Consider the following 72,089-nt stretch of genomic DNA (forward strand, 5'->3'; position numbering starts at 1 on the left):
TGGTGGCAAGCTGTTGCAAACGATCCCCTGAAAGGTTTTTCGGTGGAAACAGATGGGTTTTTATCATCGAAAACAGAATCAGCCCTCGACGTCTGAAAAACTTTTTTTGAAAAAATCCCTAAGCCGCGCGGTCACAATTTCAGCAAAAATCTGACGTTCTGCAATTCACTCAAAAATGGTGCCAAGCTGTTGCAAACGATCCCCTGAAAGGCTTCTCGGTGGAAACAGATGGGTTTTTATCATCGAAAACAGAATTAGCCCTCGACGTCTGAACAACTTTTTTTGAAAAAATCCCTAAGCCGCGGGGTCACAATTTCAGCAAAAATCTGACGTTCTGCAATTCACTCAAAAATGATGCCAAGCTGTTGCAAACGATCCCCTGAAAGGTTTTTCAGTGGAAACAGATGGGTTTTTATCATCGGAAACAGAATTAGCCCTCGAGGTCTGAACAACTTTCTTTGAAAAAATCCCTAAGCCGCGCGGTCACAATTTCAGCAAAAATCTGACGTTCTGCAATTCACTCAAAAATGGTGCCAAGCTGTTGCAAACGATCCCCTGAAAGGCTTCTCGGTGGAAACAGATGGGTTTTTATCATCGAAAACAGAATTAGCCCTCGACGTCTGAACAAATTTTTTAAAAAATCCCTAAGGCGCGCGGTCACAATTTCAGCAAAAATCTGACGTTCTGCAATTCACTCAAAAATGGTGCCAAGCTGTTGCAAACGATCCCCTGAAAGGTTTTTCGGTGGAAAAAGATGGGTTCTTATCATCGGAAACAGAAATAGCCCTCGACGTCTGAACAACTTTTTTTGAAAAAATCCCTAAGGCGCGCGGTCACAATTTCAGTAAAAATCTGACGTTCTGCAATTCACTCAAAAATGGTGCCAAGCTGTTGCAAGCGATCCCCTGAAAGGTTTTTCAGTGGAAACAGATGGGTTTTTATCATCGGAAACAGAATTACCCATCGACGTTTGATAAACTTTTTTTGAAAAAATCCCTAAGCCGCGCGGTCACAATTTCAGCAAAAATCTGAAGTTCTGCAATTCACTCAAAAATTGTGCCAAGCTGTTGCAAAGGATCCCCTGAAAGGTTTTTCGGTGGAAAAAGATGGGTTCTTATCATCGGAAACAGAAATAGCCCTCGACGTCTGAACAACTTTTTTTGAAAAAATCCCTAAGCCGCGCGGTCACAATTTCAGCAAAAATCTGACGTTCTGCAATTCACTCAAAAATTATGCCAAGCTGTTGCAAACGATCCCCTGAAAGGTTTTTCAGTGGAAACAGATGGGTTTTTATCATCGGAAACAGACTTAGCCCTCAACGTCTGAACAACTTTTTTTGAAAAAATCCCTAAGCCGCGCGGTCACAATTTCAGCAAAAATCTGACGTTCTGCCATTCACTCAAAAATGGTGGCAAGCTGTTGCAAACGATCCCCTGAAAGGTTTTTCGGTGGAAACAGATGGGTTTTTATCATCGGAAACAGAAATAGCCCTCGACGTCTGAACAACTTTTTTTGAAAAAATCCCTAAGCCGCGCGGTCACAATTTCAGCAAAAATCTGACGTTCTGCAATTCACTCAAAAATGGTGCCAAGCTGTTGCAAACGATCCCCTGAAAGGTTTTTCGGTGGAAACAGATGGGTTTTTATCATCGAAAACAGAATCAGCCCTCGACATCTGAACAACTTTTTTTGAAAAAATCCCTAAGCCGCGCGGTCACAATTTCAGCAAAAATCTGACGTTCTGCAATTCACTCAAAAATGGTGCCAAGCTGTTGCAAACGATCCCCTGAAAGGTTTTTCAGTGGAAACAGATGGATTTTATAATCGGAAACAGACTTAGACCTCTACGTATGAACAACTTTTTTTGAAAAAATCCCTAAGGCGCGCGGTCACAATTTCAGTAAAAATCTGACGTTCTGCAATTCACTCAAAAATGGTGCCAAGCTGTTGCAAGCGATCCCCTGAAAGGTTTTTCAGTGGAAACAGATGGGTTTTTATCATCGGAAACAGAATTACCCATCGACGTTTGATAAACTTTTTTTGAAAAAATCCCTAAGCCGCGCGGTCACAATTTCAGCAAAAATCTGACGTTCTGCAATTCACTCAAAAATGGTGCCAAGCTGTTGCAAACGATCCCCTGAAAGGCTTCTCGGTGGAAACAGATGGGTTTTTATCATCGAAAACAGAATTAGCCCTCGACGTCTGAACAAATTTTTTAAAAAATCCCTAAGCCGCGCGGTCACAATTTCAGCAAAAATCTGAAGTTCTGCAATTCATTCAAAAATGGTGCCAAGCTGTTGCAAACGATCCCCTGAAAGGTTTTTCGGTGGAAACAGATGGGTTTTTATCATCGAAAACAGAATTAGCCCTCGACGTCTGAACAACTTTCTTTGAAAAAATCCCTAAGCCGCGCGGTCACAATTTCAGCAAAAATCTGACGTTCTGCAATTCACTCAAAAATGGTGCCAAGCTGTTGCAAACGATCCCCTGAAAGGTTTTTCAGTGGAAACAGATGGATTTTATCATCGGAAACAGACTTAGCCCTCTACGTATGAACAACTTTTTTTGAAAAAATCCCTAAGGCGCGCGGTCACAATTTCAGCAAAAATCTGACGTTCTGCAATTCACTCAAAAATGGTGCCAAGCTGTTGCAAGCGATCCCCTGAAAGGTTTTTCAGTGGAAACAGATGGGTTTTTATCATCGGAAACAGAATTAGCCATCGACGTTTGATAAACTTTTTTTGAAAAAATCCCTAAGCCGCGCGGTCACAATTTCAGCAAAAATCTGTCGTTCTGCAATTCACTCAAAAATGGTGCCAAGCTGTTGCAAACGATCCCCTGAAAGGCTTCTCGGTGGAAACAGATGGGTTTTTATCATCGAAAACAGAATTAGCCCTCGACGTCTGAACAAATTTTTTAAAAAATCCCTAAGCCGCGCGGTCACAATTTCAGCAAAAATCTGAAGTTCTGCAATTCATTCAAAAATGGTGCCAAGCTGTTGCAAACGATCCCCTGAAAGGTTTTTCGGTGGAAACAGATGGGTTTTTATCATCGAAAACAGAATCAGCCCTCGACGTCTGAAAAACTTTTTTTGAAAAAATCCCTAAGCCGCGCGGTCACAATTTCAGCAAAAATCTGACGTTCTGCAATTCACTCAAAAATGATGCCAAGCTGTTGTAAACGATCCCCTGAAAGGTTTTTCAGTGGAAACAGATGGGTTTTTATCATCGAAAACAGAATCAGCCCTCGACGTCTGAAAAACTTTTTGTGAAAAAATCCCTAAGCCGCGCGGTCACAATTTCAGCAAAAATCTGACGTTCTGCAATTCACTCAAAAATGATGCCAAGCTGTTGTAAACGATCCCCTGAAAGGTTTTTCAGTGGAAACAGATGGGTTTTTATAATCGGAAACAGAATCAGCCCTCGACGTCTGAACAAATTTTTTAAAAAATCCCTAAGCCGCGCGGTCACAATTTCAGCAAAAATCTGACGTTCTGCAATTCACTCAAAAATGGTGGCAAGCTGTTGCAAACGATACCCTGAAAGGTTTTTCGGTGGAAACAGATGGGTTTTTATCATCGAAAACAGAATCAGCCCTCGACGTCTGAACAACTTTTTTTGAAAAAATCCCTAAGCCGCGCGGTCACAATTTCAGCAAAAATCTGACGTTCTGCAATTCACTCAAAAATGGTGCCAAGCTGTTGCAAACGATCCCCTGAAAGGTTTTTCAGTGGAAACAGATGGATTTTATAATCGGAAACAGACTTAGACCTCTACGTATGAACAACTTTTTTTGAAAAAATCCCTAAGGCGCGCGGTCACAATTTCAGCAAAAATCTGACGTTCTGCAATTCACTCAAAAATGGTGCCAAGCTGTTGCAAGCGATCCCCTGAAAGGTTTTTCAGTGGAAACAGATGGGTTTTTATCATCGGAAACAGAATTAGCCCTCGACGTCTGAACAACTTTCTTTGAAAAAATCCCTAAGCCGCGCGGTCACAATTTCAGCAAAAATCTGACGTTCTGCAATTCACTCAAAAATTATGCCAAGCTGTTGCAAACGATCCCCTGAAAGGTTTTTCAGTGGAAACAGATGGGTTTTTATCATCGGAAACAGACTTAGCCCTCTACGTATGAACAACTTTTTTTGAAAAAATCCCTAAGGCGCGCGGTCACAATTTCAGCAAAAATCTGACGTTCTGCAATTCACTCAAAAATGGTGCCAAGCTGTTGCAAGCGATCCCCTGAAAGGTTTTTCGGTGGAAACAGATGGGTTTTTATCATCGGAAACAGAATTAGCCATCGACGTTTGATAAACTTTTTTTGAAAAAATCCCTAAGCCGCGCGGTCACAATTTCAGCAAAAATCTGACGTTCTGCAATTCACTCAAAAATGGTGCCAAGCTGTTGCAAACGATCCCCTGAAAGGCTTCTCGGTGGAAACAGATGGGTTTTAATCATCGAAAACAGAATTAGCCCTCGACGTCTGAACAATTTTTTTAAAAAATCCCTAAGCCGCGCGGTCACAATTTCAGCAAAAATCTGAAGTTCTGCAATTCATTCAAAAATGGTGCCAAGCTGTTGCAAACGATCCCCTGAAAGGTTTTTCGGTGGAAACAGATGGGTTTTTATAATCGAAAACAGAATCAGCCCTCGACGTCTGAAAAACTTTTTTTGAAAAAATCCCTAAGCCGCGCGGTCACAATTTCAGCAGAAATCTGACGTTCTGCCATTCACTCAAAAATGGTGGCAAGCTGTTGCAAACGATCCCCTGAAAGGTTTTTCGGTGGAAACAGATGGGTTTTTATCATCGAAAACAGAATCAGCCCTCGACGTCTGAAAAACTTTTTTTGAAAAAATCCCTAAGCCGCGCGGTCACAATTTCAGCAAAAATCTAACGTTCTGCAATTCACTCAAAAATGATGCCAAGCTGTTGCACACGATCCCATGAAAGGTTTTTCAGTGGAAACAGATGGGTTTTTATCATCGGAAACAGAATTAGCCCTCAACGTTTGAACAACTTTTTTAGAAAAAATCCCTAAGCCGCGCGGTCACAATTTCAGCAAAAATCTGACGTTCTGCAATTCACTCAAAAATGGTGCCAAGCTGTTGCAAACGATCCCCTGAAGGTTTTTTCAGTTTAAACAGATGGGTTTTTATAATCGGAAACAGACTTAGCCCTCTACGTATGAACAACTTTTTTTGAAAAAATCCCTAAGCCGCGCGGTCACAATTTCAGCAAAAATCTGACGTTCTGCAATTCACTCAAAAATGGTGCCAAGCTGTTGCAAAAGATCCCCTGAAAGGTTTTTCGGTGGAAAAAGATGGGTTCTTATCATCGGAAACAGAATTAGCCCTCGACGTCTGAACAACTTTTTTTGAAAAAAACCCTAAGCCGCGCGGTCACAATTTCAGCAAAAATCTGACGTTCTGCAATTCACTCAAAAATGGTGCCAAGCTGTTGCAAACGATCCCCTGAAAGGTTTTTCAGTGGAAACAGATGGATTTTATAATCGGAAACAGACTTAGCCCTCTACGTCTGAACAACTTTTTTTGAAAAAATCCCTAAGCAGCGGGGTCACAATTTCAGCAAAAATCTGACGTTCTGCAATTCACTCAAAAATGGTGCCAAGCTGTTGCAAAAGATCCCCTGAAAGGTTTTTCGGTGGAAAAAGATGGGTTCTTATCTTCGGAAACAGAATTAGCACTCGACGTCTGAACAACTTTTTTTGAAAAAATCCCTAAGCCGCGGGGTCACAATTTCAGCAAAAATCTGACGTTCTGCAATTCACTCAAAAATGATGCCAAGCTGTTGCAAACGATCCCCTGAAAGGTTTTTCAGTGGAAACAGATGGGTTTTTATCATCGGAAACAGAATTAGCCCACGACGTTTGATAAACTTTTTTTGAAAAAATCCCTAAGCCGCGCGGTCACAATTTCAGCAAAAATCTGACGTTCTGCAATTCACTCAAAAATGGTGCCAAGCTGTTGCAAACGATCCCCTGAAAGGCTTCTCGGTGGAAACAGATGGGTTTTTATCATCGAAAACAGAATCAGCCCTCGACGTCTGAACAACTTTTTTTGAAAAAATCCCTAAGCCGCGCGGTCACAATTTCAGCAAAAATCTGACGTTCTGCAATTCACTCAAAAATGGTGCCAAGCTGTTGCAAACGATCCCCTGAAAGGTTTTTCAGTGGAAACAGATGGATTTTATCATCGGAAACAGACTTAGCCCTCTACGTATGAACAACTTTTTTTGAAAAAATCCCTAAGGCGCGCGGTCACAATTTCAGCAAAAATCTGACGTTCTGCAATTCACTCAAAAATGGTGCCAAGCTGTTGCAAACGATCCCCTGAAAGGTTTCTCGGTGGAAACAGATGGGTTTTTATCATCGAAAACAGAATCAGCCCTCGACGTCTGAAAAACTTTTTTTGAAAAAATCCCTAAGCCGCGCGGTCACAATTTCAGCAAAAATCTGACGTTCTGCAATTCACTCAAAAATGATGCCAAGCTGTTGTAAACGATCCCCTGAAAGGTTTTTCAGTGGAAACAGATGGGTTTTTATCATCGGAAACAGACTTAGCCCTCGACGTCTGAACAAATTTTTTAAAAAATCCCTAAGCCGCGCGGTCACAATTTCAGCAAAAATCTGACATTCTGCAATTCACTCAAAAATGGTGCCAAGCTGTTGCAAAGGATCCCCTGAAAGGTTTTTCGGTGGGAAAAGATGGGTTCTTATCATCGGAAACAGAAATAGCCCTCGACGTCTGAAAACTTTTTTTGAAAAAATCCCTAAGCCGCGCGGTCACAATTTCAGCAAAAATCTGACGTTCTGCCATTCACTCAAAAATGGTGGCAAGCTGTTGCAAACGATCCCCTGAAAGGCTTCTCGGTGGAAACAGATGGGTTTTTATCATCGAAAACAGAATCAGCCCTCGACGTCTGAAAAACTTTTTTTGAAAAAATCCCTAAGCCGCGCGGTCACAATTTCAGCAAAAATCTAACGTTCTGCAATTCACTCAAAAATGATGCCAAGCTGTTGCACACGATCCCATGAAAGGTTTTTCAGTGGAAACAGATGGGTTTTTATCATCGGAAACAGAATTAGCCCTCAACGTTTGAACAACTTTTTTAGAAAAAATCCCTAAGCCGCGCGGTCACAATTTCAGCAAAAATCTGACGTTCTGCAATTCACTCAAAAATGGTGCCAAGCTGTTGCAAACGATCCCCTGAAGGTTTTTTCAGTTTAAACAGATGGGTTTTTATAATCGGAAACAGACTTAGCCCTCTACGTATGAACAACTTTTTTTGAAAAAATCCCTAAGCCGCGCGGTCACAATTTCAGCAAAAATCTGACGTTCTGCAATTCACTCAAAAATGGTGCCAAGCTGTTGCAAAAGATCCCCTGAAAGGTTTTTCGGTGGAAAAAGATGGGTTCTTATCATCGGAAACAGAATTAGCCCTCGACGTCTGAACAACTTTTTTTGAAAAAAACCCTAAGCCGCGCGGTCACAATTTCAGCAAAAATCTGACGTTCTGCAATTCACTCAAAAATGGTGCCAAGCTGTTGCAAACGATCCCCTGAAAGGTTTTTCAGTGGAAACAGATGGATTTTATAATCGGAAACAGACTTAGCCCTCTACGTCTGAACAACTTTTTTTGAAAAAATCCCTAAGCCGCGGGGTCACAATTTCAGCAAAAATCTGACGTTCTGCAATTCACTCAAAAATGGTGCCAAGCTGTTGCAAAAGATCCCCTGAAAGGTTTTTCGGTGGAAACAGATGGGTTCTTATCATCGGAAACAGAATTAGCCCTCGACGTCTGAACAACTTTCTTTGAAAAAATCCCTAAGCCGCGGGGTCACAATTTCAGCAAAAATCTGACGTTCTGCAATTCACTCAAAAATGATGCCAAGCTGTTGCAAACGATCCCCTGAAAGGTTTTTCAGTGGAAACAGATGGGTTTTTATCATCGGAAACAGAATTAGCCCACGACGTTTGATAAACTTTTTTTGAAAAAATCCCTAAGCCGCGCGGTCACAATTTCAGCAAAAATCTGACGTTCTGCAATTCACTCAAAAATGGTGCCAAGCTGTTGCAAACGATCCCCTGAAAGGCTTCTCGGTGGAAACAGATGGGTTTTTATCATCGAAAACAGAATTAGCCCTCGACGTCTGAACAAATTTTTTAAAAAATCCCTAAGCCGCGCGGTCACAATTTCAGCAAAAATCTGAAGTTCTGCAATTCATTCAAAAATGGTGCCAAGCTGTTGCAAACGATCCCCTGAAAGGTTTTTCGGTGGAAACAGATGGGTTTTTATCATCGGAAACAGAATTAGCCCACGACGTTTGATAAACTTTTTTTGAAAAAATCCCTAAGCCGCGCGGTCACAATTTCAGCAAAAATCTGACGTTCTGCAATTCACTCAAAAATGGTGCCAAGCTGTTGCAAACGATCCCCTGAAAGGCTTCTCGGTGGAAACAGATGGGTTTTTATCATCGAAAACAGAATTAGCCCTCGACGTCTGAACAAATTTTTTAAAAAATCCCTAAGCCGCGCGGTCACAATTTCAGCAAAAATCTGAAGTTCTGCAATTCATTCAAAAATGGTGCCAAGCTGTTGCAAACGATCCCCTGAAAGGTTTTTCGGTGGAAACAGATGGGTTTTTATCATCGAAAACAGAATCAGCCATCGACGTCTGAAAAACTTTTTTTGAAAAAATCCCTAAGCCGCGCGGTCACAATTTCAGCAAAAATCTGACGTTCTGCAATTCACTCAAAAATGATGCCAAGCTGTTGTAAACGATCCCCTGAAAGGTTTTTCAGTGGAAACAGATGGGTTTTTATCATCGGAAACAGACTTAGCCCTCGACGTCTGAACAACTTTTTTTGAAAAAATCCCTAAGCCGCGCGGTCACAATTTTAGCAAAAATCTGACGTTCTGCAATTCACTCAAAAATGGTGCCAAGCTGTTGCAAACGATCCCCTGAAAGGTTTTTCAGTGGAAACAGATGGGTTCTTATCATCGGAAACAGAAATAGCCCTCGACGTCTGAACAACTTTTTTTGAAAAAATCCCTAAGCCGCACGGTCACAATTTCAGCAAAAATCTGACGTTCTGCCATTCACTCAAAAATGGTGGCAAGCTGTTGCAAACGATCCCCTGAAAGGTTTTTCGGTGGAAACAGATGGGTTTTTATCATCGAAAACAGAATCAGCCCTCGACGTCTGAAAACCTTTTTTTGAAAAAATCCCTAAGCCGCGCGGTCACAATTTCAGCAAAAATCTAACGTTCTGCAATTCACTCAAAAATGATGCCAAGCTGTTGCACACGATCCCATGAAAGGTTTTTCAGTGGAAACAGATGGGTTTTTATCATCGGAAACAGAATTAGCCCTCAACGTTTGAACAACTTTTTTAGAAAAAAACCCTAAGCCGCGGGGTCACAATTTCAGCAAAAATCTGACGTTCTGCAATTCACTCAAAAATGGTGCCAAGCTGTTGCAAAAGATCCCCTGAAAGGTTTTTCGGTGGAAAAAGATGGGTTCTTATCATCGGAAACAGAATTAGCCCTCGACGTCTGAACAACTTTTTTTGAAAAAAACCCTAAGCCGCGCGGTCACAATTTCAGCAAAAATCTGACGTTCTGCAATTCACTCAAAAATGGTGCCAAGCTGTTGCAAAAGATCCCCTGAAAGGTTTTTCGGTGGAAAAAGATGGGTTCTTATCATCGGAAACAGAATTAGCCCTCGACGTCTGAACAACTTTTTTTGAAAAAAACCCTAAGCCGCGCGGTCACAATTTCAGCAAAAATCTGACGTTCTGCAATTCACTCAAAAATGGTGCCAAGCTGTTGCAAACGATCCCCTGAAAGGTTTTTCAGTGGAAACAGATGGATTTTATAATCGGAAACAGACTTAGCCCTCTACGTCTGAACAACTTTTTTTGAAAAAATCCCTAAGCCGCGGGGTCACAATTTCAGCAAAAATCTGACGTTCTGCAATTCACTCAAAAATGGTGCCAAGCTGTTGCAAAAGATCCCCTGAAAGGTTTTTCGGTGGAAAAAGATGGGTTCTTATCATCGGAAACAGAATTAGCCCTCGACGTCTGAACAACTTTTTTTGAAAAAATCCCTAAGCCGCGGGGTCACAATTTCAGCAAAAATCTGACGTTCTGCAATTCACTCAAAAATGATGCCAAGCTGTTGCAAACGATCCCCTGAAAGGTTTTTCAGTGGAAACAGATGGGTTTTTATCATCGGAAACAGAATTAGCCCTCGACGTCTGAACAAATTTTTTAAAAAATCCCTAAGGCGCGCGGTCACAATTTCAGCAAAAATCTGACGTTCTGCAATTCACTCAAAAATGGTGCCAAGCTGTTGAAAACGATCCCCTGAAAGGTTTTTCGGTGGAAAAAGATGGGTTCTTATCATCGGAAACAGAAATAGCCCTCGACGTCTGAACAACTTTTTTTGAAAAAATCCCTAAGCCGCGCGGTCACAATTTCAGCAAAAATCTGACGTTCTGCCATTCACTCAAAAATGGTGGCACGCTGTTGCAAACGATCCCCTGAAAGGTTTTTCGGTGGAAACAGATGGGTTTTTATCATCGAAAACAGAATCAGCCCTCGACGTCTGAACAACTTTTTTTGAAAAAATCCCTAAGCCGCGCGGTCACAATTTCAGCAAAAATCTGACGTTCTGCAATTCACTCAAAAATGGTGCCAAGCTGTTGCAAACGATCCCCTGAAAGGTTTTTCAGTGGAAACAGATGGATTTTATAATCGGAAACAGACTTAGACCTCTACGTATGAACAACTTTTTTTGAAAAAATCCCTAAGGCGCGCGGTCACAATTTCAGCAAAAATCTGACGTTCTGCAATTCACTCAAAAATGGTGCCAAGCTGTTGCAAGCGATCCCCTGAAAGGTTTTTCAGTGGAAACACATGGGTTTTTATCATCGAAAACAGAATTAGCCCTCGACGTCTGAACAACTTTCTTTGAAAAAATCCCTAAGCCGCGCGGTCACAATTTCAGCAAAAATCTGACGTTCTGCAATTCACTCAAAAATGATGCCAAGCTGTTGCAAACGATCCCTTGAAAGGTTTTTCAGTGGAAACAGATGGGTTTTTATCATCGGAAACAGACTTAGCCCTCGACGTCTGAACAACTTTTTTTGAAAAAATCCCTAAGCCGCGCGGTCACAATTTCAGCAAAAATCTGACGTTCTGCCATTCACTCAAAAATGGTGCCAAGCTGTTGCAAATGATCCCCTGAAAGGTTTTTCAATGGAAACAGATGGGTTCTTATCATCGGAAACAGAAATAGCCCTCGACGTCTGAAAAACTTTTTTTGAAAAAATCCCTAAGCCGCGCGGTCACAATTTCAGCAAAAATCTGACGTTCTGCCATTCACTCAAAAATGGTGGCAAGCTGTTGCAAACGATCCCCTGAAAGGTTTTTCGGTGGAAACAGATGGGTTTTTATCATCGAAAACAGAATCAGCCCTCGACGTCTGAAAACCTTTTTTTGAAAAAATCCCTAAGCCGCGCGGTCACAATTTCAGCAAAAATCTGACGTTCTGCAAGTCACTCAAAAATGATGCCAAGCTGTTGCACACGATCCCATGAAAGGTTCTTCAGTGGAAACAGATGGGTTTTTATCATCGGAAACAGAATTAGCCCTCAACGTTTGAACAACTTTTTTAGAAAAAATCCCTATGCCGCGCGGTCACAATTTCAGCAAAATTCTGACGTTCTGCAATTCACTCAAAAATGGTGCCAAGCTGTTGCAAACGATCCCCTGAAGGTTTTTTCAGTTTAAACAGATGGGTTTTTATAATCGGAAACAGACTTAGCCCTCTACGTATGAACAACTTTTTTTGAAAAATCCCTAAGTCGCGCGGTCACAATTTCAGCAAAAATCTGACGTTCTGCAATTCACTCAAAAATGGTGCCAAGCTGTTGCAAAGGATCCCCTGAAAGGTTTTTCAGTGGAAACAGATGGATTTTATAATCGGAAACAGACTTAGCCCTCTACGTCTGAACAACTTTTTTTGAAAAAATCCCTAAGGCGCGCGGTCACAATTTCAGCAAAAATCTGACGTTCTGCAATTCACTCAAAAATGGTGCCAAGCTGTTGCAAGCGATCCCCTGAAAGGTTTTTCGGGGGAAACAGATGCTCTTTACAATTGGAAACAGAATTAGCCCTCGACGTCTGAACAACTTTTTTTGAAAAAATCCCTAAGCCGCGGGGTCACAATTTCAGCAAAAATCTGACGTTGTGCAATTCACTCAAAAATGGTGCCAAGCTGTTGCAAACGATCCCCTGAAAGGCTTCTCGATGGAAACAGATGGGTTTTTATCATCGAAAACAGAATTAGCCCTCGACGTCTGAACAAATTTTTTAAAAAATCCCTAAGGCGCGCGGTCACAATTTCAGCAAAAATCTGACGTTCTGCAATTCACTCAAAAATGGTGCCAAGCTGTTGCAAACGATCCCCTGAAAGGTTTTTCGGTGGAAACAGATGGGTTTTTATCATTGAAAACAGAATTAGCCCTCGACGTCTGAACAACTTTCTTTGAAAAAATCCCTAAGCCGCGCGGTCACAATTTCAGCAAAAATCTGACGTTCTGCAATTCACTCAGAAATGATGCCAAGCTGTTGCAAACGATCCCCTGAAAGGTTTTTCAGTGGAAACAGATGGGTTTTTATCATCGGAAACAGACTTAGCCCTCGACGTCTGAACAACTTTTTTTGAAAAAATCCCTAAGGCGCGCGGTCACAATTTCAGCAAAAATCTGACGTTCTGCAATTCACTCAAAAATGGTGCCACGCTGTTGCAAACGATCCCCTGAAAGGTTTTTCAGTGGAAACAGATGGATTTTATAATCGGAAACAGACTTAGACCTCTACGTATGAACAACTTTTTTTGAAAAAATCCCTAAGGCGCGCGGTCACAATTTCAGCAAAAATCTGACGTTCTGCAATTCACTCAGAAATGGTGCCAAGCTGTTGCAAACGATCCCCTGAAAGGTTTTTCAGTGGAAACAGATGGGTTTTTATCATCGGAAACAGAATTAGCCCACGACGTTTGATAAACTTTTTTTGAAAAAATCCCTAAGCCGCGCGGTCACAATTTCAGCAAAAATCTGACGTTCTGCAATTCACTCAAAAATGGTGCCAAGCTGTTGCAAACGATCCCCTGAAAGGCTTCTCGGTGGAAACAGATGGGTTTTTATCATCGAAAGCAGAATTAGCCCTCGACGTCTAAACAAATTTTTTAAAAAATCCCTAAGGCGCGCGGTCACAATTTCAGCAAAAATCTGACGTTCTGCAATTCACTCAAAAATGGTGCCAAGCTGTTGCAAACGATCCCCTGAAAGGTTTTTCGGTGGAAACAGATGGGTTTTTATCATTGAAAACAGAATTAGCCCTCGACGTCTGAATAACTTTCTTTGAAAAAATCCCTAAGCCGCGCGGTCACAATTTCAGCAAAAATCTGACGTTCTGCAATTCTCTCAAAAATGATGCCAAGCTGTTGCAAACGATCCCCTGAAAAGTTTTTCAGTGGAAACAGATGGGTTTTTATCATCGGAAACAGACTTAGCCCTCGACGTCTGAACAACTTTTTTTGAAAAAATCCCTAAGCCGCGCGGTCACAATTTCAGCAAAAATCTGACGTTCTGCCATTCACTCAAAAATGGTGCCAAGCTGTTGCAAACGATCCCCTGAAAGGTTTTTCGGTGGAAACAGATGGGTTTTTATCATCGAAAACAGAATCAGCCCTCGACGTCTGAAAAACTTTTTTTGAAAAAATCCCTAAGCCGCGCGGTCACAATTTCAGCAAAAATCTGACGTTCTGCAATTCACTCAAAAATGATGCCAAGCTGTTGCACACGATCCCCTGAAGGTTTTTTCAGTTTAAACAGATGGGTTTTTATAATCGGAAACAGACTTAGCCCTCTACGTATGAACAACTTTTTTTGAAAAATCCCTAAGCCGCGCGGTCTCAATTTCAGCAAAAATCTGACGTTCTGCAATTCACTCAAAAATGGTGCCAAGCTGTTGCAAACGATCCCCTGAAAGGCTTCTCGGTGGAAACAGATGGGTTTTTATCATCGAAAACAGAATTAGCCCTCGACGTCTAAACAAATTTTTTAAAAAATCCCTCAGGCGCGCGGTCACAATTTCAGCAAAAATCTGACGTTCTGCCATTCACTCAAAAATGGTGGCAAGCTGTTGCAAACGATCCCCTGAAAGGTTTTTCGGTGGAAACAGATGGGTTTTTATCATCGAAAACAGAATCAGCCCTCGACGTCTGAAAAACTTTTTTTGAAAAAATCCCTAAGCCGCGCGGTCACAATTTCAGCAAAAATCTGACGTTCTGCAATTCACTCAAAAATGATGCCAAGCTGTTGCACACGATCCCATGAAAGGTTTTTCAGTGGAAACAGATGGGTTTCTTCATCGGAAACAGAATTAGCCCTCAACGTTTGAACAACTTTTTTTGAAAAAAACCCTAAGGCGCGCGGTCACAATTTCAGCAAAAATCTGACGTTCTGCAATTCACTCAAAAATGGTGCCAAGCTGTTGCAAGCGATCCCCTGAAAGGTTTTTCGGGGGAAACAGATGCTCTTTACAATTGGAAACAGAATTAGCCCTCGACATCTGAACAACTTTTTTTGAAAAAATCCCTAAGCCGCGGGGTCACAATTTCAGCAAAAATCTGACGTTCTGCAATTCACTCAAAAATGATGCCAAGCTGTTGCAAACGATCCCCTGAAAGGTTTTTCAGTGGAAACAGATGGGTTTTTATTATCGGAAACAGAATTAGCCCACGACGTTTGATAAACTTTTTTTGAAAAAATCCCTAAGCCGCGCGGTCACAATTTCAGCAAAAATCTGATGTTCTGCAATTCACTCAAAAATGATGCCAAGCTGTTGCAAACGATCCCCTGAAAGGCTTCTCAGTGGAAACAGATGGGTTTTTATCATCGAAAACAGAATTAGCCCTCGACGTCTGAACAATTTTTTTAAAAAATCCCGAAGGCGCGCGGTCACAATTTCAGCAAAAATCTGACGTTCTGCAATTCACTCAAAAATGGTGCCAAGCTGTTGCAAAGGATCCCCTGAAAGGTTTTTCGGTGGAAAAAGATGGGTTCTTATCATCGGAAACAGAAATAGCCCTCGACGTCTGAACAACTTTTTTTGAAAAAATCCCTAAGCCGCGCGGTCACAATTTCAGCAAAAATCTGACGTTCTGCCATTCACTCAAAAATAGTGGCAAGCTGTTGCAAACGATCCCCTGAAAGGTTTTTCGGTGGAAACAGATGGGTTTTCATCATCGAAAACAGAATCAGCCCTCGACGTCTGAACAACTTTTTTAAAAAATCCCTAAGCCGCGCGGTCACAATTTCAGCAAAAATCTGACGTTCTGCAATTCACTCAAAAATGGAGCCAAGCTGTTGCAAACGATCCCCTGAAAGGTTTTTCAGTGGAAACAGATGGATTTTATAATCGGAAACAGACTTAGCCCTCTACTTATGAACAACATTTTTTGAAAAAATCCCTAAGGCGCGCGGTCACAATTTCAGCAAAAATCTGACGTTCTGCAATTCACTCAAAAATGGTGCCAAGTTGTTGCAAGTGATCCCCTGAAAGGTTTTTCGGGGGAAACAGATGCTCTTTACAATTGGAAACAGAATTAGCCCTCGACGTCTGAACAACTTTTTTTGAAAAAATCCATAAGCCGCGCGGTCACAATTTCAGCAAAAATCTGACGTTCTGCAATTCACTCAAAAATGATGCCAAGCTGTTGCAAACGATCCCCTGAAAGGTTTTTCGGGGGAAACAGATGCGCTTTACAATTGGAAACAGAATTAGCCCTCGAAGTCTGAACAACTTTTTTTGAAAAAATCCCTAAGCCGCGCGGTCACAATTTCAGCAAAAATCTGACGTTCTGCAATTCACTCAAAAATGGTGCCAAGCTGTTGCAAACGATCCCCTGAAAGGCTTCTCGGTGGAAACAGATGGGTTTTTATCATCGAAAGCAGAATTAGCCCTCGACTTCTGAACAAATTTTTTAAAAAATCCCTAAGCCGCGCAGTCACAATTTCAGCAAAAATCTGACGTTCTGCAATTCACTCAAAAATGATGCCAAGCTGTTGCAAACGATCCCGTGAAAGGTTTTTCGGTGGAAAAAGATGGGTTCTTATCATCGGAAACAGAAATAGCCCTCGACGTCTGAACAACTTTTTTTGAAAAAATCCCTAAGCCGCGCGGTCACAATTTCAGCAAAAATCTGACGTTCTGCAATTCACTCAAAAATGGTGCCAAGCTGTTGCAAGCGATCCCCTGAAAGGTTTTTCGGTGGAAAAAGATGGGTTCTTATCATCTGAAACAGAATTAGCCCTCAACGTCTGAACAACTTTTTTTGAAAAAAACCCTAAGCCGCGCGGTCACAATTTCAGCAAAAATCTGACGTTCTGCCATTCACTCAAAAATGGTGGCAAGCTGTTGCAAACGATCCCATGAAAGGTTTTTCGGTGGAAACAGATGGGTTTTTATCATCGAAAACAGAATCAGCCCTCGACGTCTGAACAACTTTTTTAAAAAATCCCTAAGCCGCGCGGTCACAATTTCAGCAAAAATCTGACGTTCTGCAATTCACTCAAAAATGGAGCCAAGCTGTTGCAAACGATCCTGTGAAAGGTTTTTCAGTGGAAACAGATAGATTTTATAATCGGAAACAGACTTAGCCCTCTACGTATGAACAACTTTTTTTGAAAAAATCCCTAAGCCGCGCGGTCACAATTTCAGCAAAAATCTGACGTTCTGCAATTCACTCAACAATGGTGCCAAGTTGTTGCAAGTGATCCCCTGAAAGGTTTTTCGGGGGAAACAGATGCTCTTTACAATTGGAAACAGAATTAGCCCTCGACGTCTGAACAACTTTTCTTGAAAAAATCCCTAAGCCGCGGGGTCACAATTTCAGCAAAAATCTGACGTTCTGCAATTCACTCAAAAATGGTGCCAAGTTGTTGCAAGTGATCCCCTGAAAGGTTTTTCGGGGGAAACAGATGCTCTTTACAATTGGAAACAGAATTAGCCCTCGACGTCTGAACAACTTTTTTTGAAAAAATCCCTAAGCCGCGGGGTCACAATTTCAGCAAACATCTGACGTTCTGCAATTCACTCAAAAATGATGCCAAGCTGTTGCAAACAATCCCCTGAAAGGTTTTTCGGGGGAAACAGATGCTCTTTACAATTGGAAAAAGAATTAGCCCTCGACGTCTGAACAACTTTTTTTGAAAAAATCCCTAAGCCGCGCGGTCACAATTTCAGCAAAAATCTGACGTTCTGCAATTCACTCAAAAATGGTGCCAAGCTGTTGCAAACGATCCCCTGAAAGGCTTCTCGGTGGAAACAGATGGGTTTTTATCATCGAAAGCAGAATTAGCCCTCGACGTCTGAACAAATTTTTTAAAAAATCCCTAAGCCGCGCAGTCACAATTTCAGCAAAAATCTGACGTTCTGCAATTCACTCAAAAATGATGCCAAGCTGTTGCAAACGATCCCGTGAAAGGTTTTTCAGTGGAAACAGATGGGTTTTTATCATCGGAAACAGACTTAGCCCTCAACGTCTGAACAACTTTTTTTGAAAAAATCCCTAAGCCGCGCGGTCACAATTTCAGCAAAAATCTGACGTTCTGCAATTCACTCAAAAATGGTGCCAAGCTGTTGCAAAGGATCCCCTGAAAGGTTTTTCGGTGGAAAAAGATGGGTTCTTATCATCTGAAACAGAATTAGCCCTCAACGTCTGAACAACTTTTTTTGAAAAAAACCCTAAGCCGCGTGGTCACAATTTCAGCAAAAATCTGACGTTCTGCCATTCACTCAAAAATGGTGGCAAGCTGTTGCAAACGATCCCCTGAAAGGTTTTTCGGTGGAAACAGATGGGTTTTTATCATCGAAAACAGAATCAGCCCTCGACGTCTGAACAACTTTTTTAAAAAATCCCTAAGCCGCGCGGTCACAATTTCAGCAAAAATCTGACGTTCTGCAATTCACTCAAAAATGGAGCCAAGCTGTTGCAAACGATCCTGTGAAAGGTTTTTCAGTGGAAACAGATAGATTTTATAATCGGAAACAGACTTAGCCCTCTACGTATGAACAACTTTTTTTGAAAAAATCCCTAAGGCGCGCGGTCACAATTTCAGCAAAAATCTGACGTTCTGCAATTCACTCAAAAATGGTGCCAAGTTGTTGCAAGTGATCCCCTGAAAGGTTTTTCGGGGGAAACAGATGCTCTTTACAATTGGAAACAGAATTAGCCCTCGACGTCTGAACAACTTTTCTTGAAAAAATCCCTAAGCCGCGGGGTCACAATTTCAGCAAAAATCTGACGTTCTGCAATTCACTCAAAAATGGTGCCAAGTTGTTGCAAGTGATCCCCTGAAAGGTTTTTCGGGGGAAACAGATGCTCTTTACAATTGGAAACAGAATTAGCCCTCGACGTCTGAACAACTTTTTTTGAAAAAATCCCTAAGCCGCGGGGTCACAATTTCAGCAAACATCTGACGTTCTGCAATTCACTCAAAAATGATGCCAAGCTGTTGCAAACAATCCCCTGAAAGGTTTTTCGGGGGAAACAGATGCTCTTTACAATTGGAAAAAGAATTAGCCCTCGACGTCTGAACAACTTTTTTTGAAAAAATCCCTAAGCCGCGCGGTCACAATTTCAGCAAAAATCTGACGTTCTGCAATTCACTCAAAAATGGTGCCAAGCTGTTGCAAACGATCCCCTGAAAGGCTTCTCGGTGGAAACAGATGGGTTTTTATCATCGAAAGCAGAATTAGCCCTCGACGTCTGAACAAATTTTTTAAAAAATCCCTAAGCCGCGCAGTCACAATTTCAGCAAAAATCTGACGTTCTGCAATTCACTCAAAAATGATGCCAAGCTGTTGCAAACGATCCCGTGAAAGGTTTTTCAGTGGAAACAGATGGGTTTTTATCATCGGAAACAGACTTAGCCCTCGACGTCTGAACAACTTTTTTTGAAAAAATCCTTAAGCCGCGCGGTCACAATTTCAGCAAAAATCTGACGTTCTGCAATTCACTCAAAAATGGTGCCAAGCTGTTGCAAAGGATCCCCTGAAAGGTTTTTCGGTGGAAAAAGATGGGTTCTTATCATCGGAAACAGAAATAGCCCTCGACGTCTGAACAACTTTTTTTGAAAAAATCCCTAAGCCGCGCGGTCACAATTTCAGCAAAAATCTGACGTTCTGCAATTCACTCAAAAATGGTGCCAAGCTGTTGCAAGCGATCCCGTGAAAGGTTTTTCAGTGGAAACAGATGGATTTTATAATCGGAAACAGACTTAGCCCTCTACGTATGAACAACTTTTTTTGAAAAAATCCCTAAGGCGCGCGGTCACAATTTCAGCAAAAATCTGACGTTCTGCAATTCACTCAAAAATGGTGCCAAGTTGTTGCAAGTGATCCCCTGAAAGGTTTTTCGGGGGAAACAGATGCTCTTTACAATTGGAAACAGAATTAGCCCTCGACGTCTGAACAACTTTTCTTGAAAAAATCCCTAAGCCGCGGGGTCACAATTTCAGCAAAAATCTGACGTTCTGCAATTCACTCAAAAATGGTGCCAAGTTGTTGCAAGTGATCCCCTGAAAGGTTTTTCGGGGGAAACAGATGCTCTTTACAATTGGAAAAAGAATTAGCCCTCGACGTCTGAACAACTTTTTTTGAAAAAATCCCTACGCCGCGCGGTCACAATTTCAGCAAAAATCTGACGTTCTGCAATTCACTCAAAAATGGTGCCAAGCTGTTGCAAACGATCCCCTGAAAGGCTTCTCGGTGGAAACAGATGGGTTTTTATCATCGAAAGCAGAATTAGCCCTCGACGTCTGAACAAATTTTTGAAAAAATCCCTAAGCCGCGCGGTCACAATTTCAGCAAAAATCTGATGTTCTGCAATTCACTCAAAAATGGTGCCAAGCTGTTGCAAAGGATCCCCTGAAAGGTTTTTCGGTGGAAAAAGATGGGTTCTTATCATCGGAAACAGAAATAGCCCTCGACGTCTGAACAACTTTTTTTGAAAAAATCCCTAAGCCGCGCGGTCACAATTTCAGCAAAAATCTGACGTTCTGCAATTCACTCAAAAATGGTGCCAAGCTGTTGCAAGCGATCCCCTGAAAGGTTTTTCGGTGGAAAAAGATGGGTTCTTATCATCTGAAACAGAATTAGCCCTCAACGTCTGAACAACTTTTTTTGAAAAAAACCCTAAGCCGCGCGGTCACAATTTCAGCAAAAATCTGACGTTCTGCCATTCACTCAAAAATGGTGGCAAGCTGTTGCAAACGATCCCCTGAAAGGTTTTTCGGTGGAAACAGATGGGTTTTTATCATCGAAAACAGAATCAGCCCTCGACGTCTGAACAACTTTTTTAAAAAATCCCTAAGCCGCGCGGTCACAATTTCAGCAAAAATCTGACGTTCTGCAATTCACTCAAAAATGGAGCCAAGCTGTTGCAAACGATCCCGTGAAAGGTTTTTCAGTGGAAACAGATGGATTTTATAATCGGAAACAGACTTAGCCCTCTACGTATGAACAACTTTTTTTGAAAAAATCCCTAAGGCGCGCGGTCACAATTTCAGCAAAAATCTGACGTTCTGCAATTCACTCAAAAATGGTGCCAAGTTGTTGCAAGTGATCCCCTGAAAGGTTTTTCGGGGGAAACAGATGCTCTTTACAATTGGAAACAGAATTAGCCCTCGACGTCTGAACAACTTTGCTTGAAAAAATCCCTAAGCCGCGGGGTCACCATTTCAGCAAAAATCTGACGTTCTGCAATTCACTCAAAAATGGTGCCAAGTTGTTGCAAGTGATCCCCTGAAAGGTTTTTCGGGGGAAACAGATGCTCTTTACAATTGGAAACAGAATTAGCCCTCGACGTCTGAACAACTTTTTTTGAAAAAATCCCTAAGCCGCGGGGTCACAATTTCAGCAAAAATCTGACGTTCTGCAATTCACTCAAAAATGATGCCAAGCTGTTGCAAACGATCCCCTGAAAGGTTTTTCGGGGGAAACAGATGCTCTTTATCATCTGAAACAGAATTAGCCCTCGAAGTCTGAACAACTTTTTTTGAAAAAATCCCTAAGCCGCGCGGTCACAATTTCAGCAAAAATCTGACGTTCTGCAATTCACTCAAAAATGGTGCCAAGCTGTTGCAAACGATCCCCTGAAAGGCTTCTCGGTGGAAACAGATGGGTTTTTATCATCGAAAGCAGAATTAGCCCTCGACGTCTGAACAAATTTTTTAAAAAATCCCTAAGCCGCGCAGTCACAATTTCAGCAAAAATCTGACGTTCTGCAATTCACTCAAAAATGATGCCAAGCTGTTGCAAACGATCCCGTGAAAGGTTTTTCAGTGGAAACAGATGGGTTTTTATCATCGGAAACAGACTTAGCCCTCAACGTCTGAACAACTTTTTTTGAAAAAATCCCTAAGCCGCGCGGTCCCAATTTCAGCAAAAATCTGACGTTCTGCAATTCACTCAAAAATGGTGCCAAGCTGTTGCAAAGGATCCCCTGAAAGGTTTTTCGGGGGAAAAAGATGGGTTCTTATCATCGGAAACAGAAATAGCCCTCGACGTCTGAACAACTTTTTTTGAAAAAATCCCTAAGCCGCGCGGTCACAAATTCAGCAAAAATCTGACGTTCTGCAATTCACTCAAAAATGGTGCCAAGCTGTTGCAAGCGATCCCCTGAAAGGTTTTTCGGGGGAAACAGATGCTCTTTATCATCTGAAACAGAATTAGCCCTCGACGTCTGAACAACTTTTTTTGAAAAAAACCCTAAGCCGCGAGGTCACAATTTCAGCAAAAATCTGACGTTCTGCAATTCACTCAAAAATGGTGCCAAGCTGTTGCAAAGGATCCCCTGAAAGGTTTTTCGGTGGAAAAAGATGGGTTCTTATCATCGGAAACAGAAATAGCCCTCGACGTCTGAACAACTTTTTTTGAAAAAATCCCTAAGCCGCGCAGTCACAATTTCAGCAAAAATCTGACGTTCTGCAATTCACTCAAAAATGATGCCAAGCTGTTGCAAACGATCCCCTGAAAGGTTTTTCAGTGGAAACAGATGGGTTTTTATCATCGGAAACAGAAATAGCCCTCGACGTCTGAACAACTTTTTTAGAAAAAATCCCTAAGCCACGCGGTCACAATTTCAGCAAAAATCTGACGTTCTGCAATTCACTCAAAAATGGTGCCAAGCTGTTGCAAGCGATCCCCTGAAAGGTTTTTCAGTGGAAACAGATGGGTTTTTATCATCGGAAACAGACTTAGCCCTCGACGTCTGAACAACTTTTTTTGAAAAAATCCCTAAGCCGCGCGGTCACAATTTCAGCAAAAATCTGACGTTCTGCAATTCACTCAAAAATGGTGCCAAGCTGTTGCAAAGGATCCCCTGAAAGGTTTTTCGGTGGAAAAAGATGGGTTCTTATCATCGGAAACAGAAATAGCCCTCGACGTCTGAACAACTTTTTTTGAAAAAATCCCTCAGCCGCGCGGTCACAATTTCAGCAAAAATCTGACGTTCTGCAATTCACTCAAAAAGGTGCCAAGTTGTTGCAAGTGATCCCCTGAAAGGTTTTTCGGGGGAAACAGATGCTCTTTACAATTGGAAACAGAATTAGCCCTCGACGTCTGAACAACTTTTTTTGAAAAAATCCCTAAGCCGCGCGGTCACAATTTCAGCAAAAATCTGACGTTCTGCAATTCACTCAAAAATGGTGCCAAGCTGTTGCAAAGGATCCCCTGAAAGGTTTTTCGGGGGAAACAGATGCTCTTTATCATCTGAAACAGAATTAGCCCTCGACGTCTGAACAACATTTTTTGAAAAAAACCCTAAGCCGCGCGGTCACAATTTCAGCAAAAATCTGACGTTCTGCAATTCACTCAAAAATGGTGCCAAGCTGTTGCAAAGGATCCCCTGAAAGGTTTTTCGGTGGAAAAAGATGGGTTCTTATCATCGGAAACAGAAATAGCCCTCGACGTCTGAACAACTTTTTTTGAAAAAATCCCTAAGCCGCGCAGTCACAATTTCAGCAAAAATCTGACGTTCTGCAATTCACTCAAAAATGATGCCAAGCTGTTGCAAACGATCCCCTGAAAGGTTTTTCAGTGGAAACAGATGGGTTTTTATCATCGGAAACAGAAATAGCCCTCGACGTCTGAACAACTTTTTTAGAAAAAATCCCTAAGCCACGCGGTCACAATTTCAGCAAAAATCTGACGTTCTGCAATTCACTCAAAAATGGTGCCAAGCTGTTGCAAGCGATCCCCTGAAAGGTTTTTCAGTGGAAACAGATGGGTTTTTATCATCGGAAACAGACTTAGCCCTCGACGTCTGAACAACTTTTTTTGAAAAAATCCCTAAGCCGCGCGGTCACAATTTCAGCAAAAATCTGACGTTCTGCAATTCACTCAAAAATGGTGCCAAGCTGTTGCAAAGGATCCCCTGAAAGGTTTTTCGGTGGAAAAAGATGGGTTCTTATCATCGGAAACAGAAATAGCCCTCGACGTCTGAACAACTTTTTTTGAAAAAATCCCTCAGCCGCGCGGTCACAATTTCAGCAAAAATCTGACGTTCTGCAATTCACTCAAAAAGGTGCCAAGTTGTTGCAAGTGATCCCCTGAAAGGTTTTTCGGGGGAAACAGATGCTCTTTACAATTGGAAACAGAATTAGCCCTCGACGTCTGAACAACTTTTTTTGAAAAAATCCCTAAGCCGCGCGGTCACAATTTCAGCAAAAATCTGACGTTCTGCAATTCACTCAAAAATGGTGCCAATCTGTTGCAAAGGATCCCCTGAAAGGTTTTTCGGTGGAAAAAGATGGGTTCTTATCATCGGAAACAGAAATAGCCCTCGACGTCTGAACAACTTTTTTTGAAAAAATCCCTAAGCCGCGCGGTCACAATTTCAGCAAAAATCTGACGTTCTGCAATTCACTCAAAAATGGTGCCAAGCTGTTGCAAGCGATCCCCTGAAAGGTTTTTCGGTGGAAAAAGATGGGTTCTTATCATCTGAAACAGAATTAGCCCTCAACGTCTGAACAACTTTTTTTGAAAAAAACCCTAAGCCGCGCAGTCACAATTTCAGCAAAAATCTGACGTTCTGCAATTCACTCAAAAATGATGCCAAGCTGTTGCAAACGATCCCCTGAAAGGTTTTTCAGTGGAAACAGATGGGTTTTTATCATCGGAAACAGAAATAGCCCTCGACGTCTGAACAACTTTTTTAGAAAAAATCCCTAAGCCACGCGGTCACAATTTCAGCAAAAATCTGACGTTCTGCAATTCACTCAAAAATGGTGCCAAGCTGTTGCAAGCGATCCCCTGAAAGGTTTTTCAGTGGAAACAGATGGGTTTTTATCATCGGAAACAGACTTAGCCCTCGACGTCTGAACAACTTTTTTTGAAAAAATCCCTAAGCCGCGCGGTCACAATTTCAGCAAAAATCTGACGTTCTGCAATTCACTCAAAAATGGTGCCAAGCTGTTGCAAAGGATCCCCTGAAAGGTTTTTCGGTGGAAAAAGATGGGTTCTTATCATCGGAAACAGAAATAGCCCTCGACGTCTGAACAACTTTTTTTGAAAAAATCCCTCAGCCGCGCGGTCACAATTTCAGCAAAAATCTGACGTTCTGCAATTCACTCAAAAAGGTGCCAAGTTGTTGCAAGTGATCCCCTGAAAGGTTTTTCGGGGGAAACAGATGCTCTTTACAATTGGAAACAGAATTAGCCCTCGACGTCTGAACAACTTTTTTTGAAAAAATCCCTAAGCCGCGCGGTCACAATTTCAGCAAAAATCTGACGTTCTGCAATTCACTCAAAAATGGTGCCAATCTGTTGCAAAGGATCCCCTGAAAGGTTTTTCGGTGGAAAAAGATGGGTTCTTATCATCGGAAACAGAAATAGCCCTCGACGTCTGAACAACTTTTTTTGAAAAAATCCCTAAGCCGCGCGGTCACAATTTCAGCAAAAATCTGACGTTCTGCAATTCACTCAAAAATGGTGCCAAGCTGTTGCAAGCGATCCCCTGAAAGGTTTTTCGGTGGAAAAAGATGGGTTCTTATCATCTGAAACAGAATTAGCCCTCAACGTCTGAACAACTTTTTTTGAAAAAAACCCTAAGCCGCGCGGTCACAATTTCAGCAAAAATCTGACGTTCTGCAATTCACTCAAAAATGGTGGCAAGCTGTTGCAAACGATCCCCTGAAAGGTTTTTCGGTGGAAACAGATGGGTTTTTATCATCGAAAACAGAATCAGCCCTCGACGTCTGAACAACTTTTTTAAAAAATCCCTAAGCCGCGCGGTCACAATTTCAGCAAAAATCTGACGTTCTGCAATTCACTCAAAAATGGAGCCAAGCTGTTGCAAACGATCCCGTGAAAGGTTTTTCAGTGGAAACAGATGGATTTTATAATCGGAAACAGACTTAGCCCTCTACCTATGAACAACTTTTTTTGAAAAAATCCGTAAGGCGCGCGGTCACAATTTCAGCAAAAATCTGACGTTCTGCAATTCACTCAAAAATGGTGCCAAGTTGTTGCAAGTGATCCCCTGAAAGGTTTTTCGGGGGAAACAGATGCTCTTTACAATTGGAAACAGAATTAGCCCTCGACGTCTGAACAACTTTGCTTGAAAAAATCCCTAAGCCACGGGGTCACAATTTCAGCAAAAATCTGACGTTCTGCAATTCACTCAAAAATGATGCCAAGCTGTTGCAAACGATCCCCTAAAAGGTTTTTCGGGGGAAACAGATGCTCTTTACAATTGGAAACAGAATTAGCCCTCGAAGTCTGAACAACTTTTTTTGAAAAAATCCCTAAGCCGCGCGGTCACAATTTCAGCAAAAATCTGACGTTCTGCAATTCACTCAAAAATGGTGCCAAGCTGTTGCAAACGATCCCCTGAAAGGCTTCTCGGTGGAAACAGATGGGTTTTTATCATCGAAAGCAGAATTAGCCCTCGACGTCTGAACAAATTTTTTAAAAAATCCCTAAGCCGCGCAGTCACAATTTCAGCAAAAATCTGACGTTCTGCAATTCACTCAAAAATGATGCCAAGCTGTTGCAAACGATCCCGTGAAAGGTTTTTCAGTGGAAACAGATGGTTTTTTATCATCGGAAACAGACTTAGCCCTCAACGTCTGAACAACTTTTTTTGAAAAAATCCCTAAGCCGCGCGGTCCCAATTTCAGCAAAAATCTGACGTTCTGCAATTCACTCAAAAATGGTGCCAAGCTGTTGCAAAGGATCCCCTGAAAGGTTTTTCGGTGGAAAAAGATGGGTTCTTATCATCGGAAGCAGAAATAGCCCTCGACGTCTGAACAACTTTTTTTGAAAAAATCCCTAAGTCACAATTTCAGCAAAAATCTGACGTTCTGCAATTCACTCAAAAATGGTGCCAAGCTGTTGCAATCGATCCCCTGAAAGGTTTTTCGGGGGAAACAGATGCTCTTTATCATCTGAAACAGAATTAGCCCTTGACGTCTGAACAACTTTTTTTCAAAAAACCCTAAGCCGCGCGGTCACAATTTCAGCAAAAATCTGACGTTCTGCAATTCACTCAAAAATGGTGCCAAGCTGTTGCAAAGGATCCCCTGAAAGGTTTTTCGGTGGAAAAAGATGGGTTCTTATCATCGGAAACAGAAATAGCCCTCGACGTCTGAACAACTTTTTTTGAAAAAATCCCTAAGCCGCGCAGTCACAATTTCAGCAAAAATCTGACGTTCTGCAATTCACTCAAAAATGATGCCAAGCTGTTGCAAACGATCCCCTGAAAGGTTTTTCAGTGGAAACAGATGGGTTTTTATCATCGGAAACAGAAATAGCCCTCGACGTCTGAACAACTTTTTTAGAAAAAATCCCTAAGCCGCGCGGTCACAATTTCAGCAAAAATCTGACGTTCTGCAATTCACTCAAAAATGGTGCCAAGTTGTTGCAAGTGATCCCCTGAAAGGTTTTTCAGTGGAAACAGATGGGTTTTTATCATCGGAAACAGACTTAGCCCTCAACGTCTGAACAACTTTTTTTGAAAAAATCCCTAAGCCGCGCGGTCACAATTTCAGCAAAAATCTGACGTTCTGCAATTCACTCAAAAATGGTGCCAAGCTGTTGCAAAGGATCCCCTGAAAGGTTTTTCGGTGGAAAAAGATGGGTTCTTATCATCGGAAACAGAAATAGCCCTCGACGTCTGAACAACTTTTTTTGAAAAAATCCCTCAGCCGCGCGGTCACAATTTCAGCAAAAATCTGACGTTCTGCAATTCACTCAAAAAGGTGCCAAGTTGTTGCAAGTGATCCCCTGAAAGGTTTTTCGGGGGAAACAGATGCTCTTTACAATTGGAAACAGAATTAGCCCTCGACGTCTGAACAACTTTTTTTGAAAAAATCCCTAAGCCGCGCGGTCACAATTTCAGCAAAAATCTGACGTTCTGCAATTCACTCAAAAATGGTGCCAAGCTGTTGCAAAGGATCCCCTGAAAGGTTTTTCGGGGGAAACAGATGCTCTTTATCATCTGAAACAGAATTAGCCCTCGACGTCTGAACAACATTTTTTGAAAAAAACCCTAAGCCGCGCGGTCACAATTTCAGCAAAAATCTGACGTTCTGCAATTCACTCAAAAATGGTGCCAAGCTGTTGCAAAGGATCCCCTGAAAGGTTTTTCGGTGGAAAAAGATGGGTTCTTATCATCGGAAACAGAAATAGCCCTCGACGTCTGAACAACTTTTTTTGAAAAAATCCCTAAGCCGCGCAGTCACAATTTCAGCAAAAATCTGACGTTCTGCAATTCACTCAAAAATGATGCCAAGCTGTTGCAAACGATCCCCTGAAAGGTTTTTCAGTGGAAACAGATGGGTTTTTATCATCGGAAACAGAAATAGCCCTCGACGTCTGAACAACTTTTTTAGAAAAAATCCCTAAGCCACGCGGTCACAATTTCAGCAAAAATCTGACGTTCTGCAATTCACTCAAAAATGGTGCCAAGCTGTTGCAAGCGATCCCCTGAAAGGTTTTTCAGTGGAAACAGATGGGTTTTTATCATCGGAAACAGACTTAGCCCTCGACGTCTGAACAACTTTTTTTGAAAAAATCCCTAAGCCGCGCGGTCACAATTTCAGCAAAAATCTGACGTTCTGCAATTCACTCAAAAATGGTGCCAAGCTGTTGCAAAGGATCCCCTGAAAGGTTTTTCGGTGGAAAAAGATGGGTTCTTATCATCGGAAACAGAAATAGCCCTCGACGTCTGAACAACTTTTTTTGAAAAAATCCCTCAGCCGCGCGGTCACAATTTCAGCAAAAATCTGACGTTCTGCAATTCACTCAAAAAGGTGCCAAGTTGTTGCAAGTGATCCCCTGAAAGGTTTTTCGGGGGAAACAGATGCTCTTTACAATTGGAAACAGAAATAGCCCTCGACGTCTGAACAACTTTTTTTGAAAAAATCCCTCAGCCGCGCGGTCACAATTTCAGCAAAAATCTGACGTTCTGCAATTCACTCAAAAAGGTGCCAAGTTGTTGCAAGTGATCCCCTGAAAGGTTTTTCGGGGGAAACAGATGCTCTTTACAATTGGAAACAGAATTAGCCCTCGACGTCTGAACAACTTTTTTTGAAAAAATCCCTAAGCCGCGCGGTCACAATTTCAGCAAAAATCTGACGTTCTGCAATTCACTCAAAAATGGTGCCAATCTGTTGCAAAGGATCCCCTGAAAGGTTTTTCGGTGGAAAAAGATGGGTTCTTATCATCGGAAACAGAAATAGCCCTCGACGTCTGAACAACTTTTTTTGAAAAAATCCCTAAGCCGCGCGGTCACAATTTCAGCAAAAATCTGACGTTCTGCAATTCACTCAAAAATGGTGCCAAGCTGTTGCAAGCGATCCCCTGAAAGGTTTTTCGGTGGAAAAAGATGGGTTCTTATCATCTGAAACAGAATTAGCCCTCAACGTCTGAACAACTTTTTTTGAAAAAAACCCTAAGCCGCGCGGTCACAATTTCAGCAAAAATCTGACGTTCTGCAATTCACTCAAAAATGGTGGCAAGCTGTTGCAAACGATCCCCTGAAAGGTTTTTCGGTGGAAACAGATGGGTTTTTATCATCGAAAACAGAATCAGCCCTCGACGTCTGAACAACTTTTTTAAAAAATCCCTAAGCCGCGCGGTCACAATTTCAGCAAAAATCTGACGTTCTGCAATTCACTCAAAAATGGAGCCAAGCTGTTGCAAACGATCCCGTGAAAGGTTTTTCAGTGGAAACAGATGGATTTTATAATCGGAAACAGACTTAGCCCTCTACCTATGAACAACTTTTTTTGAAAAAATCCGTAAGGCGCGCGGTCACAATTTCAGCAAAAATCTGACGTTCTGCAATTCACTCAAAAATGGTGCCAAGTTGTTGCAAGTGATCCCCTGAAAGGTTTTTCGGGGGAAACAGATGCTCTTTACAATTGGAAACAGAATTAGCCCTCGACGTCTGAACAACTTTGCTTGAAAAAATCCCTAAGCCACGGGGTCACAATTTCAGCAAAAATCTGACGTTCTGCAATTCACTCAAAAATGATGCCAAGCTGTTGCAAACGATCCCCTAAAAGGTTTTTCGGGGGAAACAGATGCTCTTTACAATTGGAAACAGAATTAGCCCTCGAAGTCTGAACAACTTTTTTTGAAAAAATCCCTAAGCCGCGCGGTCACAATTTCAGCAAAAATCTGACGTTCTGCAATTCACTCAAAAATGGTGCCAAGCTGTTGCAAACGATCCCCTGAAAGGCTTCTCGGTGGAAACAGATGGGTTTTTATCATCGAAAGCAGAATTAGCCCTCGACGTCTGAACAAATTTTTTAAAAAATCCCTAAGCCGCGCAGTCACAATTTCAGCAAAAATCTGACGTTCTGCAATTCACTCAAAAATGATGCCAAGCTGTTGCAAACGATCCCGTGAAAGGTTTTTCAGTGGAAACAGATGGTTTTTTATCATCGGAAACAGACTTAGCCCTCAACGTCTGAACAACTTTTTTTGAAAAAATCCCTAAGCCGCGCGGTCCCAATTTCAGCAAAAATCTGACGTTCTGCAATTCACTCAAAAATGGTGCCAAGCTGTTGCAAAGGATCCCCTGAAAGGTTTTTCGGTGGAAAAAGATGGGTTCTTATCATCGGAAGCAGAAATAGCCCTCGACGTCTGAACAACTTTTTTTGAAAAAATCCCTAAGTCACAATTTCAGCAAAAATCTGACGTTCTGCAATTCACTCAAAAATGGTGCCAAGCTGTTGCAATCGATCCCCTGAAAGGTTTTTCGGGGGAAACAGATGCTCTTTATCATCTGAAACAGAATTAGCCCTTGACGTCTGAACAACTTTTTTTCAAAAAACCCTAAGCCGCGCGGTCACAATTTCAGCAAAAATCTGACGTTCTGCAATTCACTCAAAAATGGTGCCAAGCTGTTGCAAAGGATCCCCTGAAAGGTTTTTCGGTGGAAAAAGATGGGTTCTTATCATCGGAAACAGAAATAGCCCTCGACGTCTGAACAACTTTTTTTGAAAAAATCCCTAAGCCGCGCAGTCACAATTTCAGCAAAAATCTGACGTTCTGCAATTCACTCAAAAATGATGCCAAGCTGTTGCAAACGATCCCCTGAAAGGTTTTTCAGTGGAAACAGATGGGTTTTTATCATCGGAAACAGAAATAGCCCTCGACGTCTGAACAACTTTTTTAGAAAAAATCCCTAAGCCGCGCGGTCACAATTTCAGCAAAAATCTGACGTTCTGCAATTCACTCAAAAATGGTGCCAAGTTGTTGCAAGTGATCCCCTGAAAGGTTTTTCAGTGGAAACAGATGGGTTTTTATCATCGGAAACAGACTTAGCCCTCAACGTCTGAACAACTTTTTTTGAAAAAATCCCTAAGCCGCGCGGTCACAATTTCAGCAAAAATCTGACGTTCTGCAATTCACTCAAAAATGGTGCCAAGCTGTTGCAAAGGATCCCCTGAAAGGTTTTTCGGTGGAAAAAGATGGGTTCTTATCATCGGAAACAGAAATAGCCCTCGACGTCTGAACAACTTTTTTTGAAAAAATCCCTCAGCCGCGCGGTCACAATTTCAGCAAAAATCTGACGTTCTGCAATTCACTCAAAAAGGTGCCAAGTTGTTGCAAGTGATCCCCTGAAAGGTTTTTCGGGGGAAACAGATGCTCTTTACAATTGGAAACAGAATTAGCCCTCGACGTCTGAACAACTTTTTTTGAAAAAATCCCTAAGCCGCGCGGTCACAATTTCAGCAAAAATCTGACGTTCTGCAATTCACTCAAAAATGGTGCCAAGCTGTTGCAAAGGATCCCCTGAAAGGTTTTTCGGGGGAAACAGATGCTCTTTATCATCTGAAACAGAATTAGCCCTCGACGTCTGAACAACATTTTTTGAAAAAAACCCTAAGCCGCGCGGTCACAATTTCAGCAAAAATCTGACGTTCTGCAATTCACTCAAAAATGGTGCCAAGCTGTTGCAAAGGATCCCCTGAAAGGTTTTTCGGTGGAAAAAGATGGGTTCTTATCATCGGAAACAGAAATAGCCCTCGACGTCTGAACAACTTTTTTTGAAAAAATCCCTAAGCCGCGCAGTCACAATTTCAGCAAAAATCTGACGTTCTGCAATTCACTCAAAAATGATGCCAAGCTGTTGCAAACGATCCCCTGAAAGGTTTTTCAGTGGAAACAGATGGGTTTTTATCATCGGAAACAGAAATAGCCCTCGACGTCTGAACAACTTTTTTAGAAAAAATCCCTAAGCCACGCGGTCACAATTTCAGCAAAAATCTGACGTTCTGCAATTCACTCAAAAATGGTGCCAAGCTGTTGCAAGCGATCCCCTGAAAGGTTTTTCAGTGGAAACAGATGGGTTTTTATCATCGGAAACAGACTTAGCCCTCGACGTCTGAACAACTTTTTTTGAAAAAATCCCTAAGCCGCGCGGTCACAATTTCAGCAAAAATCTGACGTTCTGCAATTCACTCAAAAATGGTGCCAAGCTGTTGCAAAGGATCCCCTGAAAGGTTTTTCGGTGGAAAAAGATGGGTTCTTATCATCGGAAACAGAAATAGCCCTCGACGTCTGAACAACTTTTTTTGAAAAAATCCCTCAGCCGCGCGGTCACAATTTCAGCAAAAATCTGACGTTCTGCAATTCACTCAAAAAGGTGCCAAGTTGTTGCAAGTGATCCCCTGAAAGGTTTTTCGGGGGAAACAGATGCTCTTTACAATTGGAAACAGAATTAGCCCTCGACGTCTGAACAACTTTTTTTGAAAAAATCCCTAAGCCGCGCGGTCACAATTTCAGCAAAAATCTGACGTTCTGCAATTCACTCAAAAATGGTGCCAAGCTGTTGCAAAGGATCCCCTGAAAGGTTTTTCGGTGGAAAAAGATGGGTTCTTATCATCGGAAACAGAAATCGCCCTCGACGTCTGAACAACTTTTTTTGAAAAAATCCCTAAGCCGCGCGGTCACAATTTCAGCAAAAATCTGACGTTCTGCAATTCACTCAAAAATGGTGCCAAGCTGTTGCAAGCGATCCCCTGAAAGGTTTTTCGGTGGAAAAAGATGGGTTCTTATCATCTGAAACAGAATTAGCCCTCAACGTCTGAACAACTTTTTTTGAAAAAAACCCTAAGCCGCGCGGTCACAATTTCAGCAAAAATCTGACGTTCTGCCATTCACGCAAAAATGGTGGCAAGCTGTTGCAAACGATCCCCTGAAAGGTTTTTCGGTGGAAACAGATGGGTTTTTATCATCGAAAACAGAATCAGCCCTCGACGTCTGAACAACTTTTTTAAAAAATCCCTAAGCCGCGCGGTCACAATTTCAGCAAAAATCTGACGTTCTGCAATTCACTCAAAAATGGAGCCAAGCTGTTGCAAACGATCCCGTGAAAGGTTTTTCAGTGGAAACAGATGGATTTTATAATCGGAAACAGACTTAGCCCTCTACGTATGAACAACTTTTTTTGAAAAAATCCGTAAGGCGCGCGGTCACAATTTCAGCAAAAATCTGACGTTCTGCAATTCACTCAAAAATGGTGCCAAGTTGTTGCAAGTGATCCCCTGAAAGGTTTTTCGGGGGAAACAGATGCTCTTTACAATTGGAAACAGAATTAGCCCTCGACGTCTGAACAACTTTGCTTGAAAAAATCCCTAAGCCACGGGGTCACAATTTCAGCAAAAATCTGACGTTCTGCAATTCACTCAAAAATGATGCCAAGCTGTTGCAAACGATCCCCTGAAAGGTTTTTCGGGGGAAACAGATGCTCTTTACAATTGGAAACAGAATTAGCCCTCGAAGTCTGAACAACTTTTTTTGAAAAAATCCCTAAGCCGCGCGGTCACAATTTCAGCAAAAATCTGACGTTCTGCAATTCACTCAAAAATGGTGCCAAGCTGTTGCAAACGATCCCCTGAAAGGCTTCTCGGTGGAAACAGATGGGTTTTTATCATCGAAAGCAGAATTAGCCCTCGACGTCTGAACAAATTTTTTAAAAAATCCCTAAGCCGCGCAGTCACAATTTCAGCAAAAATCTGACGTTCTGCAATTCACTCAAAAATGATGCCAAGCTGTTGCAAACGATCCCGTGAAAGGTTTTTCAGTGGAAACAGATGGGTTTTTATCATCGGAAACAGACTTAGCCCTCAACGTCTGAACAACTTTTTTTGAAAAAATCCCTAAGCCGCGCGGTCCCAATTTCAGCAAAAATCTGACGTTCTGCAATTCACTCAAAAATGGTGCCAAGCTGTTGCAAAGGATCCCCTGAAAGGTTTTTCGGTGGAAAAAGATGGGTTCTTATCATCGGAAGCAGAAATAGCCCTCGACGTCTGAACAACTTTTTTTGAAAAAATCCCTAAGTCACAATTTCAGCAAAAATCTGACGTTCTGCAATTCACTCAAAAATGGTGCCAAGCTGTTGCAATCGATCCCCTGAAAGGTTTTTCGGGGGAAACAGATGCTCTTTATCATCTGAAACAGAATTAGCCCTCGACGTCTGAACAACTTTTTTTGAAAAAAACCCTAAGCCGCGCGGTCACAATTTCAGCAAAAATCTGACGTTCTGCAATTCACTCAAAAATGGTGCCAAGCTGTTGCAAGTGATCCCCTGAAAGGTTTTTCGGGGGAAACAGATGCTCTTTATCATCAGAAACAGAATTAGCCCTCGACGTCTGAACAACTTTTTTTGAAAAAAACCCTAAGCCGCGCGGTCACAATTTCAGCAAAAATCTGACGTTCTGCAATTCACTCAAAAATGGTGCCAAGCTGTTGCAAAGGATCCCCTGAAAGGTTTTTCGGTGGAAAAAGATGGGTTCTTATCATCGGAAACAGAAATAGCCCTCGACGTCTGAACAACTTTTTTTGAAAAAATCCCTAAGCCGCGCAGTCACAATTTCAGCAAAAATCTGACGTTCTGCAATTCACTCAAAAATGATGCCAAGCTGTTTCAAACGATCCCCTGAAAGGTTTTTCAGTGGAAACAGATGGGTTTTTATCATCGGAAACAGAAATAGCCCTCGACGTCTGAACAACTTTTTTTGAAAAAATCCCTAAGCCACGCGGTCACAATTTCAGCAAAAATCTGACGTTCTGCAATTCACTCAAAAATGGTGCCAAGCTGTTGCAAAGGATCCCCTGAAAGGTTTTTCGGGGGAAACAGATGCTCTTTATCATCTGAAACAGAATTAGCCCTCGACGTCTGAACAACTTTTTTTGAAAAAAACCCTAAGCCGCGCGGTCACAATTTCAGCAAAAATCTGACGTTCTGCAATTCACTCAAAAATGGTGCCAAGCTGTTGCAAAGGATCCCCTGAAAGGTTTTTCGGTGGAAAAAGATGGGTTCTTATCATCGGAAACAGAAATAGCCCTCGACGTCTGAACAACTTTTTTTGAAAAAATCCCTAAGCCGCGCAGTCACAATTTCAGCAAAAATCTGACGTTCTGCAATTCACTCAAAAATGATGCCAAGCTGTTGCAAACGATCCCCTGAAAGGTTTTTCAGTGGAAACAGATGGGTTTTTATCATCGGAAACAGAAATAGCCCTCGACGTCTGAACAACTTTTTTAGAAAAAATCCCTAAGCCACGCGGTCACAATTTCAGCAAAAATCTGACGTTCTGCAATTCACTCAAAAATGGTGCCAAGCTGTTGCAAGCGATCCCCTGAAAGGTTTTTCAGTGGAAACAGATGGGTTTTTATCATCGGAAACAGACTTAGCCCTCGACGTCTGAACAACTTTTTTTGAAAAAATCCCTAAGCCGCGCAGTCACAATTTCAGCAAAAATCTGACGTTCTGCAATTCACTCAAAAATGGTGCCAAGCTGTTGCAAAGGATCCCCTGAAAGGTTTTTCGGTGGAAAAAGATGGGTTCTTATCATCGGAAACAGAAATAGCCCTCGACGTCTGAACAACTTTTTTTGAAAAAATCCCTCAGCCGCGCGGTCACAATTTCAGCAAAAATCTGACGTTCTGCAATTCACTCAAAAAGGTGCCAAGTTGTTGCAAGTGATCCCCTGACAGGTTTTTCGGGGGAAACAGATGCTCTTTACAATTGGAAACAGAATTAGCCCTCGACGTCTGAACAACTTTTTTTGAAAAAATCCCTAAGCCGCGCGGTCACAATTTCAGCAAAAATCTGACGTTCTGCAATTCACTCAAAAATGGTGCCAAGCTGTTGCAAAGGATCCCCTGAAAGGTTTTTCGGGGGAAACAGATGCTCTTTATCATCTGAAACAGAATTAGCCCTCGACGTCTGAACAACTTTTTTTGAAAAAAACCCTAAGCCGCGCGGTCACAATTTCAGCAAAAATCTGACGTTCTGCAATTCACTCAAAAATGGTGCCAAGCTGTTGCAAAGGATCCCCTGAAAGGTTTTTCGGTGGAAAAAGATGGGTTCTTATCATCGGAAACAGAAATAGCCCTCGACGTCTGAACAACTTTTTTTGAAAAAATCCCTAAGCCGCGCAGTCACAATTTCAGCAAAAATCTGACGTTCTGCAATTCACTCAAAAATGATGCCAAGCTGTTGCAAACGATCCCCTGAAAGGTTTTTCAGTGGAAACAGATGGGTTTTTATCATCGGAAACAGAAATAGCCCTCGACGTCTGAACAACTTTTTTAGAAAAAATCCCTAAGCCACGCGGTCACAATTTCAGCAAAAATCTGACGTTCTGCAATTCACTCAAAAATGGTGCCAAGCTGTTGCAAGCGATCCCCTGAAAGGTTTTTCAGTGGAAACAGATGGGTTTTTATCATCGGAAACAGACTTAGCCCTCGACGTCTGAACAACTTTTTTTGAAAAAATCCCTAAGCCGCGCGGTCACAATTTCAGCAAAAATCTGACGTTCTGCAATTCACTCAAAAATGGTGCCAAGCTGTTGCAAAGGATCCCCTGAAAGGTTTTTCGGTGGAAAAAGATGGGTTCTTATCATCGGAAACAGAAATAGCCCTCGACGTCTGAACAACTTTTTTTGAAAAAATCCCTCAGCCGCGCGGTCACAATTTCAGCAAAAATCTGACGTTCTGCAATTCACTCAAAAAGGTGCCAAGTTGTTGCAAGTGATCCCCTGAAAGGTTTTTCGGGGGAAACAGATGCTCTTTACAATTGGAAACAGAATTAGCCCTCGACGTCTGAACAACTTTTTTTGAAAAAATCCCTAAGCCGCGCGGTCACAATTTCAGCAAAAATCTGACGTTCTGCAATTCACTCAAAAATGGTGCCAAGCTGTTGCAAAGGATCCCCTGAAAGGTTTTTCGGTGGAAAAAGATGGGTTCTTATCATCGGAAACAGAAATAGCCCTCGACGTCTGAACAACTTTTTTTGAAAAAATCCCTAAGCCGCGCAGTCACAATTTCAGCAAAAATCTGACGTTCTGCAATTCACTCAAAAATGATGCCAAGCTGTTGCAAACGATCCCCTGAAAGGTTTTTCAGTGGAAACAGATGGGTTTTTATCATCGGAAACAGAAATAGCCCTCGACGTCTGAACAACTTTTTTAGAAAAAATCCCTAAGCCACGCGGTCACAATTTCAGCAAAAATCTGACGTTCTGCAATTCACTCAAAAATGGTGCCAAGCTGTTGCAAGCGATCCCCTGAAAGGTTTTTCAGTGGAAACAGATGGGTTTTTATCATCGGAAACAGACTTAGCCCTCGACGTCTGAACAACTTTTTTTGAAAAAATCCCTAAGCCGCGCGGTCACAATTTCAGCAAAAATCTGACGTTCTGCAATTCACTCAAAAATGGTGCCAAGCTGTTGCAAAGGATCCCCTGAAAGGTTTTTCGGTGGAAAAATATGGGTTCTTATCATCGGAAACAGAAATAGCCCTCGACGTCTGAACAACTTTTTTTGAAAAAATCCCTCAGCCGCGCGGTCACAATTTCAGCAAAAATCTGACGTTCTGCAATTCACTCAAAAAGGTGCCAAGTTGTTGCAAGTGATCCCCTGAAAGGTTTTTCGGGGGAAACAGATGCTCTTTACAATTGGAAACAGAATTAGCCCTCGACGTCTGAACAACTTTTTTTGAAAAAATGCCTAAGCCGCGCGGTCACAATTTCAGCAAAAATCTGACGTTCTGCAATTCACTCAAAAATGGTGCCAAGCTGTTGCAAACGATCCCCTGAAATGTTTTTCAGTGGAAACAGATGGATTTTATAATCGGAAACAGACTTAGCCCTCTACCTATGAACAACTTTTTTTGAAAAAATCCCTAAGGCGCGCGGTCACAATTTCAGCAAAAATCTGACGTTCTGCAATTCACTCAAAAATGATGCCAAGCTGTTGCAAACGATCCCCTGAAAGGTTTTTCGGTGGAAACTGATGGGTTTTTATCATCGGAAACAGAATTAGCCCACGACGTTTGATAAACTTTTTTTGAAAAAAACCCTAAGCCGCGCGGTCACAATTTCAGCAAAAATCTGACGTTCTGCAATTCACTCAAAAATGGTGCCAAGCTGTTGCAAACGATCCCCTGAAAGGCTTCTCGGTGGAAACAGATGGGTTTTTATCATTGGAAACAGAATTAGCCCTTGACGTCTGAACAAATTTTTTAAAAAATCCCTAAGCCGCGCGGTCACAATTTCAGCAAAAATCTGACGTTCTGCAATTCACTCAAAAATGATGCCAAGCTGTTGCAAACGATCCCCTGAAAGGTTTTTCAGTGGAAACAGATTGGTTTTTATCATCGGAAAACAGACTTAGCCCTCAACGTCTGAACAACTTTTTTTGAAAAAATCCCTAAGGCGCGCGGTCACAATTTCAGCAAAAATCTGACGTTCTGCAATTCACTCAAAAATGGTGCCAAGCTGTTGCAAGCGATCCCCTGAATGGTTTTTCGGGGGAAACAGATGCTCTTTACAATTGGAAACAGAATTAGCCCTCGACGTCTGAACAACTTTTTTTGAAAAAATCCCTAAGCCGCGCGGTCACAATTTCAGCAAAAATCTGACGTTCTGCAATTCACTCAAAAATGGTGCCAAGCTGTTGGAAGCGATCCCCGGAAAGGTTTTTCGGGGGAAACAGATGCTCTTTATCATCGGAAACAGAATTAGCCCTCGACGTCTGAACAACTTTTTTTGAAAAAATCCCTAAGCCGCGCGGTCACAATTTCAGCAAAAATCTGACGTTCTGCAATTCACTCAAAAATGATGCCAAGCTGTTGCAAACGATCCCCTGAAAGGTTTTTCAGTGGAAACAGATGGGTTTTTATCATCGGAAACAGAATTAGCCCACGACGTTTGATAAACTTTTTATGAAAAAATCCCTAAGCCGCGCGGTCACAATTTCAGCAAAAATCTGACGTTCTGCAATTCACTCAAAAATGGTGCCAAGCTGTTGCAAACGATCCCCTGAAAGGCTTCTCGGTGGAAACAGATGGGTTTTTATCATCGAAAACAGAATTAGCCCTCGACGTCTGAACAAATTTTTTAAAAAATCCCTAAGCCGCGCAGTCACAATTTCAGCAAAAATCTGACGTTCTGCAATTCACTCAAAAATGGTGCCAAGCTGTTGCAAGCGATCCCCTGAAAGGTTTTTCAGTGGAAACAGATGGGTTTTTATCATCGGAAACAGACTTAGCCCTCGACGTCTGAACAACTTTTTGTGAAAAAATCCCTAAGCCGCGCGGTCACAATTTCAGCAAAAATCTGACGTTCTGCAATTCACTCAAAAATGGTGCCAAGCTGTTGCAAAGGATCCCCTGAAAGGTTTTTCGGTGGAAAAAGATGGGTTCTTATCATCGGAAACAGAAATAGCCCTCGACGTCTGAACAACTTTTTTTGAAAAAATCCCTCAGCCGCGCGGTCACAATTTCAGCAAAAATCTGACGTTCTGCAATTCACTCAAAAAGGTGCCAAGTTGTTGCAAGTGATCCCCTGAAAGGTTTTTCGGGGGAAACAGATGCTCTTTACAATTGGAAACAGAATTAGCCCTCGACGTCTGAACAACTTTTTTTGAAAAAATCCCTAAGCCGCGCGGTCACAATTTCAGCAAAAATCTGACGTTCTGCAATTCACTCAAAAATGGTGCCAAGCTGTTGCAAAGGATCCCCTGAAAGGTTTTTCGGTGGAAAAAGATGGGTTCTTATCATCGGAAACAGAAATAGCCCTCGACGTCTGAACAACTTTTTTTGAAAAAATCCCTAAGCCGCGCAGTCACAATTTCAGCAAAAATCTGACGTTCTGCAATTCACTCAAAAATGATGCCAAGCTGTTGCAAACGATCCCCTGAAAGGTTTTTCAGTGGAAACAGATGGGTTTTTATCATCGGAAACAGAAATAGCCCTCGACGTCTGAACAACTTTTTTAGAAAAAATCCCTAAGCCACGCGGTCACAATTTCAGCAAAAATCTGACGTTCTGCAATTCACTCAAAAATGGTGCCAAGCTGTTGCAAGCGATCCCCTGAAAGGTTTTTCAGTGGAAACAGATGGGTTTTTATCATCGGAAACAGACTTAGCCCTCGACGTCTGAACAACTTTTTTTGAAAAAATCCCTAAGCCGCGCGGTCACAATTTCAGCAAAAATCTGACGTTCTGCAATTCACTCAAAAATGGTGCCAAGCTGTTGCAAAGGATCCCCTGAAAGGTTTTTCGGTGGAAAAAGATGGGTTCTTATCATCGGAAACAGAAATAGCCCTCGACGTCTGAACAACTTTTTTTGAAAAAATCCCTCAGCCGCGCGGTCACAATTTCAGCAAAAATCTGACGTTCTGCAATTCACTCAAAAAGGTGCCAAGTTGTTGCAAGTGATCCCCTGAAAGGTTTTTCGGGGGAAACAGATGCTCTTTACAATTGGAAACAGAATTAGCCCTCGACGTCTGAACAACTTTTTTTGAAAAAATCCCTAAGCCGCGCGGTCACAATTTCAGCAAAAATCTGATGTTCTGCAATTCACTCAAAAATGGTGCCAAGCTGTTGCAAACGATCCCCTGAAATGTTTTTCAGTGGAAACAGATGGATTTTATAATCGGAAACAGACTTAGCCCTCTACCTATGAACAACTTTTTTTGAAAAAATCCCTAAGGCGCGCGGTCACAATTTCAGCAAAAATCTGACGTTCTGCAATTCACTCAAAAATGGTGCCAAGTTGTTGCAAGTGATCCCCTGAAAGGTTTTTCGGGGGAAACAGATGCTCTTTACAATTGGAAACAGAATTAGCCCTTGACGTCTGAACAACTTTTTTTGAAAAAATCCCTAAGCCGCGGGGTCACAATTTCAGCAAAAATCTGACGTTCTGCAATTCACTCAAAAATGATGCCAAGCTGTTGCAAACGATCCCCTGAAAGGTTTTTCGGTGGAAACAGATGGGTTTTTATCATCGGAAACAGAATTAGCCCACGACGTTTGATAAACTTTTTTTGAAAAAAACCCTAAGCCGCGCGGTCACAATTTCAGCAAAAATCTGACGTTCTGCAATTCACTCAAAAATGGTGCCAAGCTGTTGCAAACGATCCCCTGAAAGGCTTCTCGGTGGAAACAGATGGGTTTTTATCATTGAAAACAGAATTAGCCCTCGACGTCTGAACAAATTTTTTAAAAAATCCCTAAGCCGCGCGGTCACAATTTCAGCAAAAATCTGACGTTCTGCAATTCACTCAAAAATGATGCCAAGCTGTTGCAAACGATCCCCTGAAAGGTTTTTCAGTGGAAACAGATTGGTTTTTATCATCGGAAACAGACTTAGCCCTCAAGGTCTGAACAACTTTTTTTGAAAAAATCCCTAAGGCGCGCGGTCACAATTTCAGCAAAAATCTGACGTTCTGCAATTCACTCAAAAATGGTGCCAAGCTGTTGCAAGCGATCCCCTGAATGGTTTTTCGGGGGAAACAGATGCTCTTTACAATTGGAAACAGAATTAGCCCTCGACGTCTGAACAACTTTTTTTGAAAAAATCCCTAAGCCGCGCGGTCACAATTTCAGCAAAAATCTGACGTTCTGCAATTCACTCAAAAATGGTGCCAAGCTGTTGCAAGCGATCCCCGGAAAGGTTTTTCGGGGGAAACAGATGCTCTTTATCATCGGAAACAGAATTAGCCCTCGACGTCTGAACAACTTTTTTTGAAAAAATCCCTAAGCCGCGCGGTCACAATTTCAGCAAAAATCTGACGTTCTGCAATTCACTCAAAAATGTTGCCAAGCTGTTGCAAAGGATCCCCTGAAAGGTTTTTCAGTGGAAAAAGATGGGTTCTTATCATCGGAAACAGAAATAGCCCTCGACGTCTGAACAACTTTTTTTGAAAAAATCCCTAAGCCGCGCGGTCACAATTTCAGCAAAAATCTGACGTTCTGCAATTCACTCAAAAATGATGCCAAGCTGTTGCAAGCGATCCCCTGAAAGGTTTTTCGGGGGAAACAGATGCTCTTTATCATCGGAAACAGACTTAGCCCTCGACGTCTGAACAACTTTTTTTGAAAAAATCCCTAAGCCGCGCGGTCACAATTTCAGCAAAAATCTGACGTTCTGCAATTCACTCAAAAATGATGCCAAGCTGTTGCAAACGATCCCCTGAAAGGTTTTTCAGAGGAAACAGATGGGTTTTTATCATCGGAAACAGAATTAGCCCACGACGTTTGATAAACTTTTTTTGAAAAAATCCCTAAGCCGCGCGGTCACAATTTCAGCAAAAATCTGACGTTCTGCAATTCACTCAAAAATGGTGCCAAGCTGTTGCAAACGATCCCCTGAAAGGCTTCTCGGTGGAAACAGATGGGTTTTTATCATCGAAAACAGAATTAGCCCTCGACGTCTGAACAATTTTTTTAAAAAATCCCTAAGCCGCGCAATCACAATTTCAGCAAAAATCTGACGTTCTGCAATTCACTCAAAAATGGTGCCAAGCTGTTGCAAAGGATCCCTTGAAAGGTTTTTCGGTGGAAAAAGATGGGTTCTTATCATCGGAAACAGAAATAGCCCTTGACGTCTGAACAACTTTTTTTGAAAAAATCCCTAAGCCGCGCGGTCACAATTTCAGCAAAAATCTGACGTTCTGCAATTCACTCAAAAATGGTGCCAAGCTGTTGCAAGCGATCCCCTGAAAGGTTTTTCGGGGGAAACAGATGCTCTTTACAATTGGAAACAGAATTAGCCCTCGACGTCTGAACAACTTTTTTTGAAAAAATCCCTAAGCCGCGCCGTCACAATTTCAGCAAAAATCTGACGTTCTGCAATTCACTCAAAAATGGTGCCAAGCTGTTGCAAGCGATCCCCTGAAAGGCTTCTCGGTGGAAACAGATGGGTTTTTATCATCGAAAACAGAATTAGCCCTCGACGTCTGAACAAATTTTTTAAAAAATCCCTAAGGCGCGCGGTCACAATTTCAGCAAAAATCTGACGTTCTGCAATTCACTCAAAAATGGTGCCAAGCTGTTGCAAACGATCCCCTGAAAGGTTTTTCGGTGGAAACAGATGGATTTTATAATCGGAAACAGACTTAGCCCTCTACGTATGAACAACTTTTTTTGAAAAAATCCCTAAGCTGCGCGGTCACAATTTCAGCAAAAATCTGACGTTCTGCAATTCACTCAAAAATGGTTCCAAGTTGTTGCAAGTGAACCCCTGAAAGGTTTTTCGGGGGAAACAGATGCTCTTTACAATTGGAAACAGAATTAGCCCTCGACGTCTGAACAACTTTTTTTGAAAAAATCCCTAAGCCGCGGGGTCACAATTTCAGCAAAAATATGACGTTCTGCAATTCACTCAAAAATGATGCCAAGCTGTTGCAAACGATCCCCTGAAAGGTTTTTCAGTGGAAACAGATGGGTTTTTATCATCGGAAACAGAATTGGCCCACGACGTTTGATAAACTTTTTTTGAAAAAATCCCTAAGCCGCGCGGTCACAATTTCAGCAAAAATCTGACGTTCTGCAATTCACTCAAAAATGGTGCCAAGCTGTTGCAAACGATCCCCTGAAAGGCTTCTCGGTGGAAACAGATGGGTTTTTATCATCGAAAGCAGAATTAGCCCTCGACGTCTGAACAAATTTTTTAAAAAATCCCTAAGCCGTGCAGTCACAATTTCAGCAAAAATCTGACGTTCTGCAATTCACTCAAAAATGATGCCAAGCTGTTGCAAACGATCCCGTGAAAGGTTTTTCAGTGGAAACAGATGGGTTTTTATCATCGGAAACAGAAATAGCCCTCGACGTCTGAACAACTTTTTTTGAAAAAAACCCTAAGCCGCGCGGTCACAATTTCAGCAAAAATCTGACGTTCTGCAATTCACTCAAAAATGGTGCCAAGCTGTTGCAAAGGATCCCCTGAAAGGTTTTTCGGTGGAAAAAGATGGGTTCTTATCATCGGAGACAGAAATAGCCCTCGACGTCTGAACAACTTTTTTTGAAAAAATCCCTAAGCCGCGCGGTCACAATTTCAGCAAAAATCTGACGTTCTGCAATTCACTCAAAAATGATGCCAAGATGTTGCAAACGATCCCCTGAAAGGTTTTTCAGTGGAAACAGATGGGTTTTTATCATCGGAAACAGAAATAGCCCTCGACGTCTGAACAACTTTTTTTGAAAAAATCCCTAAGCCGCGCGGTCACAATTTCAGCAAAAATCTGACGTTCTGCAATTCACTCAAAAATGGTGCCAAGCTGTTGCAAAGGATCCCCTGAAAGGTTTTTCGGTGGAAAAAGATGGGTTCTTATCATCGGAAACAGAAATAGCCCTCGACGTCTGAACAACTTTTTTTGAAAAAATCCCTAAGCCACGCGGTCACAATTTCAGCAAAAATCTGACGTTCTGCAATTCACTCAAAAAGGTGCCAAGTTGTTGCAAGTGATCCCCTGAAAGGTTTTTCGGGGGAAACAGATGCTCTTTAGAATTGGAAACAGAATTAGCCCTCGACGTCTGAACAACTTTTTTTGAAAAAATCCCTAAGCCGCGCGGTCACAATTTCAGCAAAAATCTGACGTTCTGCAATTCACTCAAAAATGGTGCCAAGCTGTTGCAAACGATCCCCTGAAAGGTTTTTCGGTGGAAACAGATGGGTTTTTATCATCGGAAACAGAATTAGCCCACGACGTTTGATAAACTTTTTTTGAAAAAAACCCTAAGCCGCGCGGTCACAATTTCAGCAAAAATCTGACGTTCTGCAATTCACTCAAAAATGATGCCAAGCTGTTGCAAACGATCCCCTGAAAGGTTTTTCAGTGGAAACAGGTGGGTTTTTATCATCGGAAACAGAAATAGCCCTCGACGTCTGAACAACTTTTTTTGAAAAAATCCCTAAGGCGCGCGGTCACAATTTCAGCAAAAATCTGACGTTCTGCAATTCACTCAAAAATGGTGCCAAGCTGTTGCAAACGATCCCCTGAAAGGTTTTTCGGTGGAAACAGATGGATTTTATAATCGGAAACAGACTTAGCCCTCTACGTATGAACAACTTTTTTTGAAAAAATCCCTAAGCTGCGCGGTCACAATTTCAGCAAAAATCTGACGTTCTGCAATTCACTCAAAAATGGTGCCAAGTTGTTGCAAGTGATCCCCTGAAAGGTTTTTCGGGGGAAACAGATGCTCTTTACAATTGGAAACAGAATTAGCCCTCGACGTCTGAACAACTTTTTTTGAAAAAATCCCTAAGCCGCGCGGTCACAATTTCAGCAAAAATCTGACGTTCTGCAATTCACTAAAAAATGGTGCCAAGCTGTTGCAAGCGATCCCCTGAAAGGTTTTTCGGGGGAAACAGATGCTCTTTATCATCGGAAACAGAAATAGCCCTCGACGTCTGAACAACTTTTTTTGAAAAAATCCCTAAGCCGCGCGGTCACAATTTCAGCAAAAATCTGACGTTCTGCAATTCACTCAAAAATGATGCCAAGCTGTTGCAAACGATCCCCTGAAAGGTTTTTCAGTGGAAACAGATGGGTTTTTATCATCGGAAACAGAAATAGCCCTCGACGTCTGAACAACTTTTTTAGAAAAAATCCCTAAGCCGCGCGGTCACAAATTCAGCAAAAATCTGACGTTCTGCAATTCACTCAAAAATGGTGCCAAGCTGTTGCAAAGGATCCCCTGAAAGGTTTTTCGGTGGAAAAAGATGGGTTCTTATCATCGGAAACAGAATTAGCCCTCGACGTCTGAACAACTTTTTTTGAAAAAATCCCTAAGCCGCGCGGTCACAATTTCAGCAAAAATCTGACGTTCTGCAATTCACTCAAAAATGGTGCCAAGCTGTTGCAAACGAACCCCTGAAATGTTTTTCAGTGGAAACAGATGGCTTTTATAATCGGAAACAGACTTAGCCCTCTACCTATGAACAACTTTTTTTGAAAAAATCCCTAAGGCGCGCGGTCACAATTTCAGCAAAAATCTGACGTTCTGCAATTCACTCAAAAATGGTGCCAAGTTGTTGCAAGTGATCCCCTGAAAGATTTTTCGGGGGAAACAGATGCTCTTTACAATTGGAAACAGAATTAGCCCTCGACGTCTGAACAACTTTTTTTGAAAAAATCCCTAAGGCGCGCGGTCACAATTTCAGCAAAAATCTGACGTTCTGCAATTCACTCAAAAATGATGCCAAGCTGTTGCAAACGATCCCCTGAAAGGTTTTTCGGTGGAAACAGATGGGTTTTTATCATCGGAAACAGAATTAGCCCACGACGTTTGAGAAACTTTTTTTGAAAAAAACCCTAAGCCGCGCGGTCACAATTTCAGCAAAAATCTGACGTTCTGCAATTCACTCAAAAATGGTGCCAAGCTGTTGCAAACGATCCCCTGAAATGTTTTTCAGTGGAAACAGATGGCTTTTATAATCGGAAACAGACTTAGCCCTCTACCTATGAACAACTTTTTTTGAAAAAATCCCTAAGCCGCTGGGTCACAATTTCAGCAAAAATCTGACGTTCTTGCAATTCACTCAAAAATGGTGCCAAGTTGTTGCAAGTGATCCCCTGAAAGGTTTTCTGGGGGAAACAGATGCTCTTTACAATTGGAAACAGAATTAGCCCTCGACGTCTGAACAACTTTTTTTGAAAAAAACCCTTTTTTTGAAAAAAACCCTAAGCCGCGCGGTCACAATTTCAGCAAAAATCTGACGTTCTGCAATTCACTCAAAAATGATGCCAAGCTGTTGCAAACGATCCCCTGAAAGGTTTTTCAGTGAAAACAGATGGGTTTTTATCATCGGAAACAGAAATAGCCCTCGACGTCTGAACAACTTTTTTAGAAAAAATCCCTAAGCCGCGCGGTCACAATTTCAGCAAAAATCTGACGTTCTGCAATTCACTCAAAAATGGTGCCAAGCTGTTGCAAAGGATCCCCTGAAAGGTTTTTCGGTGGAAAAAGATGGGTTCTTATCATCGGAAACAGAAATAGCCCTCGACGTTTGATAAACTTTTTTTGAAAAAATCCCTAAGCCGCGCGGTTACAATTTCAGCAAAAATCTGACGTTCTGCAATTCACTCAAAAATGGTGCCAAGCTGTTGCAAACGATCCCCTGAAAGGCTTCTCGGTGGAAACAGATGGGTTTTTATCATCGAAAACAGAATTAGCCCTCGACGTCTGAACAAATTTTTTAAAAAATCCCTAAGCCGCGCAGTCACAATTTCAGCAAAAATCTGACGTTCTGCAATTCACTCAAAAATGGTGCCAAGCTGTTGCAAAGGATCCCCTGAAAGGTTTTTTGGTGGAAAAAGATGGGTTCTTATCATCGGAAACAGAAATAGCCCTTGACGTCTAAACAACTTTTTTTGAAAAAATCCCTAAGCCGCGCGGTCACAATTTCAGCAAAAATCTGACGTTCTGCAATTCACTCAAAAATGGTGCCAAGCTGTTGCAAGCGATCCCCTGAAAGGTTTTTCGGTGGAAACAGATGCTCTTTACAATTGGAAACAGAATTAGCCCTCGACGTCTGAACAACTTTTTTTGAAAAAATCCCTAAGCCGCGCGGTCACAATTTCAGCAAAAATCTGACGTTCTGCAATTCACTCAAAAATGATCCCAAGCTGTTGCAAACGATCCCCTGAAAGGTTTTTCAGTGGAAACAGATGGGTTTTTATCATCGGAAACAGAATTAGCCCACGACGTTTGATAAACTTTTTTTGAAAAAATCCCTAAGCCGCGTGGTCACAATTTCAGCAAAAATCTGACGTTCTGCAATTCACTCAAAAATGGTGCCAAGCTGTTGTAAGCGATCCCCTGAAAGGTTTTTCGGGGGAAACAGATGCTCTTTACAATTGGAAACAGAATTAGCCCTCGACGTCTGAACAACTTTTTTAGACAAAATCCCTAAGCCGCGCGGTCACAATTTCAGCAAAAATCTGACGTTCTGCAATTCACTCAAAAATGGTGCCAAGCTGTTGCAAACGATCCCCTGAAAGGTTTCTCGGTGGAAACAGATGGGTTTTTATCATCGGAAACAGAAATAGCCCTCGACGTCTGAACAACTTTTTTTGAAAAAATCCCTAAGCCGCGCGGTCACAATTTCAGCAAAAATCTGACGTTCTGCAATTCACTCAAAAATGGTGCCAAGCTGTTGCAAGCGATCCCCTGAAAGGTTTTTCGGGGGAAACAGATGCTCTTTATCATCGGAAACTGAATTAGCCCTCGACGTCTGAACAACTTTTTTTGAAAAAAACCCTAAGCCGCGCGGTCACAATTTCAGCAAAAATCTGACATTCTTCAATTCACTCAAAAATGGTGCCAAGCTGTTGCAAACGATCCCCTGAAAGGTTTTTCAGTGGAAACAGATGGATTTTATAATCGGAAACAAACTTAGCCCATCGAACGTGCTGAGAAATAGATTCTCCAATGGACAGATATCGCTCTTATGTGATTGTAATTGTGGGGCACCGGAATCGTTGCATCACATAATTCTTGACTGTGCTCTTCACTCATCGGCCAGGAGCAAGTTTCTCGCTCAATATCTAAAGGGAATTGCCGATGATACGAATGAAGCCAAACTGAGATATCTATTAAATGATGATGACCCCCTAAGATCACTCATGGTTGCCAGATTCTTGATCAGCGTCCTATCCCTAAAGAAGAGAAACGGACTCCTGTGCAGCTCGGATAATCCCTTTAAACTATGATCTATGTTTTAGGTTGTATTTAGGTGATATCACCATGGATGTCTTTTACTAATTTATAAGCAGAGGGCGATATTTATGTTACAAAATTCATTGTAATGTATGATGTTGGTCCTTTGTTTTTTATTTTGCTTTGGTTCTTGTCTGCTGTTTGTAAGTTTTTGGTGGTTTTAAATTTGGAGGTTTAAGTACATTATGTTGGTATGGGAAACTGTCGTGTGATGGGCCAATGGCCGTAATAAAGATCAATACAATACAAAAACTTAGCCCTCTACGTTTGAACAACTTTTTTTGAAAAAATCCCTAAGCGGCGCGGTCACAATTTCAGCAAAAATCTGACGTTCTGCAATTCACTCAAAAATGGTGCTAAGCTGTTGCAAACGATCCCCTGAAAGGCTTCTCGGTGGAAACAGATGGGTTTTTATCATCGAAAACAGAATTAGCCCTCGACGTCTGAACAATTTTTTTAAAAAATCCCTAAGCCGCGCGGTCACAATTTCAGCAAAAATCTGACGTTCTGCAATTCACTCAAAAATGGTGCCAAGCTGTTGCAAAGGATCCCCTGAAAGGTTTTTTGGTGGAAACAGATGGGTTTTATCATCGGAAACAGAAATAGCCCTCGACGTATGAACAACTTTTTTTGAAAAAAACCCTAAGCCGCGCGGTCACAATTTCAGCAAAAATCTGACGTTCTGCAATTCACTCAAAAATGGTGTCAAGCTGTTGCAAACGATCCCCTGAAAGGTTTTTCAGTGGAAACAGATGGGTTTTTATAATCGGAAACAGACTTAGCCCTCTACGTATGAACAACTTATTTTGAAAAAATCCTTAAGCCGCGCGGTCACAATTTCAGCAAAAATCTGACGTTCTGCAATTCACTCAAAAATGGTGCCAAGCTGTTGCAAGCGATCCCCTGAAAGGTTTTTCGGGGGAAACAGATGCTCTTTATCATCGGAAACAAAATTAGCCCTCGACGTCTGAACAACTTTTTTTGAAAAAATCCCTAAGCCGCGCGGTCACAATTTCAGCAAAAATCTGACGTTCTGCAATTCACTCAAAAATGGTGCCAAGCTGTTGCAAACGATCCCCTGAAAGGTTTTTCAGTGGAAACAGATGGATTTTATAATCAGAAACAGACTTAGCCCTCTACGTATGAACAACTTTTTTTGAAAAAATCCCTAAGCCGCGCGGTCACAATTTCAGCAAAAATCTGACGTTCTGCAATACACACAAAAATGGTGCCAAGCTGTTGCAAACCATCCCCTGAAAGGTTTTTCAGTGGAAACAGATGGATTTTATAATCGGAAACAAACTTAGCCCTCTACGTTTGAACAACTTTTTTTGAAAAAATCCCCAATTTCAGCAAAAATCTGACGTTCTGCAATTCACTCAAAAATGGTGCTAAGCTGTTGCAAACGATCCCCTGAAAGGCTTCTCGGTGGAAACAGATGGGTTTTTATCATTGAAAACAGAATTAGCCCTCGACGTCTGAACAAATTTTTTAAAAAATCCCTAAGCCGCGCGGTCACAATTTCAGCAAAAATCTGACGTTCTGCAATTCACTCAAAAATGGTGCCAAGCTGTTGCAAGCGATCCCCTGAATGGTTTTTCGGGGGAAACAGATGCTCTTTACAATTGGAAACAGAATTAGCCCTCGACGTCTGAACAACTTTTTTTGAAAAAATCCCTAAGCCGCGCGGTCACAATTTCAGCAAAAATCTGACGTTCTGCAATTCACTCAAAAATGGTGCCAAGCTGTTGCAAGCGATCCCCTGAAAGGTTTTTCGGGGGAAACAGATGCTCTTTATCATCGGAAACAAAATTAGCCCTCGACGTCTGAACAACTTTTTTTGAAAAAATCCCTAAGCCGCGCGGTCACAATTTCAGCAAAAATCTGACGTTCTGCAATTCACTCAAAAATGGTGCCAAGCTGTTGCAAACGATCCCCTGAAAGGTTTTTCAGTGGAAACAGATGGATTTTATAATCAGAAACAGACTTAGCCCTCTACGTATGAACAACTTTTTTTGAAAAAATCCCTAAGCCGCGCGGTCACAATTTCAGCAAAAATCTGACGTTCTGCAATACACACAAAAATGGTGCCAAGCTGTTGCAAACCATCCCCTGAAAGGTTTTTCAGTGGAAACAGATGGATTTTATAATCGGAAACAAACTTAGCCCTCTACGTTTGAACAACTTTTTTTGAAAAAATCCCCAATTTCAGCAAAAATCTGACGTTCTGCAATTCACTCAAAAATGGTGCTAAGCTGTTGCAAACGATCCCCTGAAAGGCTTCTCGGTGGAAACAGATGGGTTTTTATCATTGAAAACAGAATTAGCCCTCGACGTCTGAACAAATTTTTTAAAAAATCCCTAAGCCGCGCGGTCACAATTTCAGCAAAAATCTGACGTTCTGCAATTCACTCAAAAATGGTGCCAAGCTGTTGCAAGCGATCCCCTGAATGGTTTTTCGGGGGAAACAGATGCTCTTTACAATTGGAAACAGAATTAGCCCTCGACGTCTGAACAACTTTTTTTGAAAAAATCCCTAAGCCGCGCGGTCACAATTTCAGCAAAAATCTGACGTTCTGCAATTCACTCAAAAATGGTGCCAAGCTGTTGCAAGCGATCCCCTGAAAGGTTTTTCGGGGGAAACAGATGCTCTTTATCATCGGAAACAGAATTAGCCCTCGACGTCTGAACAACTTTTTTTGAAAAAATCCCTAAGCCGCGCGGTCACAATTTCAGCAAAAATCTGACGTTCTGCAATTCACTCAAAAATGATGCCAAGCTGTTGCAAACGATCCCCTGAAAGGTTTTTCAGTGGAAACAGATGGGTTTTTATCATCGGAAACAGAAATAGCCCTCGACGTCTGAACAACTTTTTTAGAAAAAATCCCTAAGCCGCGCGGTCACAATTTCAGCAAAAATCTGACGTTCTGCAATTCACTCAAAAAGGTGCCAAGCTGTTGCAAGCGATCCCCTGAAAGGTTTTTCGGGGGAAACAGATGCTCTTTATCATCGGAAACAGACTTAGCCCTCGACGTCTGAACAACTTTTTTTGAAAAAATCCCTAAGCCGCGCGGTCACCATTTCAGCAAAAATCTGACGTTCTGCAATTCACTCAAAAATGGTGCCAAGCTGTTGCAAGCGATCCCCTGAAAGGTTTTTCGGGGGAAACAGATGCTCTTTACAATTGGAAACAGAATTAGCCCTCGACGTCTGAACAACTTTTTTTGAAAAAATCCCTAAGCCGCGCGGTCACAATTTCAGCAAAAATCTGACGTTCTGCAATTCACTCAAAAATGGTGCCAAGCTGTTGCAAGCGATCCCCTGAAAGGTTTTTCGGGGGAAACAGATGCTCTTTATCATCGGAAACAGAATTAGCCCTCGACGTCTGAACAACTTTTTTTGAAAAAATCCCTAAGCCGCGCGGTCACAATTTCAGCAAAAATCTGACGTTCTGCAATTCACTCAAAAATGATGCCAAGCTGTTGCAAACGATCCCCTGAAAGGTTTTTCAGTGGAAACAGATGGGTTTTTATCATCGGAAACAGAATTAGCCCTCGACGTCTGAACAACTTTTTTAGAAAAAATCCCTAAGCCGCGCGGTCACAATTTCAGCAAAAATCTGACGTTCTGCAATTCACTCAAAAATGGTGCCAAGCTGTTGCAAACGATCCCCTGAAAGGCTTCTCGGTGGAAACAGATGGGTTTTTATCATCGAAAACAGAATTAGCCCTCGACGTCTGAACAATTTTTTTTCAAAAATCCCTAAGCCGCGCAGTCACAATTTCAGCAAAAATCTGACGTTCTGCAATTCACTCAAAAATGGTGCCAAGCTGTTGCAAGCGATCCCCTGAAAGGTTTTTCGGGGGAAACAGATGCTCTTTACAATTGGAAACAGAATTAGCCCTCGACGTCTGAACAACTTTTTTTGAAAAAATCCCTAAGCCGCGCGGTCACAATTTCAGCAAAAATCTGACGTTCTGCAATTCACTCAAAAATGATGCCAAGCTGTTGCAAACGATCCCCTGAAAGGTTTTTCAGTGGAAACAGATGGGTTTTTATCATCGCAAACAGAATTAGCCCTCGACGTCTGAACAACTTTATTTGAAAAAAACCCTAAGCCGCGCGGTCACAATTTCAGCAAAAATCTGAAGTTCTGCAATTCACTCAAAAATGGTGCCAAGCTGTTGCAAACGATCCCGTGAAAGGTTTTTCAGTGGAAACAGATGGGTTTTTATCATCGGAAACAGACTTAGCCCTCAACGTCTGAACAACTTTTTTTGAAAAAATCCCTAAGCCGCGCGGTCACAATTTCAGCAAAAATCTGACGTTCTGCAATTCACTCAAAAATGATGCCAAGCTGTTGCAAACGATCCCCTGAAAGGTTTTTCAGTGGAAACAGATGGGTTTTTATCATCGCAAACAGAATTAGCCCTCGACGTCTGAACAACTTTTTTAGAAAAAATCCCTAAGCCGCGCGGTCACAATTTCAGCAAAAATCTGACGTTCTGCAATTCACTCAAAAATGGTGCCAAGCTGTTGCAAGCGATCCCCTGAAAGGTTTTTCGGGGAAAACAGATGCTCTTTACAATTGGAAACAGAATTAGCCCTCGACGTCTGAACAACTTTTTTTGAAAAAATCCCTAAGCCGCGCGGTCACAATTTCAGCAAAAATCTGAAGTTCTGCAATTCACTCAAAAATGGTGCCAAGCTGTTGCAAACAATCCCGTGAAAGGTTTTTCAGTGGAAACAGATGGGTTTTTATCATCGGAAACAGACTTAGCCCTCAACGTCTGAACAACTTTTTTTTGAAAAAATCCCTAAGCCGCGCGGTCACAATTTCAGCAAAAATCTGACGTTCTGCAATTCACTCAAAAATGGTGCAAAGCTGTTGCAAGCGATCCCCTGAAAGGTTTTTCGGGGGAAACAGATGCTCTTTACAATTGGAAACAGAATTAGCCCTCGACGTCTGAAAAACTTTTTTTGAAAAAATCCCTAAGCCGCGCGGTCACAATTTCAGCAAAAATCTGACGTTCTGCAATTCACTCAAAAATGGTGCAAAGCTGTTGCAAGCGATCCCCTGAAAGGTTTTTCGGGGGAAACAGATGCTCTTTATCATCGGAAACAGAATTAGCCCTCGACGTCTGAACAACTTTTTTTGAAAAAATCCCTAAGCCGCGCGGTCACAATTTCAGCAAAAATCTGACGTTCTGCAATTCACTCAAAAATGATGCCAAGCTGTTGCAAACGATCCCCTGAAAGGTTTTTCAGTGGAAACAGATGGGTTTTTATCATCGGAAACAGAATTAGCCCACGACGTTTGATAAACTTTTTTTGAAAAAATCCCTAAGCCGCGCGGTCACAATTTCAGCAAAAATCTGACGTTCTGCAATTCACTCAAAAATGGTGCCAAGCTGTTGCAAACGATCCCCTGAAAGGCTTCTCGGTGGAAACAGATGGGTTTTTATCATCGAAAACAGAATTAGCCCTCGACGTCTGAACAATTTTTTTTCAAAAATTCCTAAGCCGCGCAGTCACAATTTCAGCAAAAATCTGACGTTCTGCAATTCACTCAAAAATGGTGCCAAGCTGTTGCAAGCGATCCCCTGAAAGGTTTTTCGGGGGAAACAGATGCTCTTTACAATTGGAAACAGAATTAGCCCTCGACGTCTGAACAACTTTTTTTGAAAAAATCCCTAAGCCGCGCGGTCACAATTTCAGCAAAAATCTGACGTTCTGCAATTCACTCAAAAATGATGCCAAGCTGTTGCAAACGATCCCCTGAAAGGTTTTTAAGTGGAAACAGATGGGTTTTTATCATCGGAAACAGAAATAGCCCTCGACGTCTGAACAACTTTTTTAGACAAAATCCCTAAGCCGCGCGGTCACAATTTCAGCAAAAATCTGACGTTCTGCAATTCACTCAAAAATGATGCTAAGCTGTTGCAAATGATCCCCTGAAAGGTTTTTCGGGGGAAACAGATGGGTTTTTATCATCGCAAACAGAATTAGCCCTCGACGTCTGAACAACTTTATTTGAAAAAAACCCTAAGCCGCGCGGTCACAATTTCAGCAAAAATCTGAAGTTCTGCAATTCACTCAAAAATGGTGCAAAGCTGTTGCAAGCGATCCCCTGAAAGGTTTTTCGGGGGAAACAGATGCTCTTTACAATTGGAAACAGAATTAGCCCTCGACGTCTGAACAACTTTTTTTGAAAAAATCCCTAAGCCGCGCGGTCACAATTTCAGCAAAAATCTGAAGTTCTGCAATTCACTCAAAAATGGTGCCAAGCTGTTGCAAACAATCCCGTGAAAGGTTTTTCAGTGGAAACAGATGGGTTTTTATCATCGGAAACAGACTTAGCCCTCAACGTCTGAACAACTTTTTTTTGAAAAAATCCCTAAGCCGCGCGGTCACAATTTCAGCAAAAATCTGACGTTCTGCAATTCACTCAAAAATGGTGCAAAGCTGTTGCAAGCGATCCCCTGAAAGGTTTTTCGGGGGAAACAGATGCTCTTTACAATTGGAAACAGAATTAGCCCTCGACGTCTGAAAAACTTTTTTTGAAAAAATCCCTAAGCCGCGCGGTCACAATTTCAGCAAAAATCTGACGTTCTGCAATTCACTCAAAAATGATGCCAAGCTGTTGCAAACGATCCCCTGAAAAGTTTTTCAGTGGAAACAGATGGGTTTTTATCATCGGAAACAGAATTAGCCCACGACGTTTGAAGAACTTTTTTTGAAAAAATCCCTAAGCCGCGCGGTCACAATTTCAGCAAAAATCTGACGTTCTGCAATTCACTCAAAAATGATGCCAAGCTGTTGCAAACGATCCCCTGAAAGGTTTTTCAGTGGAAACAGATGGGTTTTTATCATCGGAAACAGAAATAGCCCTCGACGTCTGAACAACTTTTTTAGAAAAAATCCCTAAGCCGCGCGGTCACAATTTCAGCAAAAATCTGACGTTCTGCAATTCACTCAAAAATGGTGCCAAGCTGTTGCAAGCGATCCCCTGAAAGGTTTTTTGGGGAAAACAGATGCTCTTTACTATTGGAAACAGAATTAGCCCTCGACGTCTGAACAACTTTTTTTGAAAAAATCCCTAAGCCGCGCGGTCACAATTTCAGCAAAAATCTGACGTTCTGCAATTCACTCAAAAATGGTGCCAAGCTGTTGCAAACGATCCCGTGAAAGGTTTTTCAGTGGAAACAGATGGGTTTTTATCATCGGAAACAGAATTAGCCCTCAACGTCTGAACAACTTTTTTTGAAAAAATCCCTAAGCCGCGCGGTCACAATTTCAGCAAAAATCTGACGTTCTGCAATTCACTCAAAAATGATGCCAAGCTGTTGCAAACGATCCCCTGAAAGGTTTTTCAGTGGAAACAGATGGGTTTTTATCATCGGAAACAGAAATAGCCCTCTACGTATGAACAACTTTTTTAGAAAAAATCCCTAAGCCGCGCAGTCACAATTTCAGCAAAAATTTGACGTTCTGCAATTCACTCAAAAATGATGCCAAGCTGTTGCAAACGATCCCCTGAAAGGTTTTTCAGTGGAAACAGATGGGTGTTTATCATCGGAAACAGAATTAGCCCACGACGTTTGAACAACTTTTTTTGAAAAAATCCCTAAGCCGCGCGGTCACAATTTCAGCAAAAATCTGACGTTCTGCAATTCACTCAAAAATGGTGCCAAGCTGTTGCAAACGATCCCGTGAAAGGTTTTTCAGTGGAAACAGATGGGTTTTTATCATCGGAAACAGACTTAGCCCTCAACGTCTGAACAACTTTTTTTGAAAAAATCCCTAAGCCGCGCGGTCACAATTTCAGCAAAAATCTGACGTTCTGCAATTCACTCAAAAATGGTGCCAAGCTGTTGCAAAGGATCCCCTGAAAGGTTTTTCGGTGGAAAAAGATGGGTTCTTATCATCGGAAACAGAATTAGCCCTCGACGTCTGAACAACTTTTTTTGAAAAAATCCCTAAGCCGCGCGGTCACAATTTCAGCAAAAATCTGACGTTCTGCAATTCACTCAAAAATGGTGCCAAGCTGTTGCAAGCGATCCCCTGAAAGGTTTTTCGGGGGAAACAGATGCTCTTTATCATCGGAAACAGAATTAGCCCTCGACGTCTGAACAACTTTTTTTGAAAAAAACCCTAAGCCGCGCGGTCACAATTTCAGCAAAAATCTGACGTTCTGCAATTCACTCAAAAATGGTGCAAAGCTGTTGCAAGCGATCCCCTGAAAGGTTTTTCGGGGGAAACAGATGCTCTTTACAATTGGAAACAGAATTAGCCCTCGACGTCTGAAAAACTTTTTTTGAAAAAATCCCTAAGCCGCGCGGTCACAATTTCAGCAAAAATCTGACGTTCTGCAATTCACTCAAAAATGATGCCAAGCTGTTGCAAACGATCCCCTGAAAGGTTTTTCAGTGGAAACAGATGGGTTTTTATCATCGGAAACAGAATTAGCCCACGACGTTTGAAGAACTTTTTTTGAAAAAATCCCTAAGCCGCGCGGTCACAATTTCAGCAAAAATCTGACGTTCTGCAATTCACTCAAAAATGATGCCAAGCTGTTGCAAACGATCCCCTGAAAGGTTTTTCAGTGGAAACAGATGGGTTTTTATCATCGGAAACAGAAATAGCCCTCGACGTCTGAACAACTTTTTTAGAAAAAATCCCTAAGCCGCGCGGTCACAATTTCAGCAAAAATCTGACGTTCTGCAATTCACTCAAAAATGGTGCCAAGCTGTTGCAAGCGATCCCCTGAAAGGTTTTTCGGGGAAAACAGATGCTCTTTACAATTGGAAACAGAATTAGCCCTCGACGTCTGAACAACTTTTTTTGAAAAAATCCCTAAGCCGCGCGGTCACAATTTCAGCAAAAATCTGACGTTCTGCAATTCACTCAAAAATGGTGCCAAGCTGTTGCAAACGATCCCGTGAAAGGTTTTTCAGTGGAAACAGATGGGTTTTTATCATCGGAAACAGACTTAGCCCTCAACGTCTGAACAACTTTTTTTGAAAAAATCCCTAAGCCGCGCGGTCACAATTTCAGCAAAAATCTGACGTTCTGCAATTCACTCAAAAATGGTGCCAAGCTGTTGCAAAGGATCCCCTGAAAGGTTTTTCAGTGGAAACAGATGGGTTTTTATCATCGGAAACAGAAATAGCCCTCGACGTCTGAACAACTTTTTTAGAAAAAATCCCTAAGCCGCGCGGTCACAATTTCAGCTAAAATCTGACGTTCTGCAATTCACTCAAAAATGGTGCCAAGCTGTTGCAAGCGATCCCCTGAAAGGTTTTTCGGGGAAAACAGATGCTCTTTACAATTGGAAACAGAATTAGCCCTCGACGTCTGAACAACTTTTTTTGAAAAAATCCCTAAGCCGCGCGGTCACAATTTCAGCAAAAATCTGACGTTCTGCAATTCACTCAAAAATGATGCCAAGCTGTTGCAAACGATCCCCTGAAAGGTTTTTCAGTGGAAACAGATGGGTTTTTATCATCGGAAACAGAATTAGCCCACGACGTTTGAACAACTTTTTTTGAAAAAATCCCTAAGCCGCGCGGTCACAATTTCAGCAAAAATCTGACGTTCTGCAATTCACTCAAAAATGATGCCAAGCTGTTGCAAACGATCCCCTGAAAGGTTTTTCAGTGGAAACAGATGGGTTTTTATCATCGGAAACAGAAATAGCCCTCGACGTCTGAACAACTTTTTTTGAAAAAAACCCTAAGCCGCGCGGTCACAATTTCAGCAAAAATCTGACGTTCTGCAATTCACTCAAAAATGGTGCCAAGCTGTTGCAAACGATCCCCTGAAAGGTTTTTCAGTGGAAACAGATGGATTTTATAATCGAAAACAGACTTAGCCCTCTACGTATGAAAAACTTTTTTTGAAAAAATCCCTAAGCCGCGCGGTCACAATTTCAGCAAAAATCCGACGTTCTGCAATTCACTCAAAAATGGTGCCAAGCTGTTGCAAGCGATCCCCTAAAAGGTTTTTCGGGGGAAACAGATGCTGTTTATCATCGGAAACAGAATTAGCCCTCGACGTCTGAACAACTTTTTTTGAAAAAAACCCTAAGCCGCGCGGTCACAATTTCAGCAAAAATCTGACGTTCTGCAATTCACTCAAAAATGATGCCAAGCTGTTGCAAACGATCCCCTGAAAGGTTTTTCAGTGGAAACAGATGGGTTTTTATCATCGGAAACAGAATTAGCCCACGACGTTTGAACAACTTTTTTTGAAAAAATCCCTAAGCCGCGCGGTCACAATTTCAGCAAAAATCGGAAACAAACAATTTTTAAAAAAAATCGGAAACAAATGGTGCCAAGCTTTTGCAAACGATCCCCTGAAAGGTTTTTCAGTGGAAACAGATGGATTTTATAATCGGAAACAAACTTAGCCCTCTACGTTTGAACAACTTTTTTTGAAAAAATCCCCAATTTCAGCAAAAATCTGACGTTCTGCAATTCACTCAAAAATGGTGCTAAGCTGTTGCAAACGATCCCCTGAAAGGTTTTTCAGTGGAAACAGATGGATTTTATAATCGAAAACAGACTTAGCCCTCTACGTATGAAAAACTTTTTTTGAAAAAATCCCTAAGCCGCGCGGTCACAATTTCAGCAAAAATCTGACGTTCTGCAATTCACTCAAAAATGGTGCCAAGCTGTTGCAAACGATCCCCTGAAAGGTTTTTCAGTGGAAACAGATGGGTTTTTATCATCGGAAACAGAATTAGCCCACGACGTCTGAAGAACTTTTTTTGAAAAAATCCCTAAGCCGCGCGGTCACAATTTCAGCAAAAATCTGACGTTCTGCAATTCACTCAAAAATGATGCCAAGCTGTTGCAAACGATCCCCTGAAAGGTTTTTCAGTGGAAACAGATGGGTTTTTATCATCGGAAACAGAATTAGCCCTCGACGTCTGAACAACTTTTTTTGAAAAAAACCCTAAGCCGCGCGGTCACAATTTCAGCAAAAATCTGACGTTCTGCAATTCACTCAAAAATGGTGCCAAGCTGTTGCAAACGATCCCCTGAAAGGTTTTTCAGTGGAAACAGATGGATTTTATAATCGAAAACAGACTTAGCCCTCTACGTATGAAAAACTTTTTTTGAAAAAATCCCTAAGCCGCGCGGTCACAATTTCAGCAAAAATCTGACGTTCTGCAATTCACTCAAAAATGGTGCCAAGCTGTTGCAAGCGATCCCCTGAAAGGTTTTTCGAGGGAAACAGATGGGTTTTTATCATCGGAAACAGAATTAGCCCTCGACGTCTGAACAACTTTTTTTGAAAACAACCCTAAGCCGCGCGGTCACAATTTCAGCAAAAATCTGACGTTCTGCAATTCACTCAAAAATGATGCCAAGCTGTTGCAAAGGATCCCCTGAAAGGTTTTTCGGTGGAAACAGATGGGTTTTTATGATCGAAAACAGAATTAGCCCTCGACGTCTGAAGATTTTTTTAAAAAAATCGGAAACAAACAATTTTTTAAAAAAATCGGAAACAAATGGTGCCAAGCTGTTGCAAACGATCCCCTGAAAGGTTTTTCAGTGGAAACAGATGGATTTTATAATCGGAAACAAACTTAGCCCTCTACGTTTGAACAACTTTTTTTGAAAAAATCCCCAATTTCAGCAAAAATCTGACGTTCTGCAATTCACTCAAAAATGGTGCCAAGCTGTTGCAAACGATCCCCTGAAAGGTTTTTCAGTGGAAACAGATGGATTTTATAATCGAAAACAGACTTAGCCCTCTACGTATGAAAAACTTTTTTTGAAAAAATCCCTAAGCCGCGCGGTCACAATTTCAGCAAAAATCTGACGTTCTGCAATTCACTCAAAAATGGTGCCAAGCTGTTGCAAACGATCCCCTGAAAGGTTTCTCGGGGGAAACAGATGGGTTTTTATCATCGGAAACAGAAATAGCTTCGACGTCTGAACAACTTTTTTTGAAAAAATCCCTAAGCCGCGCGGTCACAATTTCAGCAAAAATCTGACGTTCTGAAATTCACTCAAAAATGGTGCCAAGCTGTTGCAAGCGATCCCCTGAAAGGTTTTTCGGGGGAAACAGATGGGTTTTTATCATCGGAAACAGAATTAGCCCTCGAGGTCTGAACAACTTTTTTTGAAAAAAACCCTAAGCCGCGCGGTCACAATTTCAGCAAAAATCTGACGTTCTGCAATTCACTCAAAAATGATGCCAAGCTGTTGCAAACGATCCCCTGAAAGGTTTTTCAGTGGAAACAGATGGGTTTTTATCATCGGAAACTGAAATAGCCCTCGACGTCTGAACAACTTTTTTAGAAAAAATCCCTAAGCCGCGCGGTCACAATTTCAGCAAAAATCTGACGTTCTGCAATTCACTCAAAAATGGTGCCAAGCTGTTGCAAACGATCCCCTGAAAGGTTTTTCAGTGGAAACAGATGGGTTTTTATCATCGGAAACAGAATTAGCCCTCGACGTCTGAACAACTTTTTTTGAAAAAAACCCTAAGCCGCGCGGTCACAATTTCAGCAAAAATCTGACGTTCTGCAATTCACTCAAAAATGGTGCCAAGCTGTTGCAAACGATCCCCTGAAAGGTTTTTCGGGGGAAACAGATGGGTTTTTATCATCGGAAACAGAATTAGCCCTCGACGTCTGAACAACTTTTTTTGAAAAAAACCCTAAGCCGCGCGGTCACAATTTCAGCAAAAATCTGACGTTCTGCAATTCACTCAAAAATGGTGCCAAGCTGTTGCAAACGATCCCCTGAAAGGTTTTTCAGTGGAAACAGATGGATTTTATAATCGGAAACAGACTTAGCCCTCTACGTATGAACAACTTTTTTTGAAAAAATCCCTAAGCCGCGCGGTCACAATTTCAGCAAAAATCTGACGTTCTGCAATTCACTCAAAAATGGTGCCAAGCTGTTGCAAACGATCCCCTGAAAGGTTTCTCGGTGGAAACAGATGGGTTTTTATCATCGGAAACAGAAATAGCCCTCGACGTCTGAACAACTTTTTTTGAAAAAATCCCTAAGCCGCGCGGTCACAATTTCAGCAAAAATCTGACGTTCTGCAATTCACTCAAAAATGGTGCCAAGCTGTTGCAAACGATCCCCTGAAAGGTTTTTCAGTGGAAACAGATGGATTTTATAATCGGAATCAGACTTAGCCCTCTACGTATGAACAACTTTTTTTGAAAAAATCCCTAAGCCGCGCGGTCACAATTTCAGCAAAAATCTGACTTTCTGCAATTCACTCAAAAATGGTGCCAAGCTGTTGCAAACGATCCCCTGAAAGGTTTCTCGGTGGAAACAGATGGGTTTTTATCATCGGAAACAGAAATAGCTTCGACGTCTGAACAACTTTTTTTGAAAAAATCCCTAAGCCGCGCGGTCACAATTTCAGCAAAAATCTGACGTTCTGAAATTCACTCAAAAATGGTGCCAAGCTGTTGCAAGCGATCCCCTGAAAGGTTTTTCGGGGGAAACAGATGGGTTTTTATCATCGGAAACAGAATTAGCCCTCGACGTCTGAACAACTTTTTTTGAAAAAAACCCTAAGCCGCGCGGTCACAATTTCAGCAAAAATCTGACGTTCTGCAATTCACTCAAAAATGATGCCAAGCTGTTGCAAACGATCCCCTGAAAGGTTTTTCAGTGGAAACAGATGGGTTTCTATCATCGGAAACTGACATAGCCCTCGACGTCTGAACAACTTTTTTAGAAAAAATCCCTAAGCCGCGCGGTCACAATTTCAGCAAAAATCTGACGTTCTGCAATTCACTCAAAAATGGTGCCAAGCTGTTGCAAACGATCCCCTGAAAGGTTTTTCAGTGGAAACAGATGGGTTTTTATCATCGGAAACAGAATTAGCCCTCGACGTCTGAACAACTTTTTTTGAAAAAAACCCTAAGCCGCGCGGTCACAATTTCAGCAAAAATCTGACGTTCTGCAATTCACTCAAAAATGGTGCCAAGCTGTTGCAAGCGATCCCCTAAAAGGTTTTTCGGGGGAAACAGATGGGTTTTTATCATCGGAAACAGAATTAGCCCTCGACGTCTGAACAACTTTTTTTGAAAAAATCCCTAAGCCGCGCGGTCACAATTTCAGCAAAAATCTGACGTTCTGCAATTCACTCAAAAATGGTGCCAAGCTGTTGCAAACGATCCCCTGAAAGGTTTCTCGGTGGAAACAGATGGGTTTTTATCATCGGAAACAGAAATAGCTTCGACGTCTGAACAACTTTTTTTGAAAAAATCCCTAAGCCGCGCGGTCACAATTTCAGCAAAAATCTGACGTTCTGAAATTCACTCAAAAATGGTGCCAAGCTGTTGCAAGCGATCCCCTGAAAGGTTTTTCGGGGGAAACAGATGGGTTTTTATCATCGGAAACAGAATTAGCCCTCGACGTCTGAACAACTTTTTTTGAAAAAAACCCTAAGCCGCGCGGTCACAATTTCAGCAAAAATCTGACGTTCTGCAATTCACTCAAAAATGATGCCAAGCTGTTGCAAACGATCCCCTGAAAGGTTTTTCAGTGGAAACAGATGGGTTTTTATCATCGGAAACTGACATAGCCCTCGACGTCTGAACAACTTTTTTAGAAAAAATCCCTAAGCCGCGCGGTCACAATTTCAGCAAAAATCTGACGTTCTGCAATTCACTCAAAAATGGTGCCAAGCTGTTGCAAACGATCCCCTGAAAGGTTTTTCAGTGGAAACAGATGGGTTTTTATCATCGGAAACAGAATTAGCCCTCGACGTCTGAACAACTTTTTTTGAAAAAAACCCTAAGCCGCGCGGTCACAATTTCAGCAAAAATCTGACGTTCTGCAATTCACTCAAAAATGGTGCCAAGCTGTTGCAAGCGATCCCCTAAAAGGTTTTTCGGGGGAAACAGATGGGTTTTTATCATCGGAAACAGAATTAGCCCTCGACGTCTGAACAACTTTTTTTGAAAAAAACCCTAAGCCGCGCGGTCACAATTTCAGCAAAAATCTGACGTTCTGCAATTCACTCAAAAATGGTGCCAAGCTGTTGCAAACGATCCCCTGAAAGGTTTTTCAGTGGAAACAGATGGATTTTATAATCGGAAACAGACTTAGCCCTCTACGTATGAACAACTTTTTTTGAAAAAATCCCTAAGCCGCGCGGTCACAATTTCAGCAAAAATCTGACGTTCTGCAATTCACTCAAAAATGGTGCCAAGCTGTTGCAAACGATCCCCTGAAAGGTTTCTCGGTGGAAACAGATCGGTTTTTATCATCGGAAACAGAAATAGCCCTCGACGTCTGAACAACTTTTTTTGAAAAAATCCCTAAGCCGCGCGGTCACAATTTCAGCAAAAATCTGACGTTCTGAAATTCACTCAAAAATGGTGCCAAGCTGTTGCAAGCGATCCCCTGAAAGGTTTTTCGGGGGAAACAGATGGGTTTTTATCATCGGAAACAGAATTAGCCCTCGACGTCTGAACAACTTTTTTAGAAAAAATCCCTAAGCCGCGTGGTCACAATTTCAGCAAAAATCTGACGTTCTGCAATTCACTCAAAAATGATGCCAAGCTGTTGCAAACGATCCCCTGAAAGGTTTTTCAGTGGAAACAGATGGGTTTTTATCATCGGAAACAGAATTAGCCCTCGACGTCTGAACAACTTTTTTTGAAAAAAACCCTAAGCCGCGCGGTAACAATTTCAGCAAAAATCTGACGTTCTGCAATTCACTCAAAAATGGTGCCAAGCTGTTGCAAACGATCCCCTGAAAGGTTTTTCAGTGGAAACAGATGGATTTTATAATCGGAAACAGACTTAGCCCTCTACGTATGAACAACTTTTTTTGAAAAAAAACCCTAAGCCGCGCGGTCACAATTTCAGCAAAAATCTGACGTTCTGCAATTCACTCAAAAATGGTGCCAAGCTGTTGCAAACGATCCCCTGAAAGGTTTCTCGGTGGAAACAGATAGGTTTTTATCATCGGAAACAGAAATAGCCCTCGACGTCTGAACAACTTTTTTTGAAAAAATCCCTAAGCCGCGCGGTCACAATTTCAGCAAAAATCTGACGTTCTGAAATTCACTCAAAAATGGTGCCAAGCTGTTGCAAGCGATCCCCTAAAAGGTTTTTCGGGGGAAACAGATGGGTTTTTATCATCGGAAACAGAATTAGCCCTCGACGTCTGAACAACTTTTTTTGAAAAAAACCCTAAGCCGCGCGGTCACAATTTCAGCAAAAATCTGACGTTCTGCAATTCACTCAAAAATTGTGCCAAGCTGTTGCAAACGATCCCCTGAAAGGTTTTTCAGTGGAAACAGATGGATTTTATAATCGGAAACAGACTTAGCCCTCTACGTATGAACAACTTTTTTTGAAAAAAACCCTAAGCCGCGCGGTCACAATTTCAGCAAAAATCTGACGTTCTGCAATTCACTCAAAAATGGTGCCAAGCTGTTGCAAACGATCCCCTGAAAGGTTTCTCGGTGGAAACAGATGGGTTTTTATCATCGGAAACAGAAATAGCCCTCGACGTCTGAACAACTTTTTTTGAAAAAATCCCTAAGCCGCGCGGTCACAATTTCAGCAAAAATCTGACGTTCTGAAATTCACTCAAAAATGGTGCCAAGCTGTTGCAAGCGATCCCCTAAAAGGTTTTTCGGGGGAAACAGATGGGTTTTTATCATCGGAAACAGAATTAGCCCTCGACGTCTGAACAACTTTTTTTGAAAAAATCCCTAAGCCGCGCGGTCACAATTTCAGCAAAAATCTGACGTTCTGAAATTCACTCAAAAATGGTGCCAAGCTGTTGCAAGCGATCCCCTAAAAGGTTTTTCGGGGGAAACAGATGGGTTTTTATCATCGGAAACAGAATTAGCCCTTGACGTCTGAACAACTTTTTTTGAAAAAAACCCTAAGCCGCGCGGTCACAATTTCAGCAAAAATCTGACGTTCTGCAATTCACTCAAAAATGGTGCCAAGCTGTTGCAAACGATCCCCTGAAAGGTTTTTCAGTGGAAACAGATGGATTTTATAATCGGAAACAGACTTAGCCCTCTACGTATGAACTTTTTTTGAAAAAATCCCTAAGCCGCGCGGTCACAATTTCAGCAAAAACCTGACGTTCTGCAATTCACTCAAAAATGGTGCCAAGCTGTTGCAAACGATCCCCTGAAAGGTTTCTCGGTGGAAACAGATGGGTTTTTATCATCGGAAACAGAAATAGCCCTCGACGTCTGAACAACTTTTTTTGAAAAAATCCCTAAGCCGCGCGGTCACAATTTCAGCAAAAATCTGACGTTCTGAAATTCACTCAAAAATGGTGCCAAGCTGTTGCAAGCGATCCCCTGAAAGGTTTTTCGGGGGAAACAGATGGGTTTTTATCATCGGAAACAGAATTAGCCCTCGACGTCTGAACAACTTTTTTTGAAAAAAACCCTAAGCCGCGCGGTCACAATTTCAGCAAAAATCTGACGTTCTGCAATTCACTCAAAAATGATGCCAAGCTGTTGCAAACGATCCCCTGAAAGGTTTTTCGGGGGAAACAGATGGGTTTTTATCATCGGAAACTGACATAGCCCTCGACGTCTGAACAACTTTTTTAGAAAAAATCCCTAAGCCGCGCGGTCACAATTTCAGCAAAAATCTGACGTTCTGCAATTCACTCAAAAATGGTGCCAAGCTGTTGCAAACGATCCCCTGAAAGGTTTTTCAGTGGAAACAGATGGATTTTATAATCGGAAACAGACTTAGCCCTCTACGTATGAACAACTTTTTTTGAAAAAATCCCTAAGCCGCGCGGTCACAATTTCAGCAAAAATCTGACGTTCTGCAATTCACTCAAAAATGGTGCCAAGCTGTTGCAAACGATCCCCTGAAAGGTTTCTCGGTGGAAACAGATCGGTTTTTATCATCGGAAACAGAAATAGCCCTCGACGTCTGAACAACTTTTTTTGAAAAAATCCCTAAGCCGCGCGGTCACAATTTCAGCAAAAATCTGACGTTCTGAAATTCACTCAAAAATGGTGCCAAGCTGTTGCAAGCGATCCCCTGAAAGGTTTTTCGGGGGAAACAGATGGGTTTTTATCATCGGAAACAGAATTAGCCCTCGACGTCTGAACAACTTTTTTAGAAAAAATCCCTAAGCCGCGTGGTCACAATTTCAGCAAAAATCTGACGTTCTGCAATTCACTCAAAAATGATGCCAAGCTGTTGCAAACGATCCCCTGAAAGGTTTTTCAGTGGAAACAGATGGGTTTTTATCATCGGAAACAGAATTAGCCCTCGACGTCTGAACAACTTTTTTTGAAAAAAACCCTAAGCCGCGCGGTCACAATTTCAGCAAAAATCTGACGTTCTGCAATTCACTCAAAAATGGTGCCAAGCTGTTGCAAACGATCCCCTGAAAGGTTTTTCAGTGGAAACAGATGGATTTTATAATCGGAAACAGACTTAGCCCTCTACGTATGAACAACTTTTTTTGAAAAAAAACCCTAAGCCGCGCGGTCACAATTTCAGCAAAAATCTGACGTTCTGCAATTCACTCAAAAATGGTGCCAAGCTGTTGCAAACGATCCCCTGAAAGGTTTCTCGGTGGAAACAGATAGGTTTTTATCATCGGAAACAGAAATAGCCCTCGACGTCTGAACAACTTTTTTTGAAAAAATCCCTAAGCCGCGCGGTCACAATTTCAGCAAAAATCTGACGTTCTGAAATTCACTCAAAAATGGTGCCAAGCTGTTGCAAGCGATCCCCTAAAAGGTTTTTCGGGGGAAACAGATGGGTTTTTATCATCGGAAACAGAATTAGCCCTCGACGTCTGAACAACTTTTTTTGAAAAAAACCCTAAGCCGCGCGGTCACAATTTCAGCAAAAATCTGACGTTCTGCAATTCACTCAAAAATGGTGCCAAGCTGTTGCAAACGATCCCCTGAAAGGTTTTTCAGTGGAAACAGATGGATTTTATAATCGGAAACAGACTTAGCCCTCTACGTATGAACAACTTTTTTTGAAAAAAACCCTAAGCCGCGCGGTCACAATTTCAGCAAAAATCTGACGTTCTGCAATTCACTCAAAAATGGTGCCAAGCTGTTGCAAACGATCCCCTGAAAGGTTTCTCGGTGGAAACAGATGGGTTTTTATCATCGGAAACAGAAATAGCCCTCGACGTCTGAACAACTTTTTTTGAAAAAATCCCTAAGCCGCGCGGTCACAATTTCAGCAAAAATCTGACGTTCTGAAATTCACTCAAAAATGGTGCCAAGCTGTTGCAAGCGATCCCCTAAAAGGTTTTTCGGGGGAAACAGATGGGTTTTTATCATCGGAAACAGAATTAGCCCTCGACGTCTGAACAACTTTTTTTGAAAAAATCCCTAAGCCGCGCGGTCACAATTTCAGCAAAAATCTGACGTTCTGAAATTCACTCAAAAATGGTGCCAAGCTGTTGCAAGCGATCCCCTAAAAGGTTTTTCGGGGGAAACAGATGGGTTTTTATCATCGGAAACAGAATTAGCCCTTGACGTCTGAACAACTTTTTTTGAAAAAAACCCTAAGCCGCGCGGTCACAATTTCAGCAAAAATCTGACGTTCTGCAATTCACTCAAAAATGGTGCCAAGCTGTTGCAAACGATCCCCTGAAAGGTTTTTCAGTGGAAACAGATGGATTTTATAATCGGAAACAGACTTAGCCCTCTACGTATGAACTTTTTTTGAAAAAATCCCTAAGCCGCGCGGTCACAATTTCAGCAAAAATCTGACGTTCTGCAATTCACTCAAAAATGGTGCCAAGCTGTTGCAAACGATCCCCTGAAAGGTTTCTCGGTGGAAACAGATGGGTTTTTATCATCGGAAACAGAAATAGCCCTCGACGTCTGAACAACTTTTTTTGAAAAAATCCCTAAGCCGCGCGGTCACAATTTCAGCAAAAATCTGACGTTCTGAAATTCACTCAAAAATGGTGCCAAGCTGTTGCAAGCGATCCCCTGAAAGGTTTTTCGGGGGAAACAGATGGGTTTTTATCATCGGAAACAGAATTAGCCCTCGACGTCTGAACAACTTTTTTTGAAAAAAACCCTAAGCCGCGCGGTCACAATTTAAGCAAAAATCTGACGTTCTGCAATTCACTCAAAAATGATGCCAAGCTGTTGCAAACGATCCCCTGAAAGGTTTTTCGGGGGAAACAGATGGGTTTTTATCATCGGAAACTGACATAGCCCTCGACGTCTGAACAACTTTTTTAGAAAAAAACCCTAAGCCGCGCGGTCACAATTTCAGCAAAAATCTGACGTTCTGCAATTCACTCAAAAATGGTGCCAAGCTGTTGCAAACGATCCCCTGAAAGGTTTTTCAGTGGAAACAGAGGGATTTTATAATCGGAAACAGACTTAGCCCTCTATGTATGAACAGCTTTTTTTGAAAAAATCCCTAAGCCGCGCGGTCACAATTTCAGCAAAAATCTGACGTTCTGCAATTCACTCAAAAATGGTGCCAAGCTGTTGCAAACGATCCCCTGAAAGGTTTCTCGGTGGAAACAGATGGGTTTTTATCATCGGAAACAGAAATAGCCCTCGACGTCTGAACAACTTTTTTTGAAAAAAACCCTAAGCCGCGCGGTCACAATTTAAGCAAAAATCTGACGTTCTGCAATTCACTCAAAAATGGTGCCAAGCTGTTGCAAGCGATCCCCTGAAAGGTTTTTCGGGGGAAACAGATGCTCTTTATCATCGGAAACTGAATTAGCCCTCGACGTCTGAACAACTTTTTTTGAAAAAAACCCTAAGCCGCGCGGTCACAATTTCAGCAAAAATCTGACGTTCTGCAATTCACTCAAAAATGGTGCCAAGCTGTTGCAAACGATCCCCTGAAAGGTTTTTCAGTGGAAACAGATGGATTTTATAATCGGAAACAGACTTAGCCCTCTATGTATGAACAACTTTTTTTGAAAAAATCCCTAAGCCGCGCGGTCACAATTTCAGCAAAAATCTGACGTTCTGCAATTCACTCAAAAATGGTGCCAAGCTGTTGCAAACGATCCCCTGAAAGGTTTCTCGGTGGAAACAGATGGGTTTTTATCATCGGAAACAGAAATAGCCCTCGACGTCTGAACAACATTTTTTGAAAAAATCCCTAAGCCGCGCGGTCACAATTTCAGCAAAAATCTGACGTTCTGAAATTCACTCAAAAATGGTGCCAAGCTGTTGCAAGCGATCCCCTGAAAGGTTTTTCGGGGGAAACAGATGGGTTTTTATCATCGGAAACAGAATTAGCCCTCGACGTCTGAACAACTTTTTTTGAAAAAATCCCTAAGCCGCGCGGTCACAATTTCAGCAAAAATCTGACGTTCTGCAATTCACTCAAAAATGGTGCCAAGCTGTTGCAAACGATCCCCTGAAAGGTTTTTCAGTGGAAACAGATGGATTTTATAATCGGAAACAGACTTAGCCCTCTACGTATGAACAACTTTTTTTGAAAAAAACCCTAAGCCGCGCGGTCACAATTTCAGCAAAAATCTGACGTTCTGCAATTCACTCAAAAATGGTGCCAAGCTGTTGCAAACGATCCCCTGAAAGGTTTCTCGGTGGAAACAGATGGGTTTTTATCATCGGAAACAGAAATAGCCCTCGACGTCTGAACAACATTTTTTGAAAAAACCCCTAAGCCGCGCGGTCACAATTTCAGCAAAAATCTGACGTTCTGCAATTCACTCAAAAATGGTGCCAAGCTGTTGCAAGCGATCCCCTGAAAGGTTTTTCGGGGGAAACAGATGCTCTTTATCATCGGAAACTGAATTAGCCCTCGACGTCTGAACAACTTTTTTTGAAAAAAACCCTAAGCCGCGCGGTCACAATTTCAGCAAAAATCTGACGTTCTGCAATTCACTCAAAAATGGTGCCAAGCTGTTGCAAACGATCCCCTGAAAGGTTTTTCAGTGGAAACAGATGGATTTTATAATCGGAAACAGACTTAGCCCTCTACGTATGAACAACTTTTTTTGAAAAAAACCCTAAGCCGCGCGGTCACAATTTCAGCAAAAATCTGACGTTCTGCAATTCACTCAAAAATGGTGCCAAGCTGTTGCAAACGATCCCCTGAAAGGTTTCTCGGTGGAAACAGATGGGTTTTTATCATCGGAAACAGAAATAGCCCTCGACGTCTGAACAACTTTTTTTGAAAAAATCCCTAAGCCGCGCGGTCACAATTTCAGCAAAAATCTGACGTTCTGAAATTCACTCAAAAATGGTGCCAAGCTGTTGCAAGCGATCCCCTAAAAGGTTTTTCGGGGGAAACAGATGGGTTTTTATCATCGGAAACAGAATTAGCCCTCGACGTCTGAACAACTTTTTTTGAAAAAAACCCTAAGCCGCGCGGTCACAATTTCAGCAAAAATCTGACGTTCTGCAATTCACTCAAAAATGGTGCCAAGCTGTTGCAAACGATCCCCTGAAAGGTTTTTCAGTGGAAACAGATGGATTTTATAATCGGAAACAGACTTAGCCCTCTACGTATGAACAACTTTTTTTGAAAAAATCCCTAAGCCGCGCGGTCACAATTTCAGCAAAAATCTGACGTTCTGCAATTCACTCAAAAATGGTGCCAAGCTGTTGCAAACGATCCCCTGAAAGGTTTCTCGGTGGAAACAGATGGGTTTTTATCATCGGAAACAGAAATAGCCCTCGACGTCTGAACAACTTTTTTTGAAAAAATCCCTAAGCCGCGCGGTCACAATTTCAGCAAAAATCTGACGTTCTGAAATTCACTCAAAAATGGTGCCAAGCTGTTGCAAGCGATCCCCTGAAAGGTTTTTCGCGGGAAACAGATGGGTTTTTATCATCGGAAACAGAATTAGCCCTCGACGTCTGAACAACTTTTTTTGAAAAAATCCCTAAGCCGCGCGGTCACAATTTAAGCAAAAATCTGACGTTCTGCAATTCACTCAAAAATGGTGCCAAGCTGTTGCAAGCGATCCCCTGAAAGGTTTTTCGGGGGAAACAGATGCTCTTTATCATCGGAAACTGAATTAGCCCTCGACGTCTGAACAACTTTTTTTGAAAAAAACACTAAGCCGCGCGGTCACAATTTCAGCAAAAATCTGACGTTCTGCAATTCACTCAAAAATGGTGCCAAGCTGTTGCAAACGATCCCCTGAAAGGTTTTTCAGTGGAAACAGATGGATTTTATAATCGGAAACAGACTTAGCCCTCTATGTATGAACAACTTTTTTTGAAAAAATCCCTAAGCCGCGCAGTCACAATTTCAGCAAAAATCTGACGTTCTGCAATTCACTCAAAAATGGTGCCAAGCTGTTGCAAACGATCCCCTGAAAGGTTTCTCGGTGGAAACAGATGGGTTTTTATCATCGGAAACAGAAATAGCCCTCGACGTCTGAACAACTTTTTTTGAAAAAATCCCTAAGCCGCGCGGTCACAATTTCAGCAAAAATCTGACGTTCTGCAATTCACTCAAAAATGGTGCCAAGCTGTTGCAAGCG

Source organism: Podarcis filfolensis (genome assembly GCF_964270895.1).
Source record: "Podarcis filfolensis genome assembly, chromosome: 6".
In the NCBI taxonomy this organism is placed as follows: domain Eukaryota; kingdom Metazoa; phylum Chordata; class Lepidosauria; order Squamata; family Lacertidae; genus Podarcis; species Podarcis filfolensis.